This window comes from Primulina tabacum, chromosome 8 (genome assembly GCF_025594145.1).
Source record: "Primulina tabacum isolate GXHZ01 chromosome 8, ASM2559414v2, whole genome shotgun sequence".
Taxonomy (NCBI): Eukaryota; Viridiplantae; Streptophyta; class Magnoliopsida; order Lamiales; family Gesneriaceae; genus Primulina; species Primulina tabacum.
The window spans coordinates 37798291-37869949 of record NC_134557.1 but is presented as its reverse complement, the minus strand read 5'-3'; the positions used below and the strand labels follow the sequence as shown (position 1 = coordinate 37869949).

The 71659-nt window shown below is 36.5% G+C and overlaps 6 protein-coding genes and 2 pseudogenes across 11 annotated transcripts; 3 read left to right on the top strand and 5 right to left on the bottom strand.

The window, feature by feature from the left end:
• The first annotated feature begins 4214 nt into the window (after positions 1 to 4214).
• Positions 4215 to 5302, top strand: LOC142554744 (pre-mRNA-splicing factor clf1-like; annotated as a pseudogene).
• A 342-nt stretch (positions 5303 to 5644) lies between these two features.
• Positions 5645 to 16521, bottom strand: LOC142554057 (K(+) efflux antiporter 3, chloroplastic-like). Of its 2 annotated transcripts, XM_075664675.1 has the most exons (20): positions 16160 to 16521; positions 15046 to 15435; positions 14535 to 14636; positions 13451 to 13531; positions 12283 to 12384; positions 11480 to 11557; positions 10265 to 10333; positions 10046 to 10096; positions 9850 to 9963; positions 9666 to 9767; positions 9213 to 9347; positions 8676 to 8857; positions 8457 to 8592; positions 8047 to 8118; positions 7873 to 7971; positions 7274 to 7435; positions 6819 to 6908; positions 6572 to 6733; positions 6060 to 6105; positions 5645 to 6026 (listed from the first exon to the last, which is right to left on the bottom strand). In XM_075664675.1, exons 1-20 carry the CDS (start codon positions 16193 to 16195, stop codon positions 5848 to 5850), a joined length of 2388 nt encoding a protein of 795 aa, XP_075520790.1. In that variant the 5' UTR covers positions 16196 to 16521; the 3' UTR covers positions 5645 to 5847. The 2 variants fall into 2 exon arrangements, with proteins under 2 accessions (XP_075520790.1, XP_075520789.1); XM_075664674.1 differs by having other exon boundaries at positions 5645 to 6105; positions 16160 to 16519.
• A 4105-nt stretch (positions 16522 to 20626) lies between these two features.
• On the bottom strand, positions 20627 to 23002 carry LOC142554056 (peptide methionine sulfoxide reductase B5-like). The gene is made up of 3 exons (XM_075664673.1): positions 22554 to 23002; positions 21147 to 21303; positions 20627 to 21052 (listed from the first exon to the last, which is right to left on the bottom strand). The coding sequence occupies exons 1-3, from the start codon at positions 22934 to 22936 to the stop codon at positions 20897 to 20899; spliced, it is 696 nt and encodes a 231-aa protein (XP_075520788.1). The 5' UTR covers positions 22937 to 23002; the 3' UTR covers positions 20627 to 20896.
• Positions 23003 to 34283: 11281 nt separating this feature from the next.
• LOC142554055 (glutamyl-tRNA reductase 2-like) lies at positions 34284 to 37269 on the top strand (annotated as a pseudogene).
• Positions 37270 to 42960: 5691 nt separating this feature from the next.
• On the bottom strand, positions 42961 to 43509 carry LOC142554743 (uncharacterized). Its single transcript, XM_075665420.1, has one exon. It carries the CDS (start codon positions 43507 to 43509, stop codon positions 42961 to 42963), a length of 549 nt encoding a protein of 182 aa, XP_075521535.1.
• A 6045-nt stretch (positions 43510 to 49554) lies between these two features.
• LOC142554054 (protein trichome birefringence-like 12) lies at positions 49555 to 52813 on the bottom strand. Of its 2 annotated transcripts, none has more exons than XM_075664671.1 (4): positions 52168 to 52813; positions 51316 to 51453; positions 50408 to 50657; positions 49555 to 50092 (listed from the first exon to the last, which is right to left on the bottom strand). In XM_075664671.1, the coding sequence occupies exons 1-4, from the start codon at positions 52710 to 52712 to the stop codon at positions 49814 to 49816; spliced, it is 1212 nt and encodes a 403-aa protein (XP_075520786.1). In that variant the 5' UTR covers positions 52713 to 52813; the 3' UTR covers positions 49555 to 49813. The 2 variants fall into 2 exon arrangements, with proteins under 2 accessions (XP_075520786.1, XP_075520787.1); XM_075664672.1 differs by having other exon boundaries at positions 49800 to 50069; positions 52168 to 52812.
• A 4017-nt stretch (positions 52814 to 56830) lies between these two features.
• Positions 56831 to 62756, top strand: LOC142554053 (phosphoglycerate mutase-like protein 1). Of its 4 annotated transcripts, none has more exons than XM_075664667.1 (10): positions 56831 to 56986; positions 57872 to 57933; positions 58090 to 58197; positions 58300 to 58379; positions 60844 to 61006; positions 61389 to 61463; positions 61564 to 61652; positions 61750 to 61869; positions 62260 to 62304; positions 62390 to 62756. In XM_075664667.1, the coding sequence occupies exons 2-10, from the start codon at positions 57874 to 57876 to the stop codon at positions 62514 to 62516; spliced, it is 867 nt and encodes a 288-aa protein (XP_075520782.1). In that variant the 5' UTR covers positions 56831 to 56986; positions 57872 to 57873; the 3' UTR covers positions 62517 to 62756. The 4 variants fall into 4 exon arrangements, with proteins under 4 accessions (XP_075520782.1, XP_075520781.1, XP_075520784.1 ...); XM_075664666.1 differs by having other exon boundaries at positions 58288 to 58379; XM_075664669.1 differs by lacking the exon at positions 57872 to 57933 and having other exon boundaries at positions 56852 to 56986; positions 58288 to 58379.
• Positions 62757 to 68156: 5400 nt separating this feature from the next.
• On the bottom strand, positions 68157 to 68633 carry LOC142554742 (uncharacterized). The gene has a single exon (XM_075665419.1). The coding sequence runs from the start codon at positions 68631 to 68633 to the stop codon at positions 68157 to 68159; it is 477 nt and encodes a 158-aa protein (XP_075521534.1).
• Between the last annotated feature and the right edge of the window lie 3026 nt (positions 68634 to 71659).

Genomic DNA, 71659 nt, shown 5'->3' with positions numbered 1-71659 from the left:
TGACATCGTATACAATCATATTTTTAACAATGCATATTTTCATACGCTTTGGACGAAGTTGGAGACACTATATGCCTCCAAAAGTGGCAACAACAAATTGTTCTATTTGAGCAAGCTTGTCTAGATTCGATAAAAAGAAGGAACTCTGGTCGCAGATCATCTGTATAAGATTCAAGGATTCGTGGATTATTTATCAAGTATGAGCATAAAACTTGATGACGAGGTTATAGCTCGATCGTGCTAACTTCATTGCCAGAGTCTTGGGAGACTTTGAAGGTATCACTCATGAACACAGTACCAGAAGGAGTCGTGGATATGGATTTAATCAAGAGTCGTATCTTGAATGAAGAGATGAGGCGGAGATCTCAAGGATCCTCTACCTCACAGTAAGATGTTTTGGCTGCTGAGTCAAGGGGGAGAAGCAAGATCAAGAAAAACACAAATTAGAAGCCAAGAAGAAACAAGTCTTCATGGAGATATGCCAACATAAAGTGTTATTGCTGTAGAGAAAACGGACATATTATATCGGCAACCGAAAAACAAATATGAAACCGACGATGAGCAAACAAACACCATTGACGAATTCAATGTTGTTCACGAGCTAGATCATGAGTCCGTAAATTTGGCAACTCAAGTAACTGGTTGGGTGATCGATAGTGGAGCAACAGTCCACGTCACATCTCGAAGAGAATGCTTTACATCCTACACACAAAGAGGACTTTGGTGTGGTGAGGATATGGAATAACGACTTATCCAGGGACGTGGGAAAGGGAGATGTGAGCTTGACTACCGTGGATGGCTCTACACTGATCCTGAAAGACGTCAGACATGTACCAGATATGCGCCTGAGTCAGATATCGGTCGAAAGACTCGATGAAGAAGGTTTCTGCACAATCTTCCAAAATGGGGTATGTAATATTTCAAGAGGATCACTTCTGGTGGCAAAAGGATTAAAGATGTTAAACTGTATGTAGTTCAGGAAAATCATTCCGAATGTGTAAACTACACAGGGGAAGAAAACTCAACAGAGTTGTGGCACCGACGTCTTGGTCACATAAGTGAAAAGAATCTTACACACTTTATGAGCAAGTAAGTTCTGCCCGGTGTAAAGCAGATTCATATGAAACAATGCACAAACTGCTTAGTCGGAAAACAAAATAGGATATCATTCAAATGTTCACCTCCTAGCAGAGCCGATAAAATTCTAGATCTAGTGCACTCAGTTTATGTGGTCTGATGCCATTGTCAATCGGAGGAGCGAGGTACAGGGTAACTTTTATCGATGATCATTCTCGAAAAATTTGGGTGTGGACACTCAAAACCAAGGATCAAGTTGCGGAAACATTCAATAATTTTCTAAACTTGGTTGAACGACAAACATGCATAAAATTAAAATGTATTCGAACAGATAATCGAGGAGAATACATTGGAACATTTGATGATATATGCAAAAAAAACGGAATCAGACATCAAATGACACCACCAAAGACATCGCAACTTAACGGATTAGCAGAGAGGATGAATAAAACTTTGGCAGAAAGAGTCAGAAGCATGCTCTCACATGCAAAGCTGACTAAGAAATTTTGAGGTGAGGTCATGGTTGCTATTGCATATATATTGAATCGTTCACCTTGTGTTCCTCTCAATTACGATGTCCCGGAGCAGGTGTGGCAAGGCAAAAAAGTTTCCTATAATCATTTGCAGGTATTTGGTTGTGTTGCTTATGTTCATATACCAAAAGATGAATGACATAAGTTAGATGTCAAAACAAGAAAATGAATATTTATAAGCTATGGCAATGATCAACTTGATTTCAAATTTTATAATACAGATCTCAAAAATCCTATAAGAAATCATGATGACGTATTTCAAGAGAATGAATTTTTGGATACTATGGGAGCTGATAATTCTGGATCTGAACAAGATCTGGAATGGTGGCCTTCAACAGTAAATCCACAACCAGTTGAAGATCAAGAATTGCATAATGATCATGAGGATGATGATGAGATCCATGTTCACAGTGAACCACTAACAGAAAGTTCTCATGGTACCATGACTATACGTTCTGGAAGAGAAGTGCGACCCTCAACCAGATATTCTGCTAACTCAAGGGAGAGAACTAGAGAGCTTCGAGGAAGCTATTACCAATTAACACAAGGATAAGCGGATAGAGGCTATGAAAGATGAAAGTCAATCCTTGCATGAGAATGTGACATTTGAGCTAGTGAAACTGCCGAAAGGTAAGAAAGCGTTGAAGAATAAATGGGTGTTCTGGTTGAAGCACGAAGAACACAGTAATCAACCAAGATTCAAATCTATAATTGTCGTCAAAGGTCTCGGACAAAAACATGGGATCGACTTTGACGAACTATTTTCACCTGTGTTGAAGATGGCATCCATCCGGATTGTGCTAGGATTAGAAGCTGAGCTTGATCTGGAGGTGGAACAAATGGATGTCAAGACCGCATTCCTTCATGGGGATTTGGAGGAAGAAACCTACATGGAGCAACCAGAGGGGTTTGCCGAGAAGAGGAAAGAGGACCTCGTGTGCAGATTAAAAAAGAGTTTGTACAGTCTCAAGCAAGCACCGAGACAGTGGTACAAGAAGTTTGAATCTGTTATAACTCAACAAGGATTCAAGAAAATCAATGCAGACCATTGTATGTTTATAAAAAATACCTCTGATGATGATTTTATGGTGCTTCTTATCTAAGTAGATGACTTGTTGATTGTTCGCAAAGATGCTTCTGAAATAAAAGATCTAATGAAGCAACTAAGCAAGATTTTTTTCTATGAAAGACTTGGGCCCAACAAAAAGAATTATGGGCGTGAAAATCCATCGAGACAGCTATGCCAAGAAGACCTGGTTGTCGCAGGAGGAGTATATTGAGAATGTATTTCAGAGGTTCAACATGGACCGGGCCAAAGTGGTAGTATGTCCTCTTGCCAACTACTTCAAGATGAACTCAAGGCAGAGTCTTATTACAGAGGATGAGGAGAAGAAATGAAAATTGTCCCATATGCTTCAGCTGTTGGAAGTCTGATGTAAGCCATGGTATGTATTCAACCGGATTTAGCTCATTCTGTAGGTGTAGTGAGTAGATTCATTTCAAAACCATGAAAGGAACATTGTGCTGCAGTAAAATGGATATTCAGATATCTATGTAGAACCTCTAAACATAGATTGAGTTTTGGAGGATCCAAAATTGAGCTTGTAGGCTACGCAGACATGGCAGGTGATGTTGACTCCCGAAAATCCACATCAGAATACCTCATTACATTTGCAGGAGGAGATGTGTCATGGCAGTCAAAGTTGCAAAAGTGTGTAGCATTGTCAACCACTGAAGCGGAGTTTTCATTGCAGCAACCGAGGTATGCAAGGAGCTGTTATGGATGAAAGGGTTTTTGGAGGAATTATGTTTTGTGCAAGATCAATACAAGTTGTTCTGCGACAGTCAGAATACAATTCATCTTGAAAAGAATCCTTCAAAGCATTCAAGATCAAAGCATATTGATGTTCGCTATCATTGGATATGGAATGTATTGGAGAAGAAGTTGTTAAAACTTGAAAAAATCCACACATATGAAAACGGATCTGATATGATGGCCAAGACATTGCCAAAATGGAAGTTGGAATACTACAGAACTGTTGCAGTTATGATTGAATTCACAAAATGTGCTTGAGGGGGAGAATTGCTAATATTCAAGCAACCATATTTGAATTCAACAACACACACTTTGACAAATAATTAACATATGGTTAGTCAAAAATGGTTGGTTTGATTATGTAAATAATGATGTTTTAGTTTTTGTTTTCTTCCCTAAACTTCACCTATAAATACACACATACATTCTTTATTTCAAAATCACACCAAAACACAAAATCCTATCTTCTACAATCACAAGTGTAGAAGTAAGATAAATGATTTAGTGTGAGATTTTTTAAGGAGTGTTTATCCTTGGAAGGAATAGTATTAGTGGAGAGAAAGTGGGTGTTAAAAACAGTGTTCTGAGTGAAATATTTTTTATTCTCAATTCTTTTGTTTCTTTGTTATTAATAAAGAAGTGATCTCCTTGAGATATTTAGAGTGGACGTCGCTCAATCTTGGGGTGAACCACTATAAATATTGATGTCCATCTTATTCATTGTTAATATTACTTATGATGTTCAACTGCTATATTAATACGTTTATCTGATATCCCAAAAGTATTAAGATGAAGTTTGGAAAAACCCACTTAACTATGACGCTTGGTTAGATTACATAATGTTGGAGGAGAGTGTCGGAGATAAAAACAGGATTGAGGATGAATATGAGAGGGTGTTGCAAACATTCCTCCCTCACAAGAGAAGCAATATTGACGGCCATACATCTACTAGCGGATCAGTTCTATTTTGTACGAAAAGCTTGATGCCCAGGACGTGGATCGCACCAGAGACATGTAGAACTTGTGCCTCGAGACAATTCTTCATGACAAATTTTCGTTTGCGAAGATTTGGTCAATGGCCTCGCAGTTTGAGATATGTCGGTTAGATATTGTTCGGGCATAACGAATCTTGGGGTCAGCAATTGGTAGGGCTCCCAAAGATAAGTTATTTAAATAGTACATTAACTTGGTAACTTAGATCGTTGTCTAAAGCTGTATGGAAAGTATTTGGAGTGGTCACCTGAGAACTATTATGCCTGGAGCAGGTTTGCCGAGTTAGAAAGGTCCTTGTATGAAACCGAACTAGCCAGAGCTCTTTTCGAGCTCACAATCGAGCAACCTGCACTGCACTAGATATGCCAGAAGTGTTATGGAAAGCATACATTGACTTTGAAATATCAGAGTCGTTGAGTGTGAAAGAGATAGAGCCCTTTATGAGAGGCTTTTGAACCGCACAAAACACTTGAAGGTGTGGATTAGTTATGCTAAGTTTGAGGCATCTGCTATGGAGAAGGACTCACCGGCCTCAGATGCACATGGAAGCGAAGATGAACAGAAGAGAAAATGTCTTCGGTTTGCTCGAGCTATTTTCGAAAGAGCCCTTAGCTGTTTTAGAACTTCTGCGCCTGAATTTTGGAGGAGTGGTTGAACATGGAAAGCAGCTTTGGTGAGCTTGGGAATGTTGATTTGGTGCACGTCAAGCTCCCAAAGAAACTCAAGAAGCGGAGGCATGTAGAAACCTAGGATGGCCGGCAGGTTACGACGAGTATGTCGACTACATTTTCCTTGAAGAAATACGATCAACGACCATTAAGATTTTTTGGAAGCAGTATACAGATGGAAGAAGCAAAAGCAGTTTCTGGTGATGATTGATTAGCTCCTCTGAATGATGATTATTTATCTCTATCGATGTCGAATACTTCGTAAACAAGCTGTAGCTTCTATGGTAGAAAATAAGGAAAAAAACGCCATTTAAATCCTTGTAGCTAAATATTTTGGTATGGATGTTATGGCAACAGATTTTCTTGAATTTGTTGTTTAGACAGATGAATTATATTGTTTGAACTTTAAGTTTAGTTTTGCCCACTGGCACTCCCAAAAAAAATGCAAAATGTTGTGGGGTATTTTTTTTGTCGATGAGCTATTGCTACAGGACAAATAATATTTGACATGTGGATGAATTTTCTATTGGGTCCAGCAGAGTTGTAATATACAGAAATGAGAAGAACCAAAATGCTTCTTGGATTAAGGCAGTGTTTCCATGTACACGTACGACTGTGTTTTGGTAATAAAAAAGAAAAAAAAACTGAATTTAGCAAAATTTGGTATTTTTCAGGCTCCTCTTCATATCCTCAATCATCAAGATACACACCTCGAACGGGAAGACCAATGATTTCGTGTTTAGAAATGCCTCAGAAACCACTAGGTATCCTCACTGGTAACACCTACTGGATTCTTCATGTAATCTCCGTCGGTGTGAGATTGTGTATTGTTTTCAGCATCAATTTCACAGTACAGGACGCCATTAGCTTCTTTGTCATTCAAGTCAAGCTCGCTATCATAAGACTGATTTGTACTCGTGGGTGAGTCCAATGTTACGTCTTCATTTGCTCGTTTAACCATCCGTAGTTCACCTTCACTAGAATAGGGAGGTGCACCGATTGAGTCCACCACTCTCACCTTTCAAAAACAATTAAGTGGCATTGAAAATTTGTGCACCAAGCTTGTATACAAATGCAATAGCACAATAATACTACAGAAGCTGCAATCCTTGCAAATTTTAAGGGGAAAATTTTCAATAATCCAGGGAGTGTTGTTGGAACCAGATTTCCTAAAAGCTGGCTTATGAGGGATGGTTTGCAAAAATTTACATTTTAAAGGTCTCCTTAGCTTATAAGTCGGAGACTAGGGAATGTACGTCCCAACTTTATATCTACTGCATATGCGCTGACGTCAATCAGGTGTTGTGCAGAAAAACGCCAGAAAAATCACCCAAAACCAATTCAACCAAATATAAAAGGATTTGAAAACTAGGAGTTTTGAAATTGAGACCTCCGTCCTCTCATATCATGTTAGAAACCACTTTTTCTAGAAGTTAGAGCATATGCGAAATAGCTGTGATATGTGTTTTAAGTGCATTAAGTACCTGCAATGGCTTCATGATATTCAACTTGGGATCATCAGTCCTATCTAAAGCGTCTTGAGCTTGTGACTCCATCGAATCTCGTACAAGCTGGCTCAGAAAGCTAACATCATCAGACATAACACCGAGTCCCTTCAAAAGTTTAGAGCCCAGCTGTAAACTTGACTGCAAAAACAAAAAACAAAAAACCCGAGTCTAAACGCTTGATCATTCTAAAATGTTTCTCGTTAAGAATTGGGATCAGGGATACCTCTGCATTTTCAAAAATCGCATCAGTTGCACCGGCTTTCTTCAAATCTAAGAGGTGCATCATGTCCCGAGCCCAAGCATATATAGGAACCTGTGATGTCAAATGTTAAAGAATACAAACCTACCAAACGAAACCTATAGCTTTGGTAAAGCATTCAAGTAAATTTCTGTATGAAATGCCAATCTTCATGATTAATAGATACTAATTAGCAAACCAGAGGGATTTAAGAATATGGATGATCTTTCACCTTCCAGACATGAACAAGTAAATTGGCTATTCTGTTCCTGTGGTAGTTCCAAATTTTTACTAAAGGTCAGGTCCAACTCCCTCCCCCTTGGCAAAATATTTTGGCTTAATATAAACAATATTTCGGGTCTGGCCTACCTACTCCCATTTGTTGCCTGTTTTTTTTAAGTAGGAATGAAATGGATGGTTTCAAATACAGACTAATTTACCCCAGGGAAGGCAAGACGAATCCTCTGAACAGCCTCGGTTGTTTTCTTCTTCCCTGTATACATGACCATCACTGCTTTGGGGGAACCGATACCAGCAGACTGCAAAACTGCTGGGCGGGAGCCATCACCATAAAGGACTGGGAAACCAAGTTTTCTAGATGCCTGTAAAGGTAAAAACAAAAAAGAAACTTCTAATCAAATCATAAGATAAAATTTGTCTTGAACACAGAGAAAATATGTTTTAGATTCATGGGAAAATGCTGCAAAATTCTAACATAATCAACTTTTTAGTATTAATTTGAAACAATTTCCAAGAAAAGCACGACAACTAAGATCTGATTCCGTTAAAATTATTGCTAGGACCGTGTACTATGTTATCTTTTCCTCTCAAAGATATGGGAGCTGTAAGATTTTACAACCACAGGACCATATTACCAAGCACGATTATAGTGTGCTACACACGACCAGACAAGCAAGCACTACACCTAAAAATTTCATAACATTTTATGGTAAAAAAATAATAAATTTTTTTTTTAACATTTTTGGTTCCTTGCAAAAACCGATATTTTTCATTCTCATGTGATTTTCTCAACACTTACCTTCACAACAGAGGGGTCAAGATCAAAAGCAATATACGGCCATCCTGCATCACCATCTATGCCAGAAGCCAATGGAGTGGACAAGAAATTGGCAAGAACCTTGACCAGGAGAAATTGTCGATCAAAATCGATTAATGCAGTTCAGCTAAACAAATAGTTTATTAACTGCTGTACCTGAGCTTTTTGTCCAAATCCAACTATAACAATAGGGTCGCTGGCATCAAAATTTACTGACTCATCGGTTTTCTGCATCATCATAATGTTTCAATCAATAACTCAAAAGTATTCATTTACAAATTTCAGATAGGTTTGCTTCTTAAGAAATTGAACTAACAAGAGAAAAACAAAGCTGTCTTAGCACTCATATATCAGGATTTCACACCCTGTAGATTGCCCAAAAATGCACCGATGAAAGATACAAAGGAGTGACATGTCCTTTAGCTAATCATTCCACTAAGTGTTCTCTGTCAAGAATTTGTTGCCAGTGTGGATGTTTACACCACAAGATAGTTGTTTTAGGTACAAATTAACTTGTCTAGTTAATTTAACCATGTTAATTATTGTGTTGGTTTTCAGAGACTTACCCTCTCATTTTCAAACTTTTCACCAATAAAATCAGCTGCCTTTCTTCCTACTTCATTGAGTAGGGGGGTCAGTGCCATAGACAGAACAACAACAATTATGAGAAGTTTATTCAGCTCTAGTGGCAGCACGCCAAGCCTATGAAAGGGTATAAAAGTTAGCCTGTAATAGGAAACCCAAATAAGGATCATTGCACTCAAGCTAGAAAAATTACAAGTTACCTGTTTGCTAAAGAGAAAACAACAAATCCAAATTCACCTCCCTGGGAAAGAAGCAACCCTATCCTTACACTCTCTTGGAGAGTTAGTCCAACTCGTGGACCTATTGCTGTTATAATCAATGTCTTGATAGTTATCAACCCCGCCAAGAGTGAAAATACATTTGGCCATTCTCGGATAAGAAGCTGTCCAAAACAAGTACAATTGTAAAACATGTTACCAACTTTCTAAGGACAAAGGCGAGGTGAAAAAATAACAGTTGTGAAGAAGTTTATGTGAAGGTAAAGGTAGTTGCTAAAGAATATATTTTGGAATCAGATTTGATGTTAAGTGACAAATTTATTCTAAATTAAGAGAGGATTAATATAAGCCCTCTAGGCATTGTGCAGTGAATATAGACCTTTGTGTCCGAACCACATAAATTTTGCAATCTTACATGCTATGCTCTCTTTCACTATAATTATACCTTCAATAGTACTGAAGTGACTCATTAAGATGAATTAAGGTAATATACGATAAAATTGAAAAACAAATAAATACCTGTGTATCAATAGAAGTCCCAGTCGTCAAAAAAAATAACCCAAGAAGTAATCCTCTAAATGGCCTAATGTCAGCTTCAATCTGCGTGCGGAAGTTTGTTTCCGCTAGAAGGGTCCCAGCTAGAAAAGCTCCTAGCTGCAAATGAAATACAAGAACATTACATCTACTTCTCATGCTTCGGGGCCAAATTACTCAAACCTCTCAAAATAACATAATCACATCTACCTATACTAAGGTTCAGAAGTGTTAACAATGCACCATAAAATAACTTGTTCACATCAACCTAATCTCCAAATCTATCAAAATGTTAACATCCTCTAGGGAGACAAAGAATGTCCATAATTTGGACATGTTTCAATGTAATATACCCTAAACAAAATTGAAATCTTAAACTTGACAAGTGTGTTTATATCAGTCCTATCTCCATCAGTTTGCAAAGAAACGAAATCAAACCGTGTCACTGAAGCCCAACTTCTGTGTTATAAGTGATGTCCCAGAAACAGTCAGCAAGCAGAGGGCAACAAAAGCTTCTGAACTTCTTGTATCCGCAACAACCTGCAATCAACAACCAAGATACAACAACCACAGCATAAACGAGAATGCATCTGCAAATTTATTCTCCTCAAAACACACAGACCTCAAAAACCCGCCTCAGAAGAAACTTTCCTCCTAGAGAAAGCAAACCTAGTCCACCTAAAGCTTTTAAACTTTCTTCAGCTAGCATTGGCCAAATACTTTCTTGCGTGAAATTCTGCAGATTTTACATATTGAAGTGCCAGTAGAAGTTGAGTTAGCAGCATTAGGATGCTTGAAAGAAAAAGTATTTAATCTACCTGGCTTTCCAACACCGGCAGTATAACAAGAAGCGGGACAACAGCAATGTCCTACAAATATGCATAGTATTATCAAAAAAAGGTTATAGACTTCACATGTTAAGAAGAATTGAGTAAGACCGGCCCGACAAGTTCAGGGAAAAAAAGGGAAGCAACAGCATGACAAGAAATATGTAGAAAATACATGAAACGAGTGACAAAGAAAATGAAATTGAGAACCTGCAATAAAAGTATGCCCAGTGTTGCCGAGCCAAATTTAGTGGGAAGTTCTCCCTTCTCTGCGAGAAGCTATATATTACATGTAAGAATAATGTCACTAAGACTCAAGAGCCAGATATGATGGTATTAAACCATCCTAAAAGACTGAACAAATGAACCAATTAAAGTGTACTCATACAAAAGGGCCTTATATATTAGCAATTTGGTTGCATCAAAACAAGAGTAGTCTCTTCATTTCTTAATATTAGAGATGCTGAGACTGAATCACAAACAAGCATCATATTGAAGAAAAGAAATCTGATACAGCCATATCCCCTAAAACGCATACAGATTAAACTTGAGCATATTACAGTCCACAGTCCCCACCACCATCATTATAAGTAAAGAAATACGATTCAAAGGTCTTCCAAATGAGGATAGTTAAAACTAGTGTCAGCACATGGTACAAAACTATTAGCATTAGCACATGGTACAAAACTATTAGCATGCTCAATAGCTCCTTGAGAAGAAAGCTAACTACTTCAAGAAAATGATAATATTACATCTTGGTGTTAGGCTTTAGACACTGCAATATGTTTCAAAATGGCATTATAATAGCTGAATATTTTGTACTAAAGATCACACTCTCAATTCTAAACAACAAAAAATGTATATGTGTTTACATGACAGACACAACAATGATGCGTACAAATAACTGCTTTGGCCAAGGAATCGCTGACTCAAGTATGAGTGCTAATGGTTTAAAATTTTAATCCAGTACTGACATATTTATTTATACCTTAGCTAATTAATTCTTCATAAAAGAATATCTAGAATTTAAAGTGAGACATGGTTCCGAAAGAAAAAACATGCAATACAGCAGTTTATAATCATCATAGTTTTACGAACTAATAATTTCTAACCGGTACCACAAAACTCGACAATCATACTATTTCTTTTTGACATAAGAATCAAATTATTTCATGATGAATTAGTTTGCACGTAATATAGCTTTATATATGATAAAGGTTCAAAATGATATTCAAATAAGAGTTCCATGCGCGCACTACCACCTTAAAAGTTAAACAGCTTAGATTAGATGGCACAAAATGGAGATTAAAAAGTCAATGAAATATTAGAGAACAATCAGGCATCTTTTAGAAAGTAATGTGCACTTTTATAAGTGGCCGAATACAAAAAAAAAATCCTTTCCTCTAAGCATTTAAGCTGAAGTACCTGAAGAACAAAGGCTGAAGATGACAATGAAAGCGCAGCACCAATTACAACAGCTTCATCGACACTTCGGATATTGACCTACAATTTTTGACAACTCTCTTGCAGGTTTAACAGAAGAAAATAACAGTAACTTAAAAAGTAAATCAAGACATCAGGCATCTCGGTGCTTAACTCATACATTATATGTTTAATGCATGGAAAAGACATCAATGCATGAGGTTACAATAATTGACTGTTGACAGATCAATAATCATAATATGCACGAGTATTGTAACAGGTTACACACTTAGGAATTCACCTGTGAATATTAAAATAGGAACAGTGTAAACACTAATGACGCAGCTCTAGAGGATCTTAAAGAAGAAATAATTGTTAAATGAGACAATTAAGGGATTGTTTGCCATTTTTTTGGTCTTTTGAATAGATAAGAAAACAAGCATAAATCAGAAAAGTTAAAGAATTTCTAATTTATTCTGATTTTATGGTCCTAAAATATTTCTAGAATTGCTCTCTGGTCCTCAAAATTTGTCTTAGAATTGCTCTCTAATTTTCCTAATCATCTGTACCACTGTCCTTGAAGAAAATATTAAGTTTTTATTTCTATATTTTTCTCTCCTTTTTTCTACACTTCATTCAGTCAAATGCCAATTTGACATAAGCTAGTATGATTGATAAACATCAACTTGCCACAGCTGGAGAAAAACAACAGTATTAGTAATTTTTCGAATTATTGTTTCAAAATTTTGTCAACCATGATTGAACTCCATGTTTTCGAACAGTGAGCTGGTAAAAAAATTTCTTACCAAGTCAGGTCTTGAGTGAAACAAAAACTCCAAAATTCTTGTTCCGACAGCACCGTTCGGGGGAAGCTCAAACGCCGTGAAAGCGAGAGTTGATAGTAAAACCTTCAATAGAGAAAAACCATAAACAAAACTGAGTTATACAAAATTTTACTAGCATTCGTACAATATTACAGCTGAAAGGGTTAGGATGTGCGAGTCTCCACCAGAAGCTTAATTTTATAAGAGATGTAACATGTGGAAAAAAAACCAAGATATTGTATTGAGGTTTCATTAGTTAAAAAGCGATAACACATTTTCCTACACAAGAAAAGTGAGCTTTGGGGATGAACATTTGGTAGCTAAGTGAGTATACTCTACATGGTAGTCACATCCGAATTAAGAGTCATAATTGGGGTACAAAAACCAAATTGTGGCCAGATCCCGGCCAGTAACGAATGATGTCTCTTCAGAAAGGATAATAAAATAACAATCATTTCAAGTGAAGAACATAAGAAAACACAATTGGCAATTTGGCATCATGATGGCAAAATGTGCATGGGGAAAAAACGTGGGTAGAACTGTGGATTGAGAAAGGACTTGGGGCAGGATACATATTCCTGATTGATGATATAGTGCAAGCAGAAATGCACCAGGGTAGACTTTAATAAGTGGTTGCTCAAGTGAAAGGTCAATGACACGATGAATATTTTGACATAGGAGAAAAGAAAGTAATCAAGTGCCTGCACCTAAATGGGCAGTAGTTGATGCACTGCTAAAACGTTCAGGCGGAATGCAGATATGCAAGTTGGAAACCAGCCAACTTGACAAGATTCACATTAAGCGTCGGCTTTCAAGTTCAAGAAGTCCATAGCCTTTCATGTTTTGATGTTCCTTAAAAAGTCCGAACATAATCTATGATATGTTTGCATGAACAAGTGTTATACTACTTAAATGAAAATAAAGCAACTATTGCCTAGTCCATAGTTTGAATTATTTACATTTTTAGAACCAAGTTTCCACACCCTATACCTCACAGAGGCCAGTTATGGATTTATCTAGCATATTAAAATTCTATCTTCTCCACAGTCCAACACTTTTATTAGTAAACAGTTCACGTGACAGCATAAGACACATGTTATTTGTTTTGATTTTAGATTATTTGATTAGCTAGATAGCTGCGAAAACATACCTGAGTTAGCCCCAGGCCAAATGCAAATTTTGCAAGAGCTCTCAAGCGATCAAGTGAGAGCTCCAAACCCATCTCAAATAACTACAAGAAACATCTGTTAGTTGACAATATCAGATAACATTTTTCACTAGGAACTTTACGATATTAAAAGCCTAAACAACTTAGAAAACTGACTTCAAAATATCACAAACAATGAAAATTTATAACACCTTTACATATGGAAATTCGCATACCAGTCATAAGACTATTAAAATTATTCCACAATTCAATACTCAAAAACAAAAAAATAACATTATTTGTGACCTTCGAGCGTAATCAACCAGTTGTTACATTGCATTTATGCTACCAAACAGTCATTATATACACTTCCAAATTTATCAAACAAATTGTACACTGTTAGCTAGAAGTAATGAAAGCTGTAAGTGTCTTTCATTTTTCAAACCTTTGTTGTTGCCTCCTTGTGTTCGAAACAAATTTTCAAGCTTGATTATGTAACTGCAACAAGTTTCGGTACAAGTATTTTACACCTAGTTAAAGTAACTTTTGTCTGAGCCCACTATGTCCCAAGCTAACTTCTCAGAATTGCATAAACATATTCCATAAGTTTCTTGACACACAACCATCATAATGTAGAAGTGAGAATGAGTGGATTGCCGTGGTGGCCTTCTGAAAGAGCAGCAAGAATGAAATTCATCTCTCTGATTAAAAGACAATCAAACAGCTCAACCTAGTTCATTCTCAATTCAATAATTACATCACTTTAAAGTACAACTATAATAGCATCTTAAACCGCTTCTATATTGACAAAACTGTATATTGATTGACTCATTACATTGACAAGGTAACACTAAAGTACCATTTTTTATCTGGTAGAAATATCTTTGGTATTTTTTGTCTTTGTCGATAAATCAACATCATGACAACAAGACGGAGTAGAATAGAAACAGATCCAAACATCCTTGCAGAGCCTCAATGCCAATAATAAAAAATAAATGATTTCTCTGATTTAAACGAGCCACCGGGATAGTTTCAGACCAATCGCTAATGCAAGGAAAAGCAAATGGAAAAATATTATTGAACTTACCAAGAAGAGAATCCCCCATTCAGATAGAATTTGAACATCGATGAGATTTCTTATGAGTCCGAGTTGATTGAGCACAATCCCTGCGAAGAAGAAACCCAGTATCTGAAACAAAATAGAGCAGTTAGCACCTGTTAATTTAATTTCCTATATGAAACTACCAACCACCAAAAAATGACAACTCTTATTCAGCATTATGAACGTTTCTTTAAATTATAGAATCAGATAGCTTCCACAAAAAGGTATCCATCCACAAGTACGTCGCCAAGTGTAGCTAATATGGTTATAGACATGTCGTGTTCATAAAATGTCACAGGCATTCTATTTCTGTTGGTCACAGATTCTAAACAATTTCAACCTCGAAGAATCTATTACTTCATACAGAAACATGCAAAGTTAAAATATTAAGGTTTTGATGCATTTCAACTTTGACCAAAATATTTTATGAAATACATGAACATCTGAAGATGCTCCATCACCATTTCAAGATTTCTAGCTGGAAAAGTCAACTTACAGGACTAGCTTTGATTTTTTTGAAAGCAGGAACAATTAATACAGTCACTGCTAGGAATGTCAGAGTGTCCAGGCCCAAATCATTGATGACATCAACAGCATTGGCAACATCAATTGATGAATGTATCCGGAATTTGACCTTTCTGATGTGTCTGTGTATGGGAAAGCAAAATCCTTCTCCGCATCCAACAGAAAATAATGATAAAGGAGTAATCTTGAAAACATTGTGTTTTCTGTATAGGAACGTATGATTTATCCTGTGATGTATTGAAAATAATGGCTTATGCGCTAAGTGGCAACAAGAACAGGAGACGTCGAGATTTTGTGAGCATTGAAGCGGGACACAAGATATCCTTTTAATGGAACTGGCATGGAAAATGATGTCACTTCCCTGTAATACACAAAGGACGTATGCAGTATGAGCTTGTCTATCTTCATCCAAAATCAATGATAAGAAATAAGTTAAATGTCAAACAGTTTGGATTTATCAAAAATCTGCAGACTACGGAATTTCTTTTGCACCAAATCTTAAGGAATTATCGAGAAAAAGAATCTTGTTTCTGGGTTGAGTTACATAAGATTCAGAATTTTTTTGAATTTCCATGAAATTAAAAATAGAGTAAACACTGACTTATAAGTTTTTTGATACCGCTCAAACCACTTAATTTTCAAAATTTTCCTCCAAGATCCACCAAACTGAAAATTCTACTATTATAAATAGAAAACCATCAGACTCAGTATATTTTGCAGAAGAGAATATAATAAACTAGCCCAGTTATAGGCACTATAAAGATGGTATTGCACAAATCTTCAGCAGACGGAATAGCATCCTCGATATATTGATTCAAATCAAGCTAATGCCTAAAATGAAACACGGATATCTACAAGTAACTAACTTATTAAAGAACGACACCCTCAAGGCCTCAATTTAACGCTTCAAATTAACCTTAGTGCCTAAAATAAAAAATGAACATATGCAGACGAGAACACCAAACATATCAAGATTCAGCAACAAATTAAACTAGAATCTAAGATAATCATTCACAAGTGATTATTATGCTCCTTTCCCCAAATATTCACTTTTCAGCCATTCATAATGTATAATAGAAGCTTACTTTGGGGTTGTAGCAACACGCCACTGCATCCAACATAACGGCATTCAAGAAAATGAAATTATTTTTCACTGCCAAACATATAAACCATTTAAAAGACACTAAATTTGTTAGAAAATATTAACTTTTTTCGGATTAAAAATGGTGGGATTTTAACAAGAAAATGTGTCGAAGAGTCATTAACTGAAAAATAGGAGTAGTAGGAGTAGATCCACACGTTTATGCCATTGAAATTTGGAACGTTTTGCGTATGCGCAGACATTTATCTCAACGGTCGTAGTATCAAAAAGAAGTTTTGGATGATCTTATGAAGTGATGTGGCGAATTAGTGATGGCAAACCATTCAAGTTGCTCTGAAATGAGAGGTTGCCAGTGAATTATCTATCAAGAAAAATTTTTCTACTCAAAAAAAAAAGAAAAAAAATATTTTCTACTTTTCTATCCAAAATCTTTTTTTTTTATCTTTTATTATAATATTTATTTTTTGCTTTTATATCAGATAAATATATAATTTTTCATCACATGAATGATTTAATAAAGATATATTTTGATATCAAAAAAAAAAGTAGCATCAAATTGCACTTCCTTGGGAATTGATGTTGAAACTCATATAAATATTGGTTTTATAACAAATATATAAATCAAATAAATTTTAAAATGTAATCTTTATTTTATCATGATTTTAATATATAACTTTGTCGACATATAATTATTTTAACATTTATTTTTTTATAGGTATTTGAAGGTTATATTTTTATTATCAACTATGTGAAAGTCAAAAAAGCATAAAACCTCGTTTGTAAAATACTTTTTATGTAAGTTTATGATTGTTTTTTGTTCATTAATAGGTTTAGGGGTATTTTTTTAAGTTAATTATCTTCTAAAAAAACAAGAATACTTACATATCATACATGTACAAATAAAAATGACAAAAACTTGTGTGAGACAGTCTCACTGATCGTATTTTGTGAGACAGATATCTTATTTGGGTCATCCATGAAAAAATATTATTTTTTATGCTAAGAGTATTACTTTTTATTGTGAATATCGGTAGGGTTGACCCGTCTCACAGATAAAGATTCGTGAGACCGTCTCACAAGAGATCTACTCAATAAAAATAGAAATAATAATAAAAAGTCTTTCTTATTTTCTATAAAGGTTTTCTGAAAAAACGCTTGAACGATTTTAACATAAAATAAATGTTAAAAAGTTATTTAAAAAAAATATAAATAAAAGTCCAAAAACCAAAATTTTGATTTCAAAAAATCCACTTAAACAAAACTTTTAGGGCATCCGCATCCGTCCACATTAATCGGTTAGGTCGATGCTACATGTGGGGGCAGTGCCCTCACATGATTTAGATAGACAAGATTCACACGCATATGTGATTTTAAAAAAAATTAGTGGACCCCATGTATGTGTGGCTAAATTTGGATCCTTGATTCTATCATGGGGGTAGTGTCCCTACATGTAGGATGGAATGAACCGTGAATCTTGTCCATCTAAATCATGTGAGGGCACTGCCCCCACATGTAGCATCGACCTAACCCCCCTACATGTAGGATGGAATGAACCTTAAATGGGGTTAGGTCGATGCTACATGTGGGGGCAGTGCCCTCACATGATTTAGATGGACAAGATTCACACACATATGTGATTTTAAAAAAAATTAGTGGACCACATGTATGTGTGGCTAAATTTGGACCCTTGATTCCATTATGGGGGTAGTGCCCCTACATGTAGGATGGAATGTGGTTAGGTCGATGCTACATGTGGGGGCAGTACCCTAACATGATTTAGATAGACAAGATTCACACGCATATGTGATTTTAAAAAAAAATTAGTGGACCCCATGTATGTGTGGCTAAATTTGGACCCTTGATTCTATCATGGGGGTAGTGCCCCTACATGAACCATGTAGGGGCGACATGTGGGGGCAGTGCCCTCACATGATTTAGAGAGACAAGATTCACACACATATGTGATTTTAAAAAAAAATTAGTGGACCCCATGTATGTATGGCTAAATTTGGACCCTTGATTCTATCATGGGGGTAGTGCCCCTACATGAACCATGTAGGGGCAGGTTCATTCCATCCTACATGTAGGGGCACTACCCCCATGATAGAATCAAGGGTCCAAATTTAGCCACACATACATGGGGTCCACTAATTTTTTTTAAAATCACATATGCGTGTGAATCTTGTCTATCTAAATCATGTGAGGGCACTGCCCCCACATGTAGCATCGACCTAACCGTGAGTGTGTGTTAATAATGGGAAAGTGTTAATGTAATGAATATGTGGCTCGTGGACCCCATAATTTTTGAGGAGATGGAAAGTTAATAACATAGATTAATGTGGTTCATTCCATCCTACATGTAGGGACACTACCCCCATGATAGAATCAAGGGTCCAAATTTAGCCACACATACATGGGGTCCAAATTTATCAACTTTCATTATTTATGGGTCCAACTGTCCACTTACTCATTTTTTTTTAATTTTAATTAATTCAATATCTTTCTAATTTTATTAAAATTTTACAACAAATATTATTAAAAATAAATAGTATTATTATTTTTAAAATAACTTAATTTCAATATTCATTAAAATATTATAAAAAAATGAAAAAAAATGTTAGACTCTTTTATTTAAAATATGAAAAATCAAATGTTTAATAGTTTTATTGATTATTTTACGAGTTTCATTTATGTAAATTTAAAAATTTATTACAAATTTGACTGAAAGCGTACACATAGGAAACAACAGTTGAATATAATTAAAAACAACATATAAATCAAACATTTTGAAATTTGTAATAAACTGACTTCACTAATTTTTGTTGTACTCTGTCCAAATATGCTCAACTAAGTCGGCACGAAGTTGGTGATGTACTTGAGAGTCACGTAGTTCGGAATTTCTACGGAGATAATCATGAAATCCTCGGTTTGAGCCCTCAACAGGTTGTGCGGGTTCGTCACCTACGTCGTTAGACCAATTTGTCACGTTCACCCCTCATCCTCAACAATCATGTTGTGCAAAATAATGCCTGTTAACATAATATATTTTAATTTTTTTCTGTACCAATAACGAGCTGGACCTCTAACAATCGCCCATCTAGATTGGAGCACTCCAAATGCCCGTTCAACATCTTTTCTTGCAGACTCTTGTCTTTCCTTAAACAACCTCCTTTTAGGATCCTCCGGACAAGGAAAAGCCTTCACAAAAGTAGCTCATTCCGGATATATTCCATCCGTTAGATAGTAACCCTTCGTATAATGAGTGCCATTAACTGTGAAATTGATCTCCGGGGCATTTCCTTGCAAGATATTGTTGAATATGGGAGATTCGTACAACACGTTAATATCATTACGTGAACCCGCGACCCCGAAGAATGCGTGTCATATCCACAGATCTTGAGATGCGACTGCTTCAAGTACGATTGTCGGCGACCCATGGCCTCTGGTAAACTGCATCGTTCCTCAGTTGAAAATACATTGAATTAGCCTCAAGTGCATTCACAATGTGAAGGAATAACTCTCTTCGCATACGAAATCTTCTTCGAAATATATGATCTTCATACACTGGGCTCGCGGAAAAATAATCATTGACAAGCCGCAAGTGACCGGCTTCACGATTTCTTTGGATGAACATTCTTCTTCGTCGAATCTCGTTACTACTTTCAGAAGATTCATGTATTTTTCTGCTTAGTTCAAGCATGCATAACATCATTTCTTCTCCCGGATCATAAATTCCGTCATTAACTTCAATTTGTACTTCGTTTTCGCTTGTTGGGCTAGAGCTGGAGCTGCTCGAAGAATGAGACATTGTATACAAATAAGGATTAAAGAAATAAATATTGAACCTACAACTGGAAGTATGAGAATGGTAGAGAATATATATTGAGTGTGGTTGATGAGTAGAAATATGTTGGATGAATGAATAAATTTGTAGAAATTGATTTGTATTTATAGTGAATTTTTATTATTATTTTATTTAACTAGCCGTTATATTCTACATATAGCCGTTTGAAAAGAGCCGTTGGACTATTATTTTGCCTCGCTTAGCGACGGTTTTAACGCAACCGTCGCAAGTAGCGACGTTTTTCAATTTCCGACGGTTTACGAAAAACCGTCGCTATTTGCGAAATAATGCCGTTCATAAACACCCATTAATATTCATGCACCAATGTGGGTGCCCTTATAACCAATTTCTCCAGCCACACACACATATCATTAAAACTACCAAGAATTTGCGGAAAACACTTTAATTTTATGAATAAATTATGGAAGAATTTTTTTAAAAAAATTTATTTAACTAAGATTTTGTCGTATAATCTTGTTAATTTTTAATTTTTGCTCGGTTGTTATATTTATCAGACGTTTGAAGATCAATTTGAAAAATAAATAATAAAATAAGATTATATATAAACAAAATATACGAGCAAAATTATATATCAAACAAACAAGATAAATTAAAGTTTTCGGGCTAGTTTGTTATTAACACTAAGCGATACCATGTAGAAGGATTATTACAGTACCCATATTAAAAACCAAGAATGTCTGGAAGACTGCTTCTCATCGATGAGATATCACAGGTACCATGTAATGCACCAAGGCATAACCAAAAACACACAACCTTTATGCTCTAACATGACCCATCATCAGTTACATAAAGCTCTGTTCCAAAGTAGTAGTTTAGTTTATTTTGCTTTTGGACGTAACACACCATTTACAAAGACTAATCGGAATTTCCTGGAATGAACTTTAGGGACACACTATTGACGCAATGGCGTTCATCAGTGGGAGTACGAAACCCTTCACCTTTGAAAACATGCCCGAGGTGTCCCCCACAAGCTGCGCATGTGATTTCTACCCTCCTTCCGTCAGGATCAGGCTGTATAAGGATACGCACAATGCAAATGTAACTCGATTTTTTTAAGACGCGCAAGAAGTGTGTAGATGGGATTAATGGAAAAAGGGGAACTTACGTGTCGATTTATGGCTCCAGGGAGACCCTCGAAGAATGCTGGCCAACCACAACCGGAGTTAAATTTGGTTTTAGACTTGTACAGGGGTGCTCCACATCCTGCACACTGGTATACACCCTCTTCATGGAACTTGTCGTAAATCCCAGTACCTGGATACCTGTTAGTATTTGCGTAACACAAGTAAATCTTGAAGCATATTGGTAAGGTGTGGTTCAAACTTCAGACGAGTATTTCGACCCTTTATTTCATAACAGATCCTTGAAATGACCAAAACAAGATTGAAGTGGTGATACTTCATGATGAGTATTAATGGCAGCATCCCTTCACGTTAGCAAAGAAGGAATAAAATTCAGTAAAATCATGTACAACTGGTGCTGAATTCTCTCCTCCACACAGACTTAAAAATAACAAAAACCCACCGTCATCACCACTTAAAAGTTCTAGAATATCTGACAATCTATCACCCAAGTTCATCCCTCCCTTACATTTTCATTTTTCAAGAAAGAAAAGGCCAGGAATAAAAACTTGAGCCTCATGGTTAAACCAATGAAGAATTACTGAAGCTTTCCTCAATTCTTGACAGAGGAGCAGATTGACTTATTTTGCAACAAATGAATAGTAAACAAGCAATACTCAAGCTTTCTGCCTTGACTACAGGGAATGGAAACTGGCAGAGACGAGATGAAATGTCGGGCTAGGCTCAACCAAAACTACTGCCATGACCGTTCGGTCCTCACATGTGCACTCATTGACAAAGAAAAAGACTTGCAACTCCAAATGAAGATAGTGACATTGGTTCATACACTAGGATGGGTCAAAAAAGATTTAATATTTGACATGATTATCATAAACTCGATTCAGGATCATCCAGATTGCAATAAATATTATTCATGAATCATAAAAACTACTGCTTATTTGCAGTATAACTTCAGATAGATATAAAGGAGAGCTATTTTAACACAATTAATAGAAACAAAATATGAATTTTAGCTTCAATCGTTTGGCCATGGACATAATCCTTGAGGATTAATCGTTTGATGGATTTGTATTGCTTTTATTCCCTTTCATTCTCTTGTTATTGTTCTTATGATTGAGAAAAACTTTCATCCATTTCACACCAAAAAGAGAAATTATAGGGGCAACAGATTCCAAGCAACTAAAATGATAAAATAATCACCAAAGTATCAGTTTATGGAGCGAACATTCAGCATTCTTAGGAGGGAAATGTCAGTTATCAAGCAGCCAGGTTCTTTGAATCAAGATTCAAAAACAAAAATAGCAAAATCATGAACTTAGACAGATAGATTCAGACTAATGAACCCCATAACGATTACAAGAACTGACAATCAACACTAAGCAGCAATCGATCAAATTTGACAGTAGGCATAAACATGAAATCGAACTCACTCGGTGCCTTTCTGTCTAAGAATCCGAAACTGCTCAGGCGAAAGAACTGCACGCCACTCCTCCTCGGATTTCTGCACAGACCCAGAAGCCGCCATAGCCACAACTCCGCCTCGGAACCTTCTCCTGCTGGGATTCACACTCAAGCCACAAAATCCACCGGATGAAACGACGCTATATCCAAGGGGCTTCGTGAATAGAAAATGGGTGCAGTGGACTCTGTCGAAACTGGTGATTGGGTTTGATGATCTTGGTATAAATCTTGAGATGGAGGAGGTGGGTTTGACAACGAGCGTTCTAGAAGATGCAAATGGCGATATTCTAAGGATCTGGGAGCCCATTTGGTGGGAAAGATCGAATTTTTTTGTGCGGTGCAGATGGCCCATTCAACCTGAGTGACCGCCTCGCGCCACCGAACGCTGGCTTCATCTCTATGGATTGAGTTTGGACACATGATCCTAATTAATCAATGGAGTAACCAATTTCGCAACTACAAGTCGGTTGAATATGGTTACAAAATTATTCATCCATTAAAAAATAGTGAAAGATTTGTTTTTCATTTTCTCTCTTTGTTATTTATTTTAATTATTAAATTGATCAAGCTTATACATCTTGGTGATTGTTTTTATATTCAATAATTCTAAATAAGAATATCTATATTATAGTATTTGTTAAATGTAGGATTCTATAAGTTACTCACATTCAACTACAAAAACAGTAAAAAAAATTTAAAAACAAAAACCAAAATAAAGTATTTACAATAGAGTAGGTCTCTTGTGAGACGGTCTCACGAATCTTCATCTGTTAGACGGGTCAACCTTACCGATATTCACAATAAAAAGTAATACTCTTAGCATAAAAAGTAATTTTTTTTCATGGATGACCCAGATAAGAGATCCGTATCACAAAATACGACCCGTGAGACCGTCTTATTGGAAAATTATACCGAAGCGATGCCGATCAAGATGATAATAGTACCCAAAAATGCGAAATAAAATAATCAACAAGAATACAAAGATTTACGTGGTTCACCCAAGATAGGCTACGTCCACGGAGCTACTGCAGATCTTTTATAATAGGAGAAATATTACAACAAGTGTACACAATGATACACTAAATATCTCACACTCCCAACTCGAGTATAACCGAGAAAATATTTTCTGTAACTCACACGAGAGATACTCATAACTCTTTGTTTTCTCTTGTTTACAAAGCTTTATAATTGCTTTTTGGGATGCAATAAACTGAAACGAAAGAGTTCTATTTATAGGTGCAAAAACGTTTTTCCAACGCGTTAAAAAATTCGTTTCCTTCATCAACTATTGCTTCACGGTTCCATGTCAAATTCCATTTCCTTTACAAAGCATATCGACAACTCATGCAATATAATAAATGAATTGATTATGACAACCCACCTAACATTTCTCTCACTTGAAGACTTGATTTCAATCATGACTTCACACCATTAATGCAGCAGCTCATATCTCCTCATTTATTCTTGCAGTCCAACTGAAGTTGAACACAACTTCAGTTTGTCAATGGTTACCGTTTTCGTGAGCATGTCAGCTGGATTTTTACTTCCAGGAATTTTCTCAAGCATCAAGACTCCATCTTCCAGCACTGATCTGATGAAATGGTACCTAACCTGTATATGCTTTGTCCTAGCATGATAAACAGGATTTTTGCTAAATGAATAGCACTCTGACTGTCACAGTGTAATGTGCTATCTTCAAGCTTCTGACCCAATTCTTCCAGAAAGGATCTCAACCATATCATCTCCTTACTAGCTTCTGTAACTGCAACATACTCAGCCTCAGTAGTCGAAAGCGCAACAATCTTTTGCAGCTTAGACACCCAGATTACAACTGTACCACCTAATGTGAACACATATCCAGTAGTACTTTTCCTGCCATCCAGGTCACCACCCATATCGGCATCGACAAAACCCTATAAGCCCAATTTTGACATCCTGAAGCATACAGAACAACTAGCAGTACCTTTCAAATACCTGAGAATCCACTTAAATGCTTCCCAGTGTTGCTTTCCTGGATTACTCATAAACCTGCTCACAACTCCCACTGCATGTGCTATGTCTGGTCTTGTACACACCATTGCATACATGAGGCTTCCGACAGCAGAAGCATAAGGAACCTTGTTCATATAAACCTGCTCTTGCTCCGTCGAAGGTGATTGTGCTTTGGTTAGTTTAAAATGACTAGCCAAAGGAGTACTCACATGTTTAGCTTCATCCATGTTAAATCTGCTAATCACCTTTTTCACGTACTCTTCTTGAGATAACTTCAAGATTCCATTCACCTGATCTCTAAAGATCCTCATTATAGAATTTGCTTTGCAGTACCCAAATCCTTCATGGCAAATTCCTTTGATAAATCTTTCTTGAGTTTATCAATTTCTTCCAGACAAGCTCCAGCTATCAGCATATCATCTACATATAGCAGTAGTATGATATAAAAACCATCAAACCTTTTCACATAACAGCAGTGATCAGCTTGACACCTTAGGAAACCATTATTACTCATGAATCCATCAAACTTCTTGTACCACTGTCTTGGAGCTTGTTTGAGACCATACAAGCTCTTCTGAAGTTTGCACACTATTTTCTCTTTTCTCCGTACTTCAAAGCCCTGTGGCTGCTTCATATAAATTTCTTCATCTAGATCACCATGAAGAAACGCAGTCTTTACATCCAACTACTCCAAATGTAAGTCTTCCTTCCCCACTAGTCCAAGTACAGTCCTGATAGTGGTTAATTTAACCACCGGAGAGAAAATCTCGGTGTAATCAATTCCTTCTCGTTGTTGGAAGACTTTTACAACAAGTCTTGCCTTGTACCGCTAGCTACCATCATGCTCTTCTTTTAACCGGTACACCCACTTGTTATGTAACGCTTTTTTGCCTTGTGGAAGTTCTGTCAACTCCCACGTCTGATTGGATGATAGTGAATCCATCTCATCTTCTATGGCCAACTCCCACTTGGTTGAATCATCATTTTGCATTGCCTCTTCATAGATCTCCGGTTCACCTTTGTCTGTCAGCAAAATATAGTGAAGTGCAGGGGAGTATCTTTCAGGTGATCTAATGGTTCTCAAAGATCTCCTGAGTTCAATCACCGGAGTTTGTGGGTCATCATCTTGTGCAGTTTCTTCTTTATTTTCCTGGTTACTGGTTTTCGATTCATTCACAGGAATATATATCAATGGCACTTCATCAGTCTTCTTGACTTCAGAACATTCATCTCCAGCTCCAATGTCTGACTTGTCCTTGTACAGAAGTTGCTCATTAAAGATTACATCCCTGCTCCGAATGATTTTCCGATTTTGGTCATGCCAAAAACGATAACCAAACTCATTATCTCCGTAACCAATAAAGAAGCACTTCTTTGATTTCAGATCAAGTTTTGTTCTGTTTGCTGAATCAATATAAACATAGGATAGATATCCAAACACTTTCAAGAAAGAAAGATTTACTTCTTTGCCGCTCCATACCTCTTCGGGTATTCTGCAGTCAAGCGGTATCGAAGGTCCTCTATTGATCAGATATGCTGCAGTGTTAACAGCATCAGCCCAGAATGATTTTGGCAATCCAGAATGCAATCTCATGCTCCTTACGCGTTCATTCAAGGTCATGTTCATCCTTTCAGCTACACCATTTTGTTGAGGTGTACCAGGAATGGTTTTCTCCATCTTGATCCTGTTCTGTGCACAATATTTCTTGAACTCATCATCTTCATATTCTCCACCATTGTCAGACCGTAAGCACTTCACCTTCAAGTTGGTCTCATTTTCCACCATGGCTTTCCACCTTTTAAAGGTCTCATAAACATCAGATTTATTTTTCAGAAAATAAACCCAAACTTTTCTACCCGAATCGTCAATGAATGTGACATAGTATTTCGAGCCTCCAAGGGATGTCACAGGAGATGGTCCCCATACATCAATATGAACCAGCTCCAACTTTACTGTTTTTGGTTCTCTACCGCCTTTTGAAAAGCTCACATTCTTCTGCTTTCCAAAGATACAACCTTCACATAGTTGGTGTTCAACAGTCTTTAATTCTGGTAGTTTTCCTTTTGACACCAACATCTTTATTCCCTTCTGACTCATATGTCCAAGTCTATAATGCCATAGACTTGAATTGGCTCCAGCATCCATAGCTGCTAATGTGTCTCAACAACTGGAAGTCATATACATTGTTCTCGTTTTCTTTCCTCGAGCAACAATCATGGCTCCTTTGTTCACTTTCCAAGAACCATCACCGAAGGTCACATTGTGCCTTCATCATCGAGCTGTCCCACCGAGATCAGATTGCGTGTCAATTTTGGTACATGCCTGACTTTGTTGATTTTCCAGACAGATCCATTTGACATCTTCATCCGTACATCACTCATACCAACAATTTCCAAAGGTTTTCCACCAGCCAGGAAAACTTTTCCGTAATCGCCAGCGATGTAGTTATCATCGCGATCACCAGTGGTATGAAACGTAGCTCCCGAGTCCATAACCCAAGAATCAACAGGGCTTTCCATGGATAATAGCAGAGCATCATGTACTTCCTCAGTGACAGCATTGGCATTATTCTTCGTTGATTTGCAGTTCTTTTTCAAGTGACCAGTTTCACCACAGCTCCAGCACTTCAAATTTTTTTCAAAGTTGCTTTTGTCTTTTCCATTTCTTAACTTGGACCTACCGTGCCATCGGTTAGAACTCTTTTCGCCACTCCTGCCCCTTCCTCTATTCTCAAGATTTAGAGCAGAACTCGATGATGTTCATCCACCAGAATCCATCTTGCGAACTTCTTCGGCAAGAATTTGATCTCTGACATCATTGAATTTTAGCTTTCTTTTTCCAAAGAGTTGCTAACCGCTGCCCGCATTGATTCCCAAACATTTGGTAAATACGCCAAAAGAATAAGTGCACGGATCTCATTATCAAAATTAATTTCAACCGATGTTAGCTGAGAAACAATCGTGTTGAACTCATTGATTTGTTTAGCCACCGAAGCACCTTTACCCATTTTCAAGTTGAATAACTTTTTCATTAGATGTACTTTGTTGTTTGCTGATGGCTTCTCGTACATGTCCAATAAAATGGACATCATCTCTTCTGTGGTTTTTGCCTCCGTCACGTTATGTGCCACATTCTTCGTTAGGGTTAGTCGTATCACACTAACACCTGTCGGTCAAGGAGCTCCCAATCATCATCTTCCATCTTTTCCGGTTTCTTTCCTAATAGAGGTTGATGCAGCTTCTTACTGTACAGATAATATCTTATCTGTAACAGCCAGAACGAAAAATCTGTTCCGTCGAACTTGTTGATTCCCGGTCCCGATCCATCATCTCCGGCCATCACTTCTCTAGCCTTAGAAAAAAATCTAAAAAATCTTTTTTGATGTGGAAGATCATACAAAGCTGCAACCATAGAGCATACTCAGAATTCTTAAGAATTTTCACAACAAGGCTCTGATACCAATTGTTGGGAAATTATACCGAAGCGATGTCGATCACGATGATAATAGTACCCAAAAATGCGAAATAAAATAATCAACAAGAATACAAAGATTTACGTGGTTCACCCAAGATAGGCTACGTCCACGGAGCTACTGCAGATCTTTTATAATAGGAGAAATATTACAACAAGTGTACACAATGATACACTAAATATCTCACACTCCCAACCAGAGTATAACCGAGAAAATATTTTCTCTAACTCACACAAGAGATACTCACAACTCTTTGTTTTCTCTTATTGACAAAGCTTTGTAATTGCTTTTTGGGATGCACTAAACTGAAACGAAAGAGTTCTATTTATAGGTGCAAAAACGTGTTTCCAACGCGTTAAAAATTTGTTTCCTTCGTCAACTATTGCTGCACGGTTCCTTGTCAAATTCCATTTCCTTTACAAAGCATGTCGACAACTCATGCAATATAATAAATGAATTGATTATGACAACCCACCTAACACGTCTCACACAAATTTTTGCTTTTATAATATAGGAAAAAGATTTTCTAAACACAAAAATAATATGGGTTATTTTTCAGTAAGGTTCCATAATTAACTAGGTTTTGGTTTTTCTTCTAGTGATGTTTTCAAGCACAAAAATAATTTATTTTTCCAGATGCGTAAGTCCAAACGAGCTGATTAAATTGATTTAAACAAAAATATGTTTATTAATAATAATTGCGTTCGTAAAATGGGTCATGGCCTGGACAAAAAACCTTGGTATCCAGACTATACAACTTCGATATTTATGAGTTGAACGTACAAGGTTCGAGTTTGAGGGAGGTGAAAAAAACTCGTTGTTAGGAATGGACTTAATTATGTGAGTTTGTATTTTAAGAACTACCCTAAAAGATATGATTGCAAGGAAAAAAAGTGTCGTGAACCTTACATTTTGTTTAAAATTTGCATGTGGAACACAATTCAAACATGATGTGGAATATATTTTCAAATCCCAACAAGTAAAAAGTAACACTGTAAAACAATAAAATCATCACAAAATTATGGCAAAAACTCGTGTGAGACTGTCTCACGGGTCGTATTTTGTGAAACAGATATCTTATTTGGGTCATCCATAAAAAAGTATTACTTTTATGCTAAGATTATTATTTTTTATTGTGAATATCGGTACGGTTGACCCGTCTCACAGATAAAAATTCGTGAGACCGTCTCACAAAAGACCTACTCCAAAATTATTAGTTGATGGAGTGACATTCGAAATTCTTAGGAGGGAACTTCAGTTGTATCTCAGCAAGCAGTAAGTCCTTGGATTCAAGATTCAAAAACAAAAATAGCAAAATCAAGTACTTTTTCTTAGAAATAAAAAAATTTGATATCCCACGAATGGACTCATCAAGTGATGGGCTCAAACCTAGACTTTGGACCCTAAGTTCATTTCTAACCAAAATAGGTAGTTTATAGTGGACTTTATGTGCTCTCTTATAAATATCTGATTTTCTATCCTCATTTGGACATTCATCATATTAATTTTTAGTAGCCTCTTTAGTTGTTATCTCATTTATCCTCAATACTTGACCTGCGCATCGGAGAAGCTAAGCAGGGACACACTCTCGCCCCCCTTTTAACAGTCTTCTTTGTGATTTCAGGCACAGAGTAGGTTCGAGATCTGAATTCGGGCTAACCTCATCTACCGGAATCGAACCCTATATTTCTAGCTAGTATCAAAACTATTTAAAAACAGGGTTGTTTGAACGCACATCTCTTCTAACACAAATGATGACATAGACTCGACCAGTTGGGTTAGTTAGATGTCATAAATCGGCTGTATTAAGTTTTTAAGAGTTATATATATGAATTTGAATAATCTTCCTCCTTGAGCTAACTTTTGGGTGGAATTAGACTCAAGTCTCAATTGTAATATAACATAAAAAATTTCAAGCTCACCGTTATGTGTTGGACTATCATATGAGTCATCCGATTGTTCAAATAGGTGCCCAACAAGCCAGTTTGTGGCTTGGATTTTATTGAATCTTATTTAAAACAATTTTTATTGTAATAATATTTTATGATTTTATCCAATTATGACATTTACTTTATATATATACTCATGCAAGCTGCATAGATAAAGCTCTTGAATATACATTAGTACCATAAAGTTTATCTCGCAACTAGATCATGAAACTCATTAGGAAGCGTGTTGTATATTCTAAAGAATTTCATAGTCGAAGCATCAGCCTAAAATAAGAATAAATATCTCGAGATTGACATATATGATGTAAATATCATGTTTAATTGATAAGGCTATGAAGATATCCATTCAATAGATGGGTGCTCATTTGATGAGGTACTGAACAACTATCCCTTAGACTGTCCATGTGGTTATCGGTTATCTAGTGGATTAGCCATTGGCTATGCTTGTGCATCATTAATCATTATACCCGGGACAACATGGAAGCTACTAGCATGCATTTTGACTCTTTTACTAACTCCATTGAAAGTAATCAGGTGGAGAAGTTGATTTTAACTTCGAAATATGAAGGAGTCAATGGATATTAGTTGGGGATTCACCAATCACCTATGAGTGAGGATATCCTATATGATATAATGAGTTAATAGGTGCAAGGAATATATGGCCAGAGTAAGACATGTGCATTATAGAAATGTGTTTCCTTAGTTGCACATATCATGTCAGTTTTATTACTCAAAGATACATCACATCGTTATCGAATTCATTTGCAACTCTCGATGTCCAAATTCGATAGGGATATATGAGTTGAAAGGACCATACTATATGTTAATCATAAATTGCTGATTCTTGCAGACATTATCAGTGATACCTAGGGGATTATGAGACGATGCTACTAAACATTCTTACCATGATGGTGCAATCAGACTTGAGTTCTGACGTTTTTGATCAAATTATTGATGAAAAGAATTAGGTCAATTAGGTAAGCTCGAATAAAAAAAATGTTATTCTGAATCACATGAAGTTGTGAACTCACGGCTAGCTGTGTCTCTGAACTATTTAGGATTATACAAGTATTTGAACATTTGTTCTCCTTGAGATAGTCAAATTAAAGGAATTGAATTTAGCGACTTTAATTTGATGGAGATCAAATGTATTACTTATAAAATAGTTTATATGCATATTTAATTATTGGAAGGTGTGTAAGTTAACTTGACTGTTAATTAAGTGAGGAGAGTGCAATTGTCTAATTTAGTTAAGGATGTTCAAAAATAGTCAATTGCAAAAATGAATCGGTGAAAAATTTTGTTCATCGAAATTTTCATTTTTCATTGTCACTTCGTAGTTTTCCAATCTTCGATCTCTTCGATGGGAGTTATAATGAGTTCACAATTGTTTAATCTCTACGATGTAAGATTCTCATCGAATATTCTAGAAAGATCTAGAGTTAATTAATTAAATTGAATAAATAATTAAATAATAGTTATTTAATTATATCATATCATGTATTATCAAGAGTTCATAATTATTTAATTATACATGGAATATTCTAGAAAGATCAAGTGTGATTTATAAGAGAAATATTGAAATGTCTATTATTCGTTTTTTCTTTAAAATGTACTAAAAAAATTTTTCTTTCTTTCAATACTTCAGCCAAACCATAATATATATATAAATATATTTTGCACTATTTTAAAATAATCACCAACCTACGATTTGAACATCCAAAAGAACGTAATTCAAAAAATAAAATCTTAATGGTCAACCAAACTTAAAACTAGCATTTTCCAAAATAAAACATAAACATCTTAATCCCTCAAAAGTATCATAAGTCATAAAATCTTTAGAGTAAACTTAAATCTTTAACATAATGCAGAAAACTAGCAAATGTCATCGGGTTATGTGCATCATTAGTCCAGCTAGTTCAACCATCAAGTCCTCCATCAAAATCATGTTCACTTGCATCGATCACATCTAGTGAGCATATTGACTCAGCAAACCTGAACCATGATAGCAAGTAATACATATACATTCACAATCAACAGTGAAAATACTTTTAATCAAAATAGATTTTCATGAACATAAACTTTAAATATTTTCCTTTCATCATATGTTTTTCTTTCTCATCATATACGTATATGTTTTCCTTTTTATTGAATTCAGATCCTCAATTGTGACTTTCGTATTAGCTGTAGGTCGATGGATCCATCTACGTATTACCACGGTACCGGACGACGGGGATATCAGCGACACTCTCACCCGTCAACTGAATCTTGGCCTTACATATCATCGTATCATCGTATTAGTCACAATCAATTCATCTATTTCAACCTTTCATATTTCCATCACTTATAAAAATTCATGCACATATAAATCATTTTGCTTTTAAACTAAGCATGCAACACGTCTTTTAGCATTAATGTTTCATCATAAAATTCCATAAAAATTTGAAATAAACATTTTAAAATTTATTACAGCATTCAGGGCACTGCTAGGACGTATAACATTTTTCAGGTGTAAAATGAGCGTTTTGCTCCTGAAACTCTTATTTTCTCAATTTATCCTTAGACCTTAAAACGACGATCCAAATCCATCCAAACTTAACATGGTACCTTAAAATACATCCATAAATATTTTTAAATGTAAACTTTAGCTCCTCGACTAATTTCTCAATTCGTATTTAAACTTAGACGTACATCTCGGTTTTGACTCGTATTGACTCGAAACTTAACCAAACTTGAACCAAAGCATAATAACACCTAACTATACCATATACAACCCAAATGAAGCCAATTAAGACCCTTGAAAAAGCCTAGACCAGCTACTGAATTTTCTTGTCCTAATTTGAAAATCCGAGCCTCCTACCCATGCAACTTTCGGTCCCAGCCCTTATCCACCAAGACCAGCCCCTAGACCACCCTCCTAGGACCATGACTGTGCTCATAGCAAGCCACTGGACCAAACCTAACAGCCCAAATGTGCCCAACCCTTCACCCTTGCCCTAGGAAGCCATGCGCGACTCCCATAGGCACGACTCATGCCTAGCCTTCGAACCAGCCATCGTGCAGCCTATCTAGAACCATGGCTCAGCCCTCTTAAGAACCCTGGACGTGCCCCTAACAGCAGCTAGCAGCCGCATGCACCCAGGAAGCAAACCGCACCCCTAGCCGAACCCTAACTCACAAATAATCAAATTTTCGTTCAAGCCATCAGCCCTTCATGTGCAGCCCTTATCTATGCATCTAGGGACCCTTAAATATGTGGAAAAACATCTCTTCAAGTACCTCTCACTTCAAGAAATATATTTAGAAAGCAAAAACGCTACCTTTAAAATGGAGATGATTCTTAGTAAGATGGATTGTGATCCCGTTCTTGGACTTGACGACATTTAATAGTTATGGATGCCTACTTCTTTCCTTAGTTATACTATAATCCCAACGATTAAATTTAACGTAGTTGGATTAATTATTCTTCACTCCTGGAGGTGAATGAAAAACATGGGGTGGGGGATAAAAATATAATTTTGATTAATTGGTCAAAGTCTAACAGCGTGTGCCACCCATAATATAGATGACTTCACACCAAATGAAAGGTCGATAAAAGTCGATACATATTTTAATTTTGATATGTATAGTTGTGCATTAAAAAGTATACAATAGAATTGACCTCCAATAATTTTTCTTTTAAAAATACCCATCAATAAAATATACATCTAATATATGAGTGACACCTTATTTATATATACGAATTTTATAGATAATAGAGTTTAGAGTAGATCTCTAGTGAGACGGTATCACAAATATTTATCTGTGAGACGAGTCAACTCTACCGATATTCACAATAAAAAGTAATACGCTTAGCATATAAAAAATAATATTTTTTCATGGATAACCCAAATAAGATAATGTCTCATAAAATACGACACGTGAGACCGTCTCATACAAATTTTTGCCTAGAGTTTAACATACAACAGTCGACACATTACATTGGTGAAAACAATGTATAATCCGGAAAATGAATCTACAGACAACGAAATACATGCAACTTGCCTTAACACAAACTATCCATGTTTTAAGGTTCGGTCGACCCTACCCCTGCGGGCACTGCCTGCAGGGGTCGATCCAATGGCTCGGATTTTTTCGAGCCAATTTTTTTTTTTTTTTTACATGGAGGTGGGCTCGGATCACTCATGTGGAGTGATCCGGGCCGTTCATGCCTGCATGGGTAGGTTGAAACAAACCATGTTTTAAATTTTTTTTTGAATAAACTGATTTATATTTCTCACCAAAGAGTCTTTCCATTCCGACCAAACCAAATTTTCACATTGGAAAGAAAGTCCATTCTTGTATTTCCACCTAATCCTCTGACCACCCACGCATAAATTCCACTAACCCGAACTCCTCGCCTGAAATTCAAACCTCCATTATTCTACAATGGCGGTGGCGAGGGGATTCCGGACCTCTTCTTTTTCTAATCACTGTGACGCTGATTCCGATTTTCGGTTGAAGGTGGAATTTTGCAGCAATGGCTTACGCATTGGGAATATGCCTTGTGTTTCCGTCGCTTGTTTTCCGCGGATGATCGATGATCATTTGAGGCTGAAACACGTGATTTCTGAAACGGGGTCCTTCAAAGTAGGCCCTAGATGTCAGGTTGCTCCTAGCCGAGGGACTGGATCCAAGCCGTCGGGTGTTTCGGCGTTGGAGCTCCTCAAGACATCTGGAGCCAATCGTAAGTTTCATCTTTTTTCCTATGTTTTCAATCTTTTGTTTTGTGTTTTAAAATGTAATAACGAAACTCTGTACATTTGATGATAAATTCTGGGCGATTCAGGGGATCCAATTGTGGGTTTTGTGTCCAAGGTTTTTTACCAGCCATATTGGTTTGGCTTGCTTCTATCATGTTTGCCATTTCCTTATATATCTTCTCTTCTACTTTGTGGTAATCTTCTTTGTTTTGTTAAGAATGGTGAGTAGTTGTATGCATCTTTGCTGATGAGAAGTCAAAAAACGAAGATAATTGTCATTTAGTTCTAGTCGTTTTTCGCAACCATCCATTCATCTTGGTTTTTAATGATACCTGGTTTACTGGCTTAACATGGTATAATGTGGAGTTGGAGAATAAAGAGTTTTGTGATTATTTTGGTTATTCATGTATGACTCCTCGATGATTCGTAAAATTTCTTTGGGAAATGATTTGAGAAAATATGCAAATTTTTTTCTCAGGTTATACAAGGGAAAGGAGCAGTATTGTGGTGGTGGGGTTTAATTACCTTGCAGCACCCATAGAGATACGTGAGAAGCTTTCTATTCCAGAAGCACAATGGCCTCGAGCTATTGGTGAACTTTGCTCATTAAATCATATAGAGGAAGCTGCTGTTCTTAGTACTTGTAACAGAATGGAAATTTATGTTGTGGCTCTTTCTCAACATCGCGGGATTAAAGAAGTTACTGAATGGCTGTCTAAGGTAATGGTACTCGCCATTCTCATATTATGTTTAGTTATCACTCTGAATAGATTTAAGAGCAATTGTTGATAGCTTTATCGCTGATGTTTAATTTTGCTTGAGGTCAGTTTGATGCTATACCCCATCAAGTAGTTGCCTCCTTTTGTCCTCGTGTGATGTTTATCATGAAACAAATTCTACAGATGTCAAATTTGTCTTTATGTTGCGTAGAAATATGAATAGTGCTCAATTTGGTGATCTTTCTCCACAGATTAGCTCGGTGCCAGTTTCAGAACTCCATAAGTACAGATTTTTGCTTTACAATAAAGATGCTGCGCAACATCTGTTTGAAGTCGCTTCTGGGCTGGATTCCCTTGTCTTAGGTGAAGGTCAAATTCTTGCACAGGTTAAACAAGTTGTTAGAACGGGACAAGGAGTCCCTGGGTTTGGCCGTAAAATTAGTGGGCTTTTTAAGCATGCCATAACTGTTGGAAAACGTGTTAGAACCGAGACCAATATTTCCACAGGGTCGGTATCAGTTAGTTCAGCAGCGGTGGAGCTCGCGATGATGAAACTTCCGGAAATTCCACATACCACCGCCAGAATGTTGGTTGTTGGTGCTGGCAAGATGGGGAAGCTTGTGATCAAGCACTTGGCGGCAAAAGGATGCAAGAAAATAGTCGTCATCAACAGAACACAAGACAGAGTTGCCTCTATCTGTGAAGAACTCAAAGATGTTGAAATAGTATATAAGCCCCTCTCAGAATTGTTAGCATCTGCTGCAGAAGCTGATGCAGTTTTCACATGCACTGCTTCAGAAACGCTCCTCTTTTTGAAAGATCAAGTCCAGATGCTTCCCCCTGTGAGCTCTAACATTGGAGGGCAGAGGCTATTCGTCGACATTTCTGTTCCTCGGAATGTGGGGTCATGTGTAGAGGATCTTGAAAATGTTCAAGTTTATAATGTGGATGATTTAAAGGAAGTAGTGGCATCCAACAACGAGGACCGATTGCGGAAAGCCATGGAAGCAGAGGCAATCATCGCAGATGAAATCAAACAATTTGAAGCATGGAAAGACTCCCTTCAGACAGTTCAAACCATCAAGAATATTAGGGAGTACGCAGAAAATATCAGGGCTCCCGAGGTAGAAAAGTGCCTGTCAAAACTGGGAGACAACATCACGAAAAACCAAAAGAAAGCTATTTATGATCTTAGCATAGGAATTGTGAACCAGCTCCTCCATGGTCCAATGAAACACCTGCGCTGTGACGGAGCTGATAACCGGAGTTTGAATGAAATACTGGAAAACATGAATGCCCTTAACAGAATATTCAGACTAGATACAGATACTGGAGCCGAAGGTACGAGCTAAGGTCAAGCAGAGTCAGAAAGGAGTTTCTTGATCCTCCTCTCTCTGCATCTGCAACTATTTGATGTTTCTTTTTCTGGAGTCACGACGACCTCCACCCGAGCTTCATAGGCATTTTTTCAAGCCTCTTATAATTTGTAGGTCCTTGATGTATCTATTATTGTTTCTACTCGACCCCAAGTAGTGTAGATTCACAGAGAGAGAGATTTATTTTTGTTTCTTTTTCTGGAGTCACGACTCCCTCCACCCGAGCTTCATAGGCATTTTTTCAAGCCTCTTACAATTTGTATAGAGATAAACACACCCAGGGGGTGCTTAGAGGTCCTTGATGTATCGGTTATTGTTTCTACTCGACCCCAAGTAGTGTAGATTCAGACTGAGAGAGAGAAATTCATTACTCGGCACGAGTTTATTGTGAAAATGGCCGACCTTTTTGGTTGGCGTCTAATTCGTTCATTCAAATGTTTTCTACCCTTTTCTTTTTTATTGATAGCATCCATGTATTCATTTGTTGAAGATGGCTAATGCTCTTTTTAGAGTTTGTTGGTAAGACAGAAAGGTAAGTTCTTGAAATGCAAGGCCATGTTAACTTCCTTTTTAGTTGGTATATTAAGATTAACGTGAATTTCAATTAGGTGTATCTAATGTTTCCTTTTAGTTGGTAATAATAATAACTGTGTCTACGACCTCAACGTTTCTTTTGGCTTTAGATTAAATCATTGTACATTCCCAATTAATCTTGTTTGAGAATATTGGTTAATGACATCTCCGATGTCTAATTCTAAACTTTGTGATGCTTAAATCCAAAAAATTATGTAATTGACTTTTACCAAATTGTAGCCTCGACTTTTGAAGTTTTAGAATAAAAAAACGGCGAAAACACAAACTTTTTGATGAATATGATATGATGGAAACAAATATAATTGAGTCAAATATAGAAAAACAAATTAAAGCTTAAACTCAACTTGAAATTGTTATATTTGAGCTCAAGTTTGATTTTGATGTTAATAAATTTTATATCGGATTCGATCTAAAGAGCGGGCCTTCAAATCTTTGCAGCTGAGTGGATCGGTCGATGTTCTAGGTTCTGCACAAACAAAAACAGGGTTAGGGGGCGCCGGTGAGTTTTCCAGCGTGACCCATCCGATTCTTAAGTCTGTCATGAGAGAAAATTTAAGAGTAAGATATAATAATGCTAAGTGAGCAAGAAAACATGATTGAATAAATTGTAGCCAATACCTTGTATTTATAGATGCATGAGGGGTTGGTTACCTTATAGGAGTAGGATTATTGCTAGTGTGGAATTATACCTAAGATAGAAAACCTCATATGGTAGGACTCCTTAACCATGTCGGCTAAAAATCTTGATGACGGTCAGGACTCTTGCCTTATCTTGATGAGATTCGACCGAATCCCATATTTATCGGGGCTTCTTATTTATTGACGATGATGTCTTCACATTCCCTAACCGCGTTAGAGCCCATGCTTTCCGACCACCTGAATGGGCCTGAACTTCTAGTAAACAGTTCAGACCTTTAATAAACAAAGTTGAAGGGTCCGGCTCTGTTAGAAACCTATGAGCTCGGACTCTTGGGCTTGGACACCTTACTATATGGTCGGGCACGGTAGCCGGGCCCTTGATCAATAATGAGGTATGGCTCTTACAGGACTAGGGTCAATTTTGAGATGAGCTTGAATTCGTCAAGATGTGACAATTTTAGGGGTCATAAATAGTACCTCCTCTCCTTTAGTCTAAAAGTATGAAATGTTGACTAAAAAAATCTGGTTGGACTCAGAGCCCTTCCTTCTCAGTGTTTTCGTTTTTGGAGTGTGTTTCTTTGATTCGACGTGGCATATCGAATGGTGCAAACGTTAATCCGAGTGAAACATAAATGGATGGCCTAGATCCTCTAACAGATAGGCTCCCGAGGCGATCGTACATATACCCTATAAAGTCTGGACCCTTGATTTCATGTTGATCGGATGGCTGACATCAAATAGAAATCAGCCTTTGGTTTTATGCGCCCAAAATTATCCAAACCACTTGTAAATATGTTCAAATATGTTCGAGCCAACTAAGTCCGAACTTTTTTAGTTCTCTTTTAGCTTGGAAGTTTTATTTTAATTTTTCAAGGTCTCCATGGATATTGAGAACCTTCTTAAGTTTATTCAGATAAAAAAGATAGTTCATGGTCGTTTTTACTTATCCATACACCCTGAATATACATTTTTGAAAGGGAAGTCGGACTCCCTAAAGGGTGGCACAATAGACATTTTTTTTAAGCCTACCAAGCCATGGCACTGTGACATAGACTGGGTCATGAGCTTCACCCTCCCTGAAAAATTAGCCGAGGCGACCCACAACTACAAGAACTTTTTAGCGACCATGAGTGTTAAGTGTTTTAATATTGAAAGTCTGGTGGAAAATGACTTGCTCTGTAAATACAAGTTTTGAAAGAAAAATTAGGGGAGAAAAGGGACATAGGTAGGGTCTTCCGACTCTTTTATTTATATTTTCTCCTTTCTTTTTCGAACAATTACCGTTATTTGTTTTATATGCAGACGGCCGCGTGATGAAGGCTGAAATGAAGACGGAAATGACCATGTAGAAGAGGAAGAGGGTCGAGCCCTCTACTGATGATGTTGCAGTCGAGCCCACCCCTCCCTAGTCTTCCAAGAAAATGTCCTCAAAGAAGAAAGAGGGGTCGAGCATAGGCCCATATTTTTAGAGCCATCAGGGTCCCGAGCTATCCGTCCCTTCCAAGGGCAAAGGAAAAATGGGTGAGGCTTCTTCCACACCCGAGCTTGCAATTCTGGAGAAGGCCTACCACCCCTGCAGCACACTTATATTCTTTCTGGTCAAACCCGACGAGCCTAAGTCTTTGGGTTTTGTCTAGAATTTAGTCTCGTCCGTGGACCTAGAGATCTTCCAATCAGCCCCGGACTCCTTGGTTGAAGAGTCCATGGCCCTCTGATTTATGCAAGTAACCTTTTATATTCAATTACTATTTATGTCGTGCCTCTTTGTGATCTTCTAATGCTAATTTGTATCTCCTTTTGTCAAACCATTGCTTGGGCCAAGCAGTACAGACTTTGAGCCCAAAAGGTCCGAACCACAGCCCGAGCCAATGCCAAAAGCATGAACGATATCTTGGCCCGACACAGGAAGTTGACCCAGCGGATGCGGGACCTCAATTCGGAGCATGATGATGAGCTTCATACCCTCCAGTGTGAGCTAGAGAGTGCACAAGACAACTTCAAGAAGGCCGAGCTGAGGATTCAATGCTTGACGGATGAGGCCCGGAAGCGTGAAGGGAGGCCAAGGCCACATGGGCTAAAAAAAAAAGAGTTCATTCAATCATTGGATTTTGAGAGAATATGCGCCAGAAGGGCTGTGGTCTACTTTGAAGAGGGGTTCAAGGGTTGTTTGGCCCAATTTCGGGCTAACAGCTATTCTGAGCCCGAGCACCCGACCTCGTTTATGGATTCAAAGAAAGCCCTTGACGATATGCCTGAAGAGGGAGAAGTGCCCAGACAAAAAGAGCAGGATGCAGCCGACCCCAACTCCCTGAATCAACAAATATCCAAGCTGATTCATAATTAGCCATCATGGCTCAGACAACCAGAGCATCGTTGTGTGGGTCGGATAATCCGGACAAGTCCCCGGGTCCGAATGATATAAGAGGCCTTGTTCGGACTCTTGGCCCAGTGATGTCCATATTTATTAGCTTTCTGCTTGTCTTTCTCACCCGGCTGGAGTCCTCATCAGTGGGTCATCTGGGCCCAGGCTAATTTGTTCTAGGGGCAAGTGTTCTCTTTGGGGCTCACTTTTTCTTCTGTCTCTGGGGTCGGTAGTCCGACCCTTGTTGTTTTAGGATGTCTTTCATTTCCGCATTTTGTCAAACTATGTATTCTATCTTATGTCCTAAATGTTTACATTAATCAGTGGTATGCCCGTAATCTTTGTGGAAGTCGCAATATCTTTCTGACCTGGGTCTCCAAGGCCCCTTATCACTTCCCCGGGGCCTCTGTATAAGGTGTTTGTTATCACATATTTGGAGAGCTCTGAGCTTGCTAACCTTGAACGGGAGTGTATGCGGCGAACTGGTCCAAAGGCTCCAGACGAGCTGATCAGTTCGAGCTAGGAGTCGAGCTGACATGCTTGGCTTTTTTTGGGACTGCTAGGTAGATCCCTCCGTTGATGGGCTCGTGTGAGCTGCAATTCCTTAAAATTAACGTACTTATCAACACGGACGAGTAGTTCATCGTAAGTATTAGCCCTTTTTAATCAATGACTTCAAGATATCCTCCATAGTAAGCCTGTGAATGAATTCACTTATCAATAATTCGGACGTGGCAGAGGGTACTTCAATGACCATAGCGCTAAACAGTCACATATATGCTCGTGTTCTTGTTGTCTCATGGCAAAGAGACCGAAAAGAGTGATAAGATGCTTATTGCTGCTGGCAAACTGATGGAGGAATGATAAGCTAAAATCGTGGAATGTATTGATTTCCCTGGGCCAGAGCAGATTGAACCAATGCGGGCCGACCCTAATAGGGTTGTAAGGAAAACTCGGCATTTGATAGGACCCGAAATACTAATGTAGGGTGTAGGAGCGCGGAATTTTTGAACCATGGTAGATAGTCTTCGGGGTCTCTCTTCCCGTCATACTCTGTGATATTTTGGAATTTGAAGTTTTCGGGGAGTTTTTTGGCCAGTATCTCGGTAGAGATGATATGGCTCGGGTTGCCGGATGAAGACTCCCATTTCGCTTGTCCTTCAACTATTTGATCTCATCTCTCATCTTCCTCATCTCGTCCAGTTGTGCCTCCTGGTCCGAGGGTGGAAGAGGTGGGTCTATTCCTTCCGTCTGGCCAAAACTTGCTCTACTGTGGCAGCATTCAACTGTGTCAACTCGGCCACATTGAAGCTCTGGTTGTCATTATTGCTTTGATTTCCTCCCCTCCCACTGATAATATCTTCAGTACTCACCATTTTATCTTTCTTTCTTCAAATTATCACAGACGATGTCAATTGATAATACCAGAATTTTATCTCGGGTTCGGTCTGGATAGAGGGTATTCAAATCTTCGCAGCTAAGTGGATCGTGTCAGTGATCTGGGTTCTGTACAAACAAAAATAGGGTTAGGAGAGCCTGAGAATTTTCCGGCGTAACCTTTTAATGCTTAAGTCAGTCCGGATAGCAAACTTAAAAGTGAGATATAGTAGTGTTAAGTGAACAAAAGAATTTGAGTGATCAGCCAATACATTCTATTTATAGATGCATGAGAGCTAGTTACCATATCGAATTTGGATTCTTGCTAGGGTTGAAATCTACCTGAGATAGGAAACCTTAGATGATAGGACTCCTTAACCATGGTGATTAGAACTCTTGATGATGGTTATGACTCTTGCTTTATCTTTATGAGATTTAATCGAATATCATATTTATCGACAAGAATGTCTTCACGTTCCCTAACCGTGTTAGATTTCGGGCTTCCCGACCACCTAAGTGGACTCGGACTTCTAGCAAACAGTTCGGACCTTTAATAACAAAGTTGATGGGTCCGATCCTGTTAGAAATTCATGAGCTATGACTCTTGGGCTTGGACACCTTACTAAATGGTTGGGCTCGATATCTGAGCTCTTGATCAATAATGAGGTATGACTCTTATATGAATGAGACCAATTTTGAGATGAATTTGGATTCATCCAGATGTGACAATTTTAGAAGACATCATATTCGAAACAAAAAAAAAATTAATATTTTTTGCTTGAATTCAGTTCGAATCAAGACTTGAGTTCAAGTTTGACTCGAAATATTCGAATATGTTTGTGAATACTCAAAAATAAATGCTCAAATATATTTATTTACATTATCATCATATTAAATTAGACATCGTGATGACTTCGACTTGAATTCGATAATTTTGATGACATTTTGTTCTTCAAGTTTGCATTGCTAATCTACGCATCATTGGAGTCGTCAATAGGAGTTGGCCCGTCTTGAATTCATGTAACAATGTTAGAAAATTGAAGATAAATTTAACCTCTATAAATAATATAAGTAAAATCTAATATTTTAAAAAGCATATTCAATCTCAATCCAAGAATAACAAAACAAAATAAAATAAATAAAACTCGATTTCTCATTCTTCACCATTTCGCGAGAAGCCTAGCAATTTCCCGAAATCAGGAAACAGATTACGAGAAGCAGAAATAGAACCAGAATCCAAAAACTCACCTTCTTCAGCCAAATACTCTTCCACCATTTCCTTCACGGATCTAGCGGACAGCTGGTGGAAATGGGCGCTCCATTCTGAAACAAACCCATTGGCCAAGACCCATATCTCCTCTTCGTCCATTCTCCTCCATTTCTTCCTCAAATCTTCTGGTTGCAGCCTCGTGAAATTGTTCACCTCGATGAACAGGAGCTCTCGGCTTTTCTTCAAGGCTTCTTCTCTTTGCAGCGCGCCGTTGTTTAGATTTTTTATGTGCAGGCTGAGTTCCGCCGGTAGTGTTTCGTCGGTCGTTGGTTCTTTCTTTTTGATGCATGAGATTTTGAAGGCTCTGCGCGGGTTGTGATTGAACTGCAGGGATTTGGCTGGGGTGGGATTGGAGACGAAGGGATGGGTTTGAGATTTTGTGAATTGTGGGAGGAGAGTTGAGGAAATGGTGAGAAGAATTTTTGGATCCATTGTTTTTCCCTTTGTCTGTTTCGAGGGGATTGTTTGAGGTTTTGTTCTGTATGCTGTAAATAAGCACAAAAAAAGGGAAAATGTTATTTGCTAAACTAATCATTTCAGGCCATAATTATGAAATAAATTAGCAGAATAATATTGTATGATAAGATAATAGATCAATAATAAATTATATATGACTGCAAGATAATAAATTGACAAATATGAATTTATTGTAAAATTTAAGTCAAATGTTATATTATTGATATGTGTGAAAATAGGAATGTAAACCGAGGATGAGTCCGAAAATGTCATATATTAGTCTTAGATTTTGTCCTTTTGAGATGGATTTTTGGTTATAGATGTCAAAACGGGTTGATTCCATCCTACATGTAGGGGCATTATCAACTCAGCCTCTCTATTTAACGTGTCAGGGTGGGCTGGTCTGATCTGGCCTGACAGCTAAGCTAATTTTGTATGTAATTTGGCTAGCTGGGACGGGGTGCTCTGAAACCCACCGTAAGTCCGCAATCCACACTAGGCGAAAAAATTGTCAGTTTAGCTCGTCTATTTCATATGGCGGGTGGATCCACCCAATAGGCCTAAACTATTTTGACTCGTCTAGTTTTGGCGGGTTAAATGCTTTAAAGCATTTAATGAGTATTATTTTTCTATCCGAACAAGTTAGGATCAGATGATAGTTTTATAAACCCGACTTGTTAGTTGACGGGGAAGATGAATTTTATGAGCAATTTCTTGATGAGGTGTGTCTAATTGTTAATTACTTAATGTGATCGAATTGGTTCTGTTGCAAGAAAAATTTAATAGTTAGAAAATAGAAACTAGAGAAGCCAAAAAATTTATAAATATAAATTAGTGAATTCAATTGTTTGCACGATGGACTATTCGAACCCGTTAACTTTGGATGTATTTGAGCAAATTTAATGGACCAAAATGGGTGGAATTTGTAAAATAAAACTAGCCAATGATTTTTTTTTGAAGAAAATGATCTCCTTAAATGTATTTCAAATATACTTGAGCAAGTCATTTTTGTCGAAATAATAATGTAGTTGGCAGATAACATTTATGGAAGTTGATGATGGTTGACAGATTGTGGACGAGAAAATTCAGTGAAATGACTTAACTTATAGCATTTGAGTGCTCAGTTCTATAATATTTGTGAGGTGTTTATTCTCATGTATTACAAGAGTGTGTGTTATCTTTGAAAACACAGTGAGTGGTTGTTCACCATAAAATATCATAGTGGAATTTTTTTCATCTTGCCCGTAGTTTTTACCCTAATAATTTTTAGATGTTTTCCACGTAAATCTCGGTGTCCAATTTATTTTTTATTTTTATATTTATTATATTAAATTTTTGCACGTGGACCAACAAGTGGTATCAGAGCCTTAGTTTAAATTTTTTAAAAATTTTGAGTATGCTCTGTGGTTGCAGCCTAGAGCCCTAGACTAATCTTCCACATCAAAAAAGATTTTTTTGAGATTTTTTGCTAAGGCGGGATTATTTTGTCCAATCTATTAAATTTTTGTAGACATAATGACGGGCATGAACGAGATAACAAAGTTCAATAGAAGCAATTTTATGCTGTGGAAATAAAAATACAAGCAGTTTTAAGAAAAGAGAATTGTTTGGCGGTTGTTGGAGACAGACCAATGGAAATGACGGATGATTGAAAGTGGAATGATATTAATGATAATATTATTGCCAATTTAAACTTGACTATAACAAACGAAGTATTGTCAAGTATCTCTGAGACAAAAATAGCAAAAATTATCTGGAATACTCTAACAAAGATGTACGAGATTAAGACACTAAACAACAAGATTTTCCTAAAGAGAATCTTTTATACTCTTCAGACGGCGTATTCCTCATCGATGACCGACCATATAAACACCCTAAATACTCTATTTGCCGAACTCACTTCTCTATAGGGAATAAAATAGAGGAAAATGAACGTGTGAAGCATCTACTTCAAAGTCTACCAGATTCATATGATCAACTTATCATCAACTTAACCAACAATATTCTCACGGGCCCTCTAAAATTCGATGATGTCTTAACTGCGTTTCTCGGATAATAAAGCAGATGCAAGAATAAGGAAGATATGTTGGTAACTTTGAAGTAGGCATAGGCTTTACCGATGATAAGAGAAATATTTATGGACCGTGACTCCAGTGGGATCCAAATGTGAGGTAGATCAAAGACAATGAGTAAAAAGAAAAATATGTATTACTTTAAATGTGGCGGTAAATGACACTTCAAGAAAGAGTGTACGAGTATCGAGAAGGGTTCTCAAGGAAATGTGGTCAGTACTTCAGACGGTAGTGAAATATTATTCAGCGAAGCGGTAACAACTGCAGAAGGCAGACACAAATTTTGTGACACATGGATATGGATTTAGAAATGACGTGGAACATGACATCTCGGAGAGAACGGTCTGATAATTATAAACTAGTCTCAGAAGGATCTGTATTCATGAAAAATGATCATTCCTTGGAAATCGTTGGGGTCGGTACTATCAAAATAAAAATATTTGATGGTATCATTCGCACCATACACGAAATATGACATGTGAAGGGACTGACGATAAATCTTTTGTCTTTGGGGCAATTGGATGGTATTGGGTGCAAAACCCGTATCGAGAACGAGATCATGAAAATTGTGAAGGGTACACTTGTGGTTATGAAGGCGGAAAAAGTTATTGCAAATCTATATGTGCTTTTGGGAGAAACACACAAAGAGGCGGAACTAGTTGTTGCATCAATTGGTTCAGGAGAAGAATTGACAATGTTATGGCATAGAAAGCTCGGGTATATGTCAGAACGAGGGTTGAAAATTCTCTCAGAACGGAAGCTGCTGGCGAGACTTACAAAAATTTCACTACCCTTTTGTGATCATCGTGTTACCAGTAAACAACGCAGATTAAAGTTTGGCACTTCCAATGCCAAAATCAAAAGCATATTGGAGCTTATACATTCGAATGTTTAGCAAGCACCGGTTGTATCCCTAGGAGGATCGAGATACTTTGTATCGTTCATTGATGATTTCTCTAGGAGATATTGAGTATATCCAATCAAGAAAGAATCTGATGTTTTCCAGATCTTCAAAGATTTCAAAGTGCGGGTTGAACTTGATTCTGAAAAGAAAATCAAGTGTTTGAGAACTGACAATGGAAGAGAATATATCAGTGACGAATTTGATGCATTTTGTCAACATGAGGGTATCAAAAGACAGTTTACGACGGCTTACACACCTAAACAAAATAGAGTGACAGAGCAGATAAATAGGACCTTGTTGGACAGAACAAGAGCTATATTGAGGACTGTGGGTCTAGACAAGTCATTTTGGGCGGAAGAAGTCAAAACCGCTTGTTATATTATCACTCATTCTCCTTTAGTGGCGATTGATCTGAATACTTCGATGGAGATGTATACTGGAAAGCCGACTGATTATTCTCATTTGCATATATTTGGAAGTTATGTACACGTTATGTATAACAATCAAGAAAGATCGAAGTTGGACTCAAAATCCAGAAAGTGTATCTTCTTGGGTTATGCTGCTAGAGTAAAAGATTTCACTTGTGGGATCCTACTGTCCACAAGCTTGTTATCAGCAAAGATGTTATCTTCGAGGAATATAAAGTAAAGGGAGACAAACGTATGCTGAATTCAGTAACCACTATATTTCAGTTGGAAAATAAAAAAGACGAAGATCAAATTTCTTTTGAAGCAGTACCAGAACACAAAGAACAAGAACATATGGAGTCTGAGGTTTCCAATGTAAGAGAGTCAATTCGTGACAGAAGACCAGCGGGTTGGCTTTCAGATTATGTCACTGACAGCAATATTTCATAATGTCTATTAACAAATGATGGTGAGCCATCGTGTCTCCATGAGGCTACTCAAAGCTCGGATGTATCCCTATGGATGACAGCAATGCAAGAAGAGTTGGAGGCATTATACAAGAATAAAACTTAGGATCTTGTTACACTACCACGAGGGAAAAATTCATTGGCAACAGATGAATATATAAAATCAAGTGTGATGACAATAACGAAGTGGAGCGGTATCGTGCTAGATTGGTGGTAAAAAGGTATACTCGGGAAAAAAAACATTGACTTCAATGAGATATTTTCTCATGTGGTTCGGCTTACAACAATCAGAGTAGTGTTGACATTATGTGCTATGTTTGACTTATATCTAGAACAACTAAATGTGAAAACGATATTTCTTCATGGAGATCTTGAAGAATAAATCTATATGCTCCAGCCAGAAGGTTTTGCGGAAAAAAGTAAAGAGAACTTGGGTTACAGGTTGAACAAATCTTTGTATGGTCTCAAACAGACGCCGATGTGTTGGTACAAGAGATTTGAATCTTATCTCATGAGCCTTTTATACAACAGACTGAGTGCAGACCCTTGTACATATTTCAAGAGGTCTGGTAATGATTATATCATTTTGCTGTTGTATGTATACGACATGTTGGTAGCAGGACCCAACTGAGATCAGATCCGAGGATTGAAGACACGGTTGGCTAGGGAATTTGATATGAGGGACTTGGGACTAGATTCTAGGGATGCAAGTTCATCGAGACAGAAGTAACAGAAAGATTTGGCTTTCTCAGAAAAATTATTTGAAGAAAGTCTTGCAACGCTTCCACGTGTAAGATAGTAAACCAATTTCGATCCTTCTTCCTGTTAACTTCAAGTTATCCACTGATATGTGTCTTAGCAGTGAAGCATAGAGGATGAAGATATCTCGAGTACCATATGCATCAGCATTGGGAAGTTTGATATTCGCTATGATTTGTACAAGATCAGACATTGCACAAGCATTGAAAGCAGTTAGTCGATATATGGTGAATCCTGAACGAGAGCATTGGAGCACTGTTAAAAGGATCCTTAGATACATTAAGGGTACCTCAAATTCTGCATTGTGTTATGGAGGATCAGATTTTACACTCAGTGGCTATGTCGATTTAGATTATGCAGGTGATCCTGATAAGAGAAAATCTACTACTGGTTATATGTTTACAGTTGCAGAGGGAGCAGTAAGCTAGGTTTCAAAACTGCAAATAGTTGTAACGTTATCTAAAATAAAGGCATAATATATGGCAATTACTCAAGTTTGCAAGGAGGTAATATGGATTAAAATATTATTGGAGTAGATCGAACACAAACAAGATAAGGTTCCTTTGTTTTGTGATAGTCAGCGCCTTGCACTGCACAAGGAATCCAGTCTTTCATTCAAGGATTAAACACATTGAAGTTCAATTTCACTTTGTTCGAGAAGTGGTAGAAGAAGAAAGTTTGGATATGCAGAAGATCCATACAAAGGAGAACATAGCTGATGTTTTGACCAAGCCAGTGAGCATTGACAAGCTTGAGTGGTGTAGATCCTCAAGTGGCCTAGTAGAAACGTAAGTAGCAGGGAATAACAAGATTGAAAAGATGTGTGGAGATGTGTTTGATTCTCAATCAAATCTCCAAATGGGAGAAATGTCGGCAAAATAATGTAGGTGACAGATAGCATTTATGGTAGATAACATTTATAGAGGTTGATGATGGTTGGCAGACTGTCGACGAGAAAATTCAGTGAAATGATGCATTTATGCATCATTCGGCTCTTTAAAATCATTACATTATCGAGTGTTTATCTTATCGTACAGCATTTGAGTGCTACTTCTATAATATTTTTGAGGTGTTTTGTTCTCCTATATTAGAGAATGTGTGTTCTCTTTGGAGATACAGTGAGTAGTTGTACACAATAAAATATTATAAAAAAAATTCTTTTGATCTTGTCCGTGGTTTTTACCCTAATAATTTTTAAAAGTTTTTCACGTATGTCTCAATGTCCAATTTATTCTTTATTTTCATATTTATTATCTCAAATTATCGCAATAGGACCAACAATTTTCTTAAAAAAATAATTGACCAGATTTAAAAAAAGTTATCCCCAAAAAGAGCATGTGCTCTTCGTAGTCCTAAGCATAATGCGACTTCGAGTGAGTTGTGTTGAATAGGGTAACCATTAGACCACAGAATTGAATGAATGTTATGGATGAAATTATATCACTGCTGTTTCTCTGCAGCTGTAAAATCATTACAAAGTTTGCATTTAAGTACAATTTTAAATTATAGAAAGGTAATAACAAGGCTGAAACTACAACTTGGAAAAAAATTTGCTGCCTTGATTGAAATGGCGGAAATTTTCCAGAAATTGCTGCCACTTTCATGGTTCAGATTGTCGGGCCAGCATAGAGCAAACGCCAAATTTCACTCATGTCCATGTTAGTCGACCAATCATCTCTCCAAGTTGTTGCTGATTAGTCGTGTCAAGATATCGACCCATGTATCAGGAACACCTGGTAAGCACCAATGCATGCAATCCTGGCCCCAGATAGCCACTGCATCCTTCTTCCCCAACCAAACTGCTGGATGGGCATCGGCTCTAAACTCGCTCATGTGAGTCAGATCAAGTATCCTGATACTTGTTCCTTTCAATGATGCCTCGATAAGGTGGTTTAATTGTCTAGCTTCTTTGTTAACTCCTCCATTACTGGGATCAAACCACAAGTCAAGCTGCTCATTTATCAGTATTCTTTAACTTAGTTTTATTTCAGGAAAACGGTGTGGCATTTTATATAATTTACGATATTTCTATGATACTCTTGATTTACACTTCACATTATCTAGAATGTTCTTTACGTTGACTCATTCATCTTTAACTTTGCTAAAATTTTGGATCAAATACATGGCATACTGGGTTCCACAAGTGAGTCCCAATCGACCGAGTGAAAAAATAATGAGACAATGGGTCATAGGTGCCACTTGCCCCAGATCTGAATCAACAATCAAAAAGAGGGAAAGAAAACAGAGACCAGTTTTATTGTGTACCTGGCGTTCCTCGAGGGGCTCGTCAAACAAGCAACTACCATTATGATTCCACTCGCCACCATGAAAGTGCCTCGGGGACTGCAGCCTCCAAAACTTGAGTGCCTTTTTGGGGAATGTTTTCTCAATGTGATCTACCATGTGTTCAAGAACGATGTTGAGGCCGTCCAACATTTTTAGAGGAGGATGTATTGGTTGGCCACCGTGAAAGAAAACCAGAGGAGTCTCTTTGGGAAATTTATCTTCGCCCCACCTATGAGAGCCACAAAAGACAACTCATTAGTTCGTAATTTGTGACTCATTACTTTGTCAGAGTAAAAAAATGGGCTCTCTGAATCCTTTAAAGTGTCAATCAGATGCACCCCAGACACATAAAAAAAAAAGGAAAGATTTTCTTATGAATCAGTGTATTTAAGTTGGAGTTGGGAACAAGTTGTTCACAGCTGCGAATGAGTTTGAATATTGCTTTGAGAAAAATGAGTAAACATGTATCCTTAATATTCACAATACATGTTTCATTAAGATAAGAAGCTTCACAGGAATTTCAGTCCATAAAATTTTATTTACCAATTAAAAAAAAGGAAAACTCACACGAAGCTGATCATCTTCCAAGCTGAGAATAGTACAAAGCACAAACAATCTAGAACTACTGAAATCAATCTTGTATCATCAAGAAAACGAGAGGCAATAAGCATATGAGTTGCAAGTTGCAACTCAGGAAAAAAATAAAGTGTGCAGAAAAGTACAACACTGCATCTTTCTGCTAATTATATGATCAATGTCCCAACCCCCTGAACTTGAGATTTTCTCATTGAGAGCCCATCTAAGAGATGTGCAAGCAGCAAAGTAAACGAGCCAACAAGTGAATACCTTCCAAGACGTAACAAGGAAAATGGGATAATGTAGATTACCAGTGGCCAGTATTGAAAACTAAAACATCGTAGAACTCAGCAATATTAGCCCAATCATCTGCTGGAACATCTACATCTACTCGGTACATCCCCTCCATTCCATCTTGACCAGACAACTCAGGCTTTTTAGTCTGCCATCTAGATGTAATCAGCAATGCTAGTGAGGCAGCCAGTTCATTTTCAGATGAAACGACATTTAACATAAAAACAAATAACAACAATCAATCTACCCAGGGGCCAGGATTTGTGGAACATAAAAAACAGGGTAAACCTTCTTCTACAAGAATCAGGTCACTACAGATTGAAAATAAAATATTCTTGAAACCATTCTTTATTGATGAGCAACACTCGCTAAGACTTATATGTATCATAGAGACTAGGCGTGTGGCGTAAGGCATATGGCGAGGACGCGTTTTATTGAAGTGAAGCATCCTAAAATATCGAACTATTGATATGCTACAATGTAAATATCTGAAGAATATTTGTTTACTTTCTCCAAGTTGAAGTCACAATTAAAAGTGACCTTGAGCCTTTGGTGCACACGCCTTGAGCCCACGTCCTGTGGGCTTTTCATAACTATGCTTCAAAGACTAAATTAATGAAAATATACTCCAACAACAATGGAGCACCTAGGTTGAACATGGTTCACAAAGTTGGAAGATACCGAATAAGTTAGAAGAATACTGATAAAATATCATCGTCAAATCAAACGACACCATGGTATGAATCAATTAGCTATAAATATTGAAATGGACATACATTCAGCTCATTCCTACATAGCTATTCAGACAGGTAAAAGCTTGCATTTCTTGAAAAATTGGTCTCACCAATAATTTAAACAATGCTACTTACTCATATTTTGCCAGCAAAACTGCACGGTGATACGCAACAGTCACGTTAAATTTTGGAAAATAAGCTCCTCTCCAGGCACCCTTTCTCTTCCACTTGGTAGCACCATCATCAGCAACTCTCAATACACACAAAAACGCCGCCAGAAAGTTCTCATTCAAGGAATCACCCACGAACCCAATGTTCCTGTTCCTCATCAGATTCAAGAACCCAATCGGGTCGACCACGTTCAATTCACAATTCTCCGGAACCCATTTCCACGAATTGATCCGACCCATTTTTTCCCTCTGATTCTTGATGCAATTCCAAGCGTTTCTGTGGAAAGGACAGGTGGAATCGTACATGGGTCGGCGAGTCGGATCGAAAACCCATTTTCCCTTGAAGAGATTGCACGGGGATGGAGGTGAGAGAGGAATGTCGGGGTTGGGAGATTTGGGTTTCGAGGTGGGGTAGAGTGGTAGGAGGGCGGAGTAGAGGAATATGAGTATACAGGTGGGAAGGAATAGCCACGGGAAAAGGTATGGGATTAACTTAGACGCCATTAACATTCACAAGATTGAAAGCATCCATCGAAGCCTGAACACAGACCATTGTTGTCCTGGTTTGATAGAAACCACTGCCAGGGTAAAATTGCACTTTGAACCTCGATAAAATGAGAAAGGTTCAACATAGTACTTGCATTTCAAAAACATTCGTTTCAAAATAAAAATTTTAAGGACATCTCCAATCAGGCGCTATTTTAGCGTGAATAGGTTTCTTGTGAGACAGTCTCACGAATCTTTATCCTGAGATGGGTCAATCATATCGATATTCACAATAAAAAGTAATACTTTTAGCATAAAAAGTAATACTTTTCATTGATGACCCAAATAAGATATCCGTCTCACAAAATACGACCTGTTAAATCGTCTCACACAAATTTTTGTCTATTAGCGTAGCCCTTGATTTCTTATTCCAACTCAAGCGTTATTGTATGCATTAGGTTGGTACAAAATGCATTGTAGCAAAGTTATCCTAATGATTTATTTTTTAAAAAAATTAATTATAATATATTTTAAGTGTAATTATTAATAATTTAACTATAATATTTTGAAATTTTTATGTTAAAAATTTTATTTATTCAATAAATAATTAAATTATTTTTTGTTAAATATTGACGGACATAAATGTGTCGCTATCATGTTGTAATGCAATCATTGTTCATTTTGGGAGAGTAATCGAAAAATGATGTATGGACTGTTGTATGATTTAAAATATTTAAGTTGCATCATTATCATCAGCTTTAGTTTTTAACTAATGATAATTGTTTGATCATAACATATTATACCGACCACGTAAGACACTAATCTTCATCAAAATTATCGTTGAACTGTGACAATTAGGATTTCAACAACAAGATTCCAGATTGGTATTTTGTTTGACAAATATGAAAATTCATACTTTATTATCGCGCGTATTGAAAAAAATTCGAATTGGAAAAATTCTAATATTGTGTTAGGACCTATGGGCGTCTCCCAACAGACAACGGAGACATGCAAAGGTTTTTTGGGCCGGACATAGATTGGCTCCTGAGTGCAAAAGACCTTATGCGTATGATAAATATCCCAAGAAATTCAAGATATTCCCACCGAATTAAGGAGGAGCAACTCATTTGTTTTCAGGATATAATATAGTTGAGATCGGATTAGAGTTTAGAATGAGTGCATTTAAAAATTTTCTAAAGATTAAATTGTTCTTAACAGTTTTTAGGTTGTTAAGAGATATTCTTGAACATCTAGCTTAGTTGGACCAGTGATTGATAAATGAATAAAAGCGGAAACAGTCTGGCTTAAATAGTGAAAGCATATATAATGCAACTGATAGTTAACTAGAAACGACTATATGAACAGATAGTAAAATATGTGTAATATAAAAAGACAAGTATTTTATGTATGTTTGAAAATAAATACTAATACTCATATATTACTTCTTTTTCCACTTAAGAAAAATTTCACTGAAAAACTTTAATTGGTACAACTATTTGTAACAACCTACTTCATGTAGGACTTATCAATGCTGGATTTGAAAGTCTTAGTATTCACTACAATTAATTTTGAATGTTTAAAAACATTTGGTTCACCAGAAAACACAATGTAACTCAACGGTCAGCTTGAACGGCTAGAGTAGGTTGGGATATGACAAAGTGATACTTGAAGATCTGCTACATTCTGATATGAGTGTGCTAGTCGAGCAGCTTGAAGTATGATTTCTTAAGTGCACTCAGAATTTTTGAAAGAATACAAATTTGAAATATGTAATGTAAGCTTGTAATCGTGATTCAACTAAACTTATTATTCACTTTGAAATCTGATATATATAGTTGAAAAGCTATAATAGTCGAATTTGTTTTTCAACGATTATATATACTATTATCCGATAAAATAGACACGTAGCTTTCAGTCATCGTACATCATTAATGTTCATTTAATGTTCCTTGTGATTTGTGAGTTTAAGCTCCTAGCTTTTAAAAAAAATGATAGGTTACAGACAAAATATGCAACTTTTTGTCATTCAGAAGTTGGTAGGATACCGTGTAATTATTTGAAATGTGGTTGGAGTGTAGTTGGAGTTTAACGGTTTAAACACGTGTAATGCATTTAAGACTTGATCTGGTCTGATGACTGATGATCTCTTGCAGTTAGAGTTCAAATAATCTACGACTTGAACTTGATGTTCTGTCTGAACGGCTTGAGTTGATCTAGCATTCTGAAAACCAGAAATTATAATCGATAAATGATTGGATCCTGAAACAGCTCGATAATGTTATTTGTCAATCACCAAATATTCTAACAAATAAAATCAAATACGTCTCATCTTCAAAAGACAACAATATTTCGATAATCATTCAACTCTCTATTCTTCGATTTTCCAATAAGGATTTCGAGAAAAACATTCCAAACACCCTCTTATCGCTTGTTTGTTGACCACATATGACTCTGGGAGAACTGGAGCACCAGCGCCGTGCCGCCACTGTCGCCTTGCCCAACCTTTTAATTATCTTTGACAACAATAGTTTTTATTTTTTAAAAAAAACCCTTAGTTTGATGATATGATCTCTCCTCCTCCGAGGGATTAGAATCTAATATATCCTCGAGTTCAATCTCCCCTCCCCACGTGTGTTGTATTAAAAAAAAACGAATCTAATATATAAATTTTTTTTTTTTAAAAAGTAGCTCACTCTATAATAATCATTTAGATTGTGGGCAAAGATGAATTATTTTCGGTACTTCAGTAAATTAAATCAAATTTTCTTCCAAATCGGACTAAGTAAATTAAATTCAAACAAAATTAATAGAATAAAATAGTTAAATAAAAATTATTTTAAAAAATAATAAATGTTTGTAATGTTAACATAAACCATTCAAAATGTGATTAAATCAAAAGGACACCGACCGAAATAAATAATAAATGTGACGGACATGGCGGTTGGCACGTTAGATCATTAGATAATCATACAAAGGAACAAGCTATCCAAACATTAATATTTTATAGAAGTTATAGGAAGACTTCCTGTATCACTTAAAATCTGACAAGTTAAAATATTTTAAAGATATCTAATAAAATAATGATCAAAATGATCTGCAAACAAAATAATTAGAAAGGAAAATTAATCTTCTATAAGTCATATTTTAAGTCGGTTATACTAGTTTGTACGTTATCTTTTCTAACCGGACGCTCTAAGATTGAGCTGGATGAAACAAATACAACAACCAACAGTGTCCAGTTACCATAGATAACATTCGAACTAGTCTGACTGATCTGAAATACTTGTAGCAAATTGAGTTTTATTACAACTGTTTTGTCAACTCATCATTTTGATCACTCATATCTAATATATTATCAAAATACTTTACATGTCAGCCGGATTTTCAAGTGATGCATGTGGTGATCATATAACTTTTATAAAGAAAATTAAAATTTATGATATCTATTTAATTTTCATATTAAAGAAATATACATTTTTTGTATTTCACGAGTATAGGTGCACATAACTCTTATTTTTCTTATCAGAACCACCAATCATTTTACTTTGCCATTATTATTATCAATATATTGAAATAATTGTTATATATACTTATATAATAATTTATTATGTAAAACCAACATACTTTTAAATATATTTTTTATTTTGATTATAATTTGTTTGTTTTATTTAAAAAAATTAAAGGGGGTCGGCTTTCAAAGTTTTATGAGAATATTTTGTTTTTTTGTTGTTTTTTTTGTTTTGTGAAGGCTCAAGTGTTAGAATTTAAATACGTGTTTTTCATTGTATAAATAATCTATATCATTATGAAATTTAATGTAGGTGACCATTGGTTTTTTCGTTTGAGTTTGTCTAGTGTATTTATAATCTTATTTTATTGAGTAATGCAACTTTCATTTACGGATAAAAAATATTTTCTGCTTTTTTTTTTTGTTAAATCAATTAGTATATTAAATTATTTATAATTTATATGAGATTTTTAACAAATTAGAAGTGAATTTTATAGAATTTTTACAATAAGTGATTTTTGTTAGTATGCTTATTTTTGTTATTTTAGTGTAATCTTTGTTATTTTGTATTTTTAGTCACAATTTTCTTATGATCATTATGATGATATTTAGCATCATTAAATATTTATTAATTTACTAATAATATGAATAATTTAATAATCATCTTCTTGGAGGAAAGCACATGACCATCCCTTCCGTCAATTCCTCACTTCAAAATCCCTTCCACTCGCCATTTCAGATTCCAATTGCTGTTAGCCTCTAGCTGTTCGATCGAAGCTGCCTTTCGAGGGTAAGTTGGAGGAAAGATTTTTGGCTTTTAAGTGTACTGTATCGGTATTAGTGTTGATTGTCTTTTTATGTTCTCTTTTTTTCTTCTTCTTGTTTTTGTGTTCGTTTTCTTTATTTTTTGGTGTGCCGCTTTATTGCATTATGTTTTATGTTTTGATGGGGTTGAGTTCCGATTCTGCTGGAACTGGAATCTTCACTCTTGTTTGTGTTGTTTATGTTGTACGTTTTGGCTTCTAGTATTGGTGAGTTAGTTTATTTGTGTAGGATCTTTAAATCCCACAAGAGGAATTGCATTTTAGCTGAAGAAATTGTGTGTAGTTTGCTTTGCTGATATTTGTATCTGTTAACTGAATCTATACACGGGACTTCAGATTATTTGGATTGGCTACAAGAAAACGTTGATTGCTTCTGTCTCAGTCTGTAATTTGAAAGTGGTATTGGTCCAAGTATGGTTAGTTGTGACTTTTGGTGTGCCATATTTTTTAAACTTCGGAGTTATACAAAATTTTGCAGAAGGCATTCTATGGACCTATTTATCATGAGGTAAATCTAGGATTTAGTTCTATTGTAGAAGGACAGAGCAGGTTGATTAAATAAATGGTTGTTTACTTGAACAATAAAAGATGGATGCTTTTAAAAAAAACAAAATCAGTTTCGGTAAAAGGTTTGGAATTTGATGCGACCACAATCTTAAGCTGATTTTCCTATTAATTATTTCATTGAGCTTCTGTAAATGAGGAACATGTATCCATTCCTCAGGTATTCATTGCATGGAATTTTGTGTTCTTTCTTTATTAATGATCTACCTGTCTGCTATATCGTGTTAGATGTTGCTCATACAAAAGTACAAAACATTTTCAACACCTTTCATTTGGTCCAATTGCAGTGATGGATAGTAGTTGCTGTCCCAGCTTGTTTCCACTGCACCGCTGCAAAACTATCCATCTGGTCGGTATCAATTGCACTTTGAACATTTCTTGCTGCATTCGTAGAAAATTTGTAGATATTGTATCTTTGGTTTGAAGGACACTTGGACATTTTCTTCTCTCTTGGATTTTGCTCAAAATTTCAAGATTGTGTGGTCTTATTAAACAATATATTTAGGTTAGGCATGCTCAAGGAATCCACAATGTTGAAGGAGATAAGAACTATAAAGTTTACATGTCACCAGAATATTTTGACGCACATCTTACTCAGCTGGGCTGGCGGCAGGTTGGAAAAGTGCCAGTTGTTAAATTATAATTGCTTGACTCTTTACTAGGAATAAATAATGTCGATCCTCTGATATTTGATGGCTTTTAGCTTTCATATCAGGTTGACAATCTGCGTAAACATGTTCATGCAAGTGGGCTTATCAAGAAAATTGATTTGGTCGTTACTTCTCCTTTGCTAAGGTGACATTTCTGAAATGGGAGTGCATTTGTACCCTAAGCAGTAAAATACTGAGCATATTCATTTTAATTGTTGAGAGATGCCAGAATTGAATGTTACACACTTAGCTTGTCATGTTAAGCATCATACTTCGTAGTGCCTTGCAAGTGATAAATTTCACCAGATGCTTTGCAAATTTGGTATAACTTTACCATTGTGCTGCTTTCCTCAGTTAAGAAAGATATTGACATGGTTCATTTTTTTTTTCCAGTCCACTCGGTTGGATGCTTGTAGGGATGTAAACGAACCAAGCTGCTCACGAGCTATTCGAAGCTCGTCTCAGTAAAATGCTCATTCGAGATCGTTCGTTAATCTTATCGAGTGAGCACGATTTCGAGCTCGACAATTTTATCGAGCAAAATTGAGCTTAAGGATATTTTGCTCGTGAGCTCGCTAGTTTGTTCGCGAGCTTGAGCTCGACTCCTTTACTATTCGCTAACATGTTCGTTATATGACTCGCAAGCTCCGAATAGCTCGTGAACGGCTTGGTTCATTTACTTATCTAAATTAATAGTTAAATAAAATATGATCCAAATCTTATAATGTCATTGGCACATTGATATATCTAGAAAAATTAATTAAATAATTATATATAATCAAGATCATAGAACGATGATATAACTTTATAGGTTTTGAGTAAGTAATCAAATAAATTGTAAAACCAAATCGTAGTATGATTTATGAACAACTGACAGTAAATTACTTGAAACTTATAAATTTGTTACAACTAAGATATTTTATAATATAATATTTTGAATAGAGTATAATGAATTTATATTGATAAAAAAAACTAAAATCTAAATTCTAGGATGTTATTCTATGACAGTTAATTAAAAAAATTATATACTAAATTGATACGTCAATCGACATTAGTAAAAAAATTAAGTTAATGATATCGAACTTATTATGATTAAAACTTAGAATTATGAACTCACTCTTGTTTAACAAGTTAAGTTTATTATGTGATGATTGGAATGAGCAAGAGTAGAACGAAGATAAGAAACGAATATTATGTTAACATAAATAAAATGAAATAACAATTCAATTTAAAGAATTAGAACTATATATGATATTTTAGACTTTTAGTTAAATGAAATAAACTAAATGAAACTTGTTAATATATTAAAACTTAACTACTAGGATATACTTATATTCTTATTTATAAATGAAATAGAAATTTAATTTAAAATATACAAAAAGAATTAGAATCATATACGATAACGATTATTTTGGTAATTAAAATTAAATTTATCCAATAAAATAATTCAAGTACTAAAAACAAAATGAAACAATTTATTCATTATATCTTAAATTTTCTTGAAACAAATATACGAAAATAAGAATTAGACCAGGTAAGTTTATTATTCATATATAACCGCATAAAGCAACCTAAATAAAAATAACAGTTTATGTTTTTTTAGTTCTTAGGCTTGTCGTTTTTTGGTTATTTCATATTTATGAAATAATTCTTTTATGTCTTAGTTTAGAATTAGTTTATAAACTTATGTTCCATTGTATACTCGAGCTCGATTATATCTTTAACGAGATTGAATCAGGCTCAAACTCGAGCTCAATTGTATGCTTGACGAGCTCGAAAACGAGCACGCTTAATGAGCCGAGCTCGAGCCAGACTCATTAAACATAATAAACAAGCTATCAACGAACCGAGGCTGAGCTATTCGCTTAGTAACTTCAAAACAAGCCGAGTTCGAACCTCATAATAAGAGCTCGAAGCGAGCTCGAGCCTGTATATATCTTAAACTGGTCGAACTCGAGCCTGATACTGTTCGGCTTCAGCTTGACTCGTTTACATCCCTATATGTTTGTTGACACTAATCCACCTTTATCGAATCCTCTGTAGTAACTTGTTTTGAAGTGAGTTTTGGAAAGCCTCTTCCACTAGGTGCCTATTAACTCAAATGTCATCAATAATCTGATTGGAGTTTCAAGTAATCTGAATGCTCTCGTTGTTCCTTCAAATATTTGTTTTCCCTGTGGGGGAAAGTTTTTTAAATTGAGGTATATATGTTGGCTGTTAGATTATGTCAACTTTTTTTCTACAGAAACACAATATATTTACAGAAACTTAACGAAAATTAAGTATGGATGTATGTGGTACTTTGAACATGGTTTTTTGGTTTTAAAATGCTTGTAAATTGGATTTTTTTAAAAAAATTTAGAAAAAAGAACTCCTCTAACATTGCAGCAAACTATATTGCTGAATGCTATAGCTACGAAGAAAGTTGGATCGATGTTATATTTTGATTAACTGATACATTGTCATTTATGAGAAGAAAATATAAGCTTATTTTTTATGCAATCTTCTTCTCATTGTCTGCCATGCAAAACTGAGAATTATAACTTTCCTGATGCTTGCAAGAGTAAATAGTTCATAATATTACACGCCCGGTTTTGAGATGATTGCAGGACTATTCAAACGGCTGTTGGGGTATTTGGTGGCGATGGCTACTCTGATAGGATGGATATTGTACCATTGATGGTGGCAAATGCAGGAAACAGTGACCGGGATGCAATTTCAAGTCTTGATTGCCCACCTATCGTTGCTGCCGAACTTTGTCGAGAGCATCTGGTATATCATAGAAAGTCATTTTACTTTGATTTTTATCACTATTGTAGCTCCAATTTTTTGTTCTCTGCCCTTTTCTACTCTTTTCTATTGTTTCCCAATATGCCAAAGAGAGATTTCATTTTCCTAATTATGGCATCTAGGAGAGTAATGGGGGGAGTTCATTAATGTTTTAACTTTTATGCCATATGAAAATTGGAAAAAGTGAGCTCTTAATTTCACCAAAAAATTATATGGTTCGACTCTACGGGGCATCCCAGAGTTGAGGGCATAGACATGGTTTGTGATGTATGACATGGTTACAAATAATTATGGGGTCAAATCTTTGTGCTTGTTCTGTTGATCTGTGGGATGATCTTCCTTTCCTCAAAAAATCTATTTTCAGGGTGTTCATCCTTGTGACAAAAGGAGAAGCGTTAGTGAATATCAATATCTTTTTCCAGCAGTTGATTTCTCACTGGTAAGTCATGTAACTGTTGTTGTATATTTGCGTATAGACATGCATGAGATGAATGAACTGCTTAATCTGATCTAAGATTAAAAGAACTTTCTCCTGGCAGATGGAGAGCGACGAAGATATTTTATGGAAGGCTGATGTCAGAGAGACAAAGGAAGATGTTGCAGCCAGAGGAATGACCTTCATGAAATGGTGACTGACTTCTTATCTTGTTGTATGAAATCAGACCCTTTGGTTAATTTATAATTCGTTCTCCAATATTTGTCTTGATTTTAATCGTCATATATAGGTTATTTACTAGGAAAGAAAAGGAAATAGCTGTGGTTTCCCACAGTGGATTTTTGTTTCATACACTGACTGCCTTTGGCAATGAATGCCACCCTCTGGTGAAGAAAGAAATTTCGTCACAGTAAGTTCTGATAAAAACACCGTTTTACTCTTGGTTAGATCCATGAGTTACATGCCAATCTGTTTCTGTAAGATTTCTAGCTAGTCTTCGGGCTGTTCTCTAATATTGAGAGGCTATTTAGATGCTATGTTTTGCCTAGCTCAAATAAGACCCTAAACGAAGTTTCTAAATATGCGTATTTGGGAACATGTGGGACGTTTAAACGTGGTTAATATTTGTTCGGGAAAAAACCGGTGAAAGTATAGTTTTTGCAACAGTGACTTTGGTTGTCATAGTTCTACCTTTGGGATAGAAGCAACTTCTCTTTACAAAGAATAGATATGATAATCTTTCTGCACAGAAATCAAAATTGCTTACATAACTAATCTTGTTAGTTACACGTAACTGCAGTTTTGCAAATTGCGAGCTTCGTTCGATGACAATTGTGGACAAAGGGTAAACCCCATCATAACCTAATATCTCCTTGTAGTTTTTATTTTTTCTCCATATTCCAGTATTGAAATGGTTTCGTAAAGTGCAGGATGATAGGATCAGATCCCCCTACGGCTAATTACCCTGGCAAGATCCCTTCAGGCCCCGACCTGCCGAGCGAGGCTGCTGATGAAAAGGATGAAAAGAAAGATACTTCAAACTTATTGCACCAATGATGAAAGTTTTGATTAAGTTTGGGGATGAGATCGAGCAATACACTCACGTCTAACAAGCCATTTCAAGAACCCTTTATGGTGACTATGATCACAAGGTCTGTTGTCGATTGTTTGTTGCGTAGAATTTGGAAGACTGGCATTATTGTAAACATTATTTATTCTCCAACTTAGCATACTTGTGACATTACATCTATCTCCATGAGTATGGATTCAGTCAGACTCGGTTGCAGCATTGATATCTCTCTGCATGTTTCAGCATGTACAGTAGATTTATCTACCTTTGAACTTGGATTCTGGGGAAAGGGTTTTTTTTTTATAATTAATTTAATTTGTAAAAAAATATTTCAAAAATAATTTAAATTTTTTTTTCCACAAATCCTTCAATCCGTGCTTGCGAAGCACGGACCATGACTACGTGGAGCAAGGTCCGTGCTTCGTGAAGCACGGACGATGCTCCACGTGTCCCCTTATCCTCCTCACACCTCTTACCTTATCCCTCCGCCAATCTCTCTCTCCTCTCTTTCATTCTACCCTACTTCCTCACCCTTCTGTTTTCATTTCTCCTTCTGTATATCGCAATTTCTTCATTCGTTACAATTTCTTCCTTCGTAACCGAACAACTTTTGAGATCGTTGTTTACCGTTGAATGAAGTTTAGAAGATCGACAATTTATTTCAGAATGACAGATAATCGAGGTTCAGAAGATCCCACTGTCCTCTATTTACAAGCGATACATATGTCATCAACAGTTTGTTCGTTAACCGTTGATGATATTGTCAAAGTGAAGAGGTCAGATAATTTGATTTGGAAGCTATATACTGATAATTATATACACAATCGTGTACTTGCATATTTAAATCATATATGTTTCTATGGAAGTTTTAGAATGTGGCTCACAAGTTTTTGATAATCATTTGATTACTGCTCTTGTTGAACGTTGGTGACGCGAGACACACACGTTTCATATTACATGTGGTGAAGCAACAGTCACGTTACAAGATGTTTCAATAATTTGGGGTCTAACAATTAATGGTGAAGCAGTCACTGGAATAGATATGTCATATAAAGTTGAGGAGTGGCAACACATCTGTTTGGATTTGTTCAAAACATTTGAAAGGTGATCATTTGTCTATGATTGCACTACACGATCATTGCATGTCTAACCTTGTTAATTGTGATACTTCAGAAGTAGATGTTGTCAAATATACCCGTTGTGTAGCGTAAATGATTATTGGAGGAATAATGTTCTCTGACTATCAAGGAGGGTCTGCTAGACTAATATTTTTGCAACTGCTACAGGATATTGATAACGTGAAGTCTTATAGTTGGGGTAGTACAGTTCTAGCATTTCTATACCGTGAGTTGTGTAACGCGTCACGTATAGAGAAGACTACAATGGCTGGACCTTTATATATCCTGCAAGTATAATTAATGTAATATGATTATTTAACACAATGTTTTTGTTAATTTTGTTGATCTATTTTTATTATTATAAGCAGATATGGATATGGAGCAGGATTAAATGTGTTAACCTCGACCGAGATGGGTTAACATTAGTTGTATCTCCCATTGATCCAGATGCTATTATTCCAGTTTCTCCATATGGTGCACGGTAATATTTACAAATTATTATGATAATATCAAATATATCTCTTATAATTTTTTGATATGTAATTGTTTTTGTTAAATTGTAGGCGAAAAATTGGATTTAGTTACACACGTTCGCCAACACATGCTGTAAGAATTATAAGGGATTCTCTAGATCGTATAAATCATAATGAAGTATTATACAATTTTAATATTTAATAGTGATTAAATGAAGATTATTTTTGTTTTGATTAAATGAATTTTTAATTTGAACATTTCTATTTTTTACAGTTTAATTGGATCGTTTACCAGAAGAATGACATAGATGTAAAGACGATTATTGATTCATACGACAACAAAATTTGGCGATGTGTTTGTCCCCTTATTTGCTTTGACATCGTGGATATGCATCGTCCTAATCGGGTGATCCGACAATTCCAGTGGCTGCCGTGGACAATACCAGTGGCTGCCGTGGACAATGATGATAATAATATCACGAGAATAGGTCATCGAAATACCAATTGGAGAGATTATCATCAAAATTCAATTGAGTTGTGGAATAGTAGGTTGAGGTATGTTGCTAAAGGGGTACGTCACGGGCGATCGATGCAAACTGACGAAGACTACTTCCAATGGTATAATCGAATAACTGTACGCACCATATCACCTACAGTTAATGTCATTGGTTTTCAACCATATCCGTACAGTACTTTTGCCGGACAATATAATGTCTTACAAAATGTCAGTACGCCTTCTCCTTTTTCGCATCAGTCAACATTGGTGTGTGGAAGTAATATGGTTAGCCAACCAAGTGGGTTTGCAGGATCCTCTACTATTATTCCGTCTACTGAGTTGAATATTGCAGGAATCTCTACTACTCAACCGGGTTTGTTCAGTGATTCAGGGATTGCTGACTTTCGTTCATTTGGTCAGCAGGATTTTCAAACTCCGTCTTGGTCGAACATACAAAGTTTTACAAATTTGCTTAATGTTGGTCCTCAGCTTCCTTTGCATGACATTCGACCACAGAGAGATGTTATTTAACCTATCACTTTTCCAGGTTACTCGAACGAGAAAAATCCTGAAAATGTAGGATTATGTAGAGGGACGAGAAGACGCAATCCACCTGATTGTGGAACATGGAGCCATTTGTATCATTGTAATTATGACAATGATTCTTCTATTTTATTGTAACTATATCATTTCTATTGTTTTACCGTTTGCATTGTTGTATCGTCTAATTTTTATTATTCTACAGTATAGTAACTAAGATGAACAAAATCAGAAGTGCCGAATAAAAACAAAGATACACAATTAAACAAAGCTGAAATAAAACATATAAACAAACACGACCAAAAAATGTTTTAACATTTACGCATCTCAACACAAGAAAATACACAAGCGAAAGATAAGATGAAAAAAACATAAGTGAGGTCCTTGTCCTCAAATTTGTTGTTCTGCTTTGTTTCGTGCTCATATGCGAGAAGTAAATTAAAATTAAAGAATCCCAAACTATATTACATGCAATGTCTCCAACGTACAGTAATAAACAAAGAAAAGCATGAGATCACATACCTCATTCAGCTAGCATCATGAATCGTTGATCACGACTCATCCTCGTCATTTTCTGGTGGTGGCACTCCTGATGCATCCCCTTGCTGCTGATAGTCATACTGAAAATGGAACGGAGGATTGAACGGCGGAGGTGGAGGGATGGTCCCTGGGTCAACATCCCTGTGGATTAGTATTGTGTGCATCATGGACTCGACATAGCGAAATGTTCATTGTAGTTCAAGTTGACTTGTTCCTGATGAGCCATGAAGGCAAGAGCCTCATCTAGTTTGTCGTTTTGGGACTGCCTGTGGGGTTGTGGGCGACGCGGGGCGGCGGTGCTCGATCCACCTGTATCTCCCTCATGCGTCCTCAAGTCTAACTGTCGTTTCGCGTATTTCCGCTGCAAGTCCTGTCCACAAATGGACTTCATTGGTTGCAGCCACTCCTCATCATCACGGAACACAACCCCTGCCATCGCACACAACTCTGATATGATAGTGGGAAAGAACAGTCCGATGTGTTTATTATGAACGCTCATTGTGATTTGAGAATTGATGAGCTTTCCCACATTGATATTGTAACCCTGACATAACGCATATAGCACCACGGCCCACTCCTTTTGTACTTCACTCTTGTGTGAGACCGACATCATTCTCCTTGCCAAAAACAAATACCAAAGGGCAATATCGGCCTTCAGATATTTCTCATCAAAACAACTTGGTGACCCCCCTAATGGTTTCCAGATCGTCCCTGGATGACACAGGGTGTCGATTATCACAGCGTAATCAGGGGCAGCAACCAAAGCCTGGAAGACAGAATCATCGACCTCGGGCGTTTCTAAAAATGCATTGATTGTTCCCGAATCAAACGACACAAGTCTACCCCGAACAAAGGCTTTGTCATCTATCCTCTCACCCGCATTTGCATAAAATTCTCGCACCACCGATACCATCCGTCCGCTTTAGGTGGAGCTCCAAATTTTTCCCATCCCCACCTCTCCAAACACACAAGAGGCCCTACGTATCAATCCTCCCATTGTCTACGAAATCCCCGCTCGATAATCGGATTTCTTTGAATTTTGACATGGTCATACCGTGCCCGAGCCACCTCACTAACAAATCAAGTTCTATCAAAAGAAGAAGAGGAAGAGCTGGGATTACCTTTCACCTTCTTGGGATCCATGGTGATAGGAAATTGAGGTAGTCACTTGTTGGAGAAAATGACCGGACAGTGGAAGGTTCTTGATTCTTAGGGAAGAGTTCGAGTCGTTCCTTGAATCGTGATTTGGAAGGGAGTGTTGCAGAAAAAAATTTAAGAGAGAGATTTGAAGAGTTAGGGATTTGAAATTTTGTGTGGAGAATGAGATAAGGATAAGGGGAGGGGAAATGAAAGGAAGGGGAAGGGGAAGGGGAAGGAAAGGAAGAGAAGGGGAAGGGGGGAGGGGGGCTACCGCTCGTGCGCGAGCAGTGCACACCTCGCGCTCGAGCGGTAACTTGCACAAACTTTGCGCTTGAAATATTTTTCCTAGTGCAGAAACGTTCGCGTTCGAGCAATATTATTTTAACGCTCGATCGCGAATATTATCCGCCTATTTCTGTTTTTTTTCTTTTTTAAAAATAAAAACCAATTTATTTTTAACATATCAAAGCGTTATTACAATTTAATAAAATACATCCTCGATGTTGTCTCTCTCTAACAACCGGTCTGTCCATCTCATTTCTCGGTCGAGTCATTCTGTCTCTACCAACTCTTCTTCTTTCACGTCTAACCGGGTTGTGGTGCAACTCGAAAGTTAGAGGATCCCAGTATCGCTCATCTGCAAGAGGTTGAAATCTGCCATCGTATGTTGCTAAGTACTCAGCTATGTTATACCATGGCTGCACAAGTGTCGTCGGATCTAAGGAGTGCCACTTAGCAGTGCAAATAGCATGAGAACATGGGATGCCAAAAATCGTCCATTTACCACATGAACAATCACTCATTGTTAACTTCACTACATGCATATGTTGGCCACGACTTGGTCTTCCAACAGTTGCAACCGAAGCAGTTTGCTCACGTACATCATATTTGGCAACACGATGTTCACTAGATTTTCTCGTCCATTTCTTATACTTCAGACATGCATAATCTGTCCACAGCTAATTTCCGTGAACCATACGACCACCTCTTGTCACACGTTCAATGAAATATTATACGCACCTCAAAAGTGTCAAGTGTACTATAACAGATATAGGAAGTCTGGGAGCACCATCAATACACTATTAAACATTCCGACATATTGGTTGTCATCACCCCACGACGCCAACCACCGTCATGAGCCAAACTCTATTTTTCTTTCGCAATTCCAACCAAATATCGGTGCGTCCAAAATGTTTTTTTGCTTGATTGCCTCCATTATTACTTCAAACTTACAAATTTGGTTTTGTGTGTCTGCCGCCCAACATAAATCTTTCAAATGCACATATTTGAATTTAGCGTTAAAGTTTGAACAAACATGTCTCAAACAAAATGATGCACACCGTAAGGAGGTTGAAAATATGGTAAATCTTCAGTTGCGCGCACGACTCCCTTATGCCTATCAGAAATAAGACACACACCATTTTCACCACGAATAACATGTCTGCGTAGGTTCTCCAAGAACCATTTCCAAGAATCTGTTGTTTCTCCATCCACAATAGCAAATGCTAGCGGTAGAACCTGATTGTTCCCATCCAGAGTGACACCGATCAACATTTTGTGCTTGTATTTGGTATACAAGTGTGTACCATCGACACTAATTATTTTCCGACAATGCCGAAACCCATCAACAAACGGCATGAATGCCCAAAAAACATAGTTCAATGTCTTACTCATTTCAGTGTTGGCTCTGAGATGCTTCCACTCCACAATTGTTCCCAGATTATATTTGGACAAAGTACACATATATTTTGGAAGTAATTGAACGGAGCTCTCCCATGTACCATAAGTAATTTCCATTGCACATTTCAAACTTCGTCATACCTTCGTGTACAAGATTTGATATCCATATTTATCTTTCACATTTTCGATGATATACTTAATCTCGTATGAAGGATCACAACGAACAACTCCCAATAGCGTATGTGCCACCATATCACTGTTCAAATTCTTATGGTCTATACCAACAGAGGTAGATATACATGTGTGTGGCCCGCCATATTTTGTTATTTTCCAATAACCAGTCTTGGCCTTCAAAGAAGCGCGAAGTCCCCATCGACAAATGACCGTAGAAGAATTATTTTTGCAACGTAACTTCCACAAAATGCGTGTGCTATCCACGACACGGTACTCACGTCTGACCACTCTGACTGAATAATCCTTCACAGATGCAATAAGATCATTCTTATATTTAAATAACATATTAACGCATAATTCACCTCTATCCGGATTGTAATAGCTTGTTTGCACTCCAGAAGGTACATCGACAGAATCAGGAGGCTCTTCACCAAAAAATTTATTGAAAAATGATGACATTTCAGAAGTGTTTGAAAGAAATGACTACGGTCTGCCTCTGTAATGTGGCACGAGGTTGTTGTCGAGATGATGTCCCCTCATAAGGATTTGTAAAAGTATTCACTTCATCATCATCATTCACTTCTTATTCTTCAGACTCGCTATATGACATATCGGGTTCAGAATCAATCCTCCAAATATCATCATTAGTGGCCAGATCCGGACAACGAGCACTCGTATCTAATGTTGGATTCGGCCAATATGGAGCATGATTTTGTTCCGACGAGACATTGATATATTGATCCCAATACCCACTTACATCATCGAAATTTATAGTACCGAGTCCTTCAGTAACCTTTGGAACATAAGATTCTTGATCCTAGAATGTAGGATTCAGGATCATCAAATCCAACATGATGCTCAATTGAATTTGCTTCCACGTATAAATGCAACACATGCATGTTGTCACATTGCATTATAAACTGTAAAGCACCATCATCAACGAGATTGACTTGAATTTCATGCCAAGATGATCTCTCCATGAATTAATATTTTGTTGACAACTTCATAGAAAAATTCGTTGGATCGATTCCTAACATTTTATGCACAACTTCAACCAACTCCAACAAACTAATAGATCGTAATACTTGTATCGGTCTAACAAATGAAATGCTATATTCAACCGATTCATTATCGATAACTACATGACCACCAAAATATAAGAGTACATTGATGTTAGACATTTTGCCAATGAAATTTGAGAGAAAAATTAAGATAAAATTGATAACTCATTCGTCGAAGTTATGATCAATTATATACACGAAGAATGTTGAAGACTATTTAGATTTCAATTATTGAACTTCACGTGAAAATTCAGAACTTCAGACTTCACGTGAAAGTTTCAGGAAATGAATGGACACTAATGAATCGAAAAAAGAGAAAGACAAAAAAAAATTAAAATATACAGAGTCGTGCTTAAAAAGCACGGACACTGGCTCCACTTCACGGACGCCTCCACGTGAACATGCTCCGTGCTTCGCAAGCACGAATTGCAGTAAAAGTGAAATTTTTTTTAAAAATTATTTTTGAATAAAAAATAAAATATTAAATTATTTATAAAAAACGCGGTTTGGTTTCCACAGACTGTTTAAATGAAAACAATTGATTGTGTAATTATTTTCGGGAATAAAAAAAAAAGTGGCCAATATATTTGTGTTTTTGCATTTCAGGTATCTATCTTTTGTCAAATTTCAGTTTCAGTCAATTATATTTGATTTTTCTCCACAATTTTATTCATATTTCATACGTGGGGTTGAAGTGACTATGTTTACAGTGCCATATAACACGACATTAAAATGACGACCATGATCTAAAAATACAAACACATTATTCATACGCATCTTATGATAACGGCTTTATGTGGAAAATAAAACCAAACAAAAATCATATATATTTTCTAATATAATCTCCAAAAACTCTATATTTTATTTTTATTTCTTCTAATATAATCTTTACTTTTAAATCAATTTTTCCGATATTTAGTCAATTTGCTAGCAAATTGCGGCATGATGAACGAATCATGCCAAATCTGACACGAAATTTTGTGTGGAATTAAAATGAATGGAGTGTCGTAACCGCGTATGTATTTTCTTTTTATTATTACAACACATGGGGAGGGAGATCGAACCCAGAGAAGAGAGCCAACTAATCTGACGGATGAGAACACTGAGCTACAAGCTCGCCCTCAACGGCGTACTTATTTTAAGGCAAAAGAAGCACACGTAAGTTGTAATATATATTGATTAATCATGGTAAAAAAATGATTAAATACAATTTTCCACTTTTATATTTTAATATAAGATTTAAAGGTAATTCCATTCATATGCCTAATTAAATGAATTTTAATAGTTACTTTTATGAGTCAACGTTACTCTTTGTTACGTGATGGATTCTCACCCAGTAATATCTCACCATGTATCCTCACAAATGGTGACTCGTCAAATGGCATGTGTCCTCGCTACACGGGGAGAAATATTAATCCTATATCGAGCTTCGATGCGTCAAAGAATTTTTATTTTTGATGTCTGAAAACAGGTTTTATATGGGTGACGAACTCGAAATTTTGTCAAATTTAGAATTATGACGTTTTATAATATTCACGAAGTCGAAATTTTGAATTTGAATTTAATGTCACTAGATCGAATTTTAAATCAACAATATTTGCTTAGCTTCTATTTTTTGTCGTCTAGAACAATATATATTCAAATCATGTTCAAGAATTATGTGTCTTCTTTTCCATTTATTTGGATAATTTATTGTCTTTTGACATCTCATGTATAAGGAGGTCGGAATTAAGGGTTAATGAAATACCGATTGGTTGATTTGTAGAAATTAGATTTCGACGAAGAATTCGGTTAGATTTACACTTGATAACCCGCAGAACTTCCTAAAATTTGGATCAAAGTGTTTTTACATATTATTACAATATTCATTTGGAAAATTCAAAAAATATTGTTGACTTATTTTATGTT

Bases quoted from the DNA above. Each gene is read 5' to 3' on its own strand.
- LOC142554054 (XM_075664671.1), bottom strand. From the start codon at position 52,712: ATGTTAATGGCGTCTAAGTTAATCCCATACCTTTTCCCGTGGCTATTC. The intron at 51,454-52,167 runs GTAAGTAGCATT...GATTACATCTAG, and splicing joins GTTTTGCTGGCAAAATATGA to ATGGCAGACTAAAAAGCCTG. The intron at 50,093-50,407 runs GTACACAATAAA...ATAAATGAGCAG, and splicing joins AGCCCCTCGAGGAACGCCAG to CTTGACTTGTGGTTTGATCC.
- LOC142554057 (XM_075664674.1), bottom strand. From the start codon at position 16,195: ATGTTGGATGCAGTGGCGTGTTGCTACAACCCCAAA. The intron at 8,858-9,212 runs GTATTTATTTGT...TGTTTTGGACAG, and splicing joins GGACTTCTATTGATACACAG to CTTCTTATCCGAGAATGGCC. The intron at 6,106-6,571 runs GTACTTAATGCA...TGTTTTTGAAAG, and splicing joins ATATCATGAAGCCATTGCAG to GTGAGAGTGGTGGACTCAAT.
- LOC142554053 (XM_075664666.1), top strand. From the start codon at position 57,874: ATGGATAGTAGTTGCTGTCCCAGCTTGTTTCCACTGCACCGCTGCAAA. The intron at 58,198-58,287 runs GTTGGAAAAGTG...GATGGCTTTTAG, and splicing joins CTCAGCTGGGCTGGCGGCAG to CTTTCATATCAGGTTGACAA. The intron at 62,305-62,389 runs GTAAACCCCATC...CGTAAAGTGCAG, and splicing joins ATGACAATTGTGGACAAAGG to GATGATAGGATCAGATCCCC.
- LOC142554742 (XM_075665419.1), bottom strand. From the start codon at position 68,633: ATGGAAATTACTTATGGTACATGGGAGAGCTCCGTTCAATTACTTCCA.
- LOC142554743 (XM_075665420.1), bottom strand. From the start codon at position 43,509: ATGGATCCAAAAATTCTTCTCACCATTTCCTCAACTCTCCTCCCACAA.
- LOC142554056 (XM_075664673.1), bottom strand. From the start codon at position 22,936: ATGGGCCATCTGCACCGCACAAAAAAATTCGATCTTTCCCACCAAATG. The intron at 21,304-22,553 runs GTGAGTTCGATT...AAATACTAACAG, and splicing joins CTTAGACAGAAAGGCACCGA to GTATCCAGGTACTGGGATTT. The intron at 21,053-21,146 runs GTAAGTTCCCCT...ATCCTTATACAG, and splicing joins CTGGAGCCATAAATCGACAC to CCTGATCCTGACGGAAGGAG.